Consider the following 72,089-nt stretch of genomic DNA (forward strand, 5'->3'; position numbering starts at 1 on the left):
TGGATCAAAATGTCTTTGTTGGTACAGCACTAATAGACATGTACTCAAAGTGTGGTGCAATCAGTTATGCTGAAAGAGTTTTCACTAGACTACCTGAGATAAATTCTGTCACATACACCACTATGATCTCAGGCTATGGCCAGCATGGACTGGGTGAGAAAGCTCTGTCTTTGTTTCAGTCGATGCCACTCTCTGGCATGAAACCTGATGCCGTCACTTTGGTTGCTGTCTTGTCAGCTTGCAGTTATTCTGGATTGGTTGATGAAGGCCTCCAAATATTTGAATCAATGGAAGATGAATATATGATTGCACGCAAACCTGAGCACTATTGCTGTGTTGTGGACATGTTAGGAAGGGCCGGGATGGTCATGGAAGCCTATGAACTAGTTAATGAACTGGGTGATGAGGGTAATGTAGTGGGACTTTGGGGTTCACTTCTTGGTGCTTGTAGGATACACAAAAAGTTTGAATTGGGGAAAGTGGTTTCTGAGAGGTTGCTTGAGATGGAGAAAGGAAATGGCATGGCTGGCTACCATGTTTTATTGTCAAATATTTATGCTGAAGAGAGAAAGTGGGACAATGTTGAAATGGTGAGGAAAGAAATGAGAGAGAAGGGTTTGAGGAAGGAGGCAGGTTGTAGTTGGATTGAGATTAGTGGTGTTGTAAATTGCTTTACGTCTAGGGATCAAAAGCATCCTCAGTGTGATGTAATTTATGCAAAGTTGGAAGAATTGGCTATGGAGATAAAAGTGGCTGGTTATAAGCCTTGTCTCAGTAGTGAATATGAAGAATGAACCAAGGCATAGAGCAGTGTTTGACAGCCATGGCATGATGCGTTCTCTGTTTCATGTGTTTCAGTGTTTGCACTGTAGCTTATTTTCTGTTCCAACACTTCAAATGGAGAGAGGATATTCTAAATATCTCTGTAGCCCCCATTGTTTCCATTGAAAATATTATTTGAAAATTGTCTTGACATTCAGATTGTCAGTTGCAAAATCTGAACATAACGATTTCTAATTACCTCTAAATGCCAAAAGCCCATTCTGCACAGCCTTGCTTTCCTCATCCTCTCCACCCAAACCCTCAAACGGGAAGGGAGCGAGACCAAGCCGGTCCAGACAGAGAGTAAGCCCTTACCACATGTCAAGTTTAATAAATTAATGCAGCCTTAACCAGAGAGATTAATCTGCGCCTTTGATTTTAGGCTGCCAGTGGCACTGAACGATCTGTGATCGGCTCTGGACCAATGGCCCTCAGTGACATTATACTTGGTCCTTCCACTTGCTGAATCGTTTTGTCAGCAACAAATTGCCTCTGCTCTGGTGAGTACAGTGTTTGACAGAGTACCTCTCCCCGCCTCCCATGTCCATGATGGTGGCTTTAATATCTTCTTCTTTTTCTCAGATTTCATATGTTTTACCTTATATTTTCTTCTGGTTTTTTCCATTTATATAAATGATTGGTAGTGGATTTATTTTTTGGTCATTATTTTCATTTCTACAAGAACAAGAGTATTTTTTCTTTGGTTTGGTTGATTTTGAAGCGGTTGCCTCTTTCTAACTTTTCTTCCCTGCAAATATATCTATGGTGGGTAATGAAAGGATATACAAGGTTGTTTGGTACATGTTTAGTAATATGATTCTTTTGCATTTCCAAAGGGAGGCCTGTACTCTCTGCTTTATTCTTGTTTGATTTCTGGTAATCACAAGTCTACTTTAATGTAAAGGTTGATATAGTCAAGATTTTGACTATTTATTTTGCACCATGATCTATTTGCATTTTTTGGTGGTGACCCCAATATGAGAAAAATGAATGTGTCAAAATGAACTCCAAAGCACCATTGATGATCTTAAGATACATTCAACTTCTTCCATGTTGCACCAAAAAGAAAACCTTCTTCCATAAAGAGAAAGTAAATAGGTGAAATTTCATTCCCCAAGATTCACTTATAGATAACTATTGCTAGCATACATGGAAACTATTGGTATTTTGTAACTGATTGAATGGGCAGTGCACTTGTATTCCACCTGAAGAGGAAGGCCCCTGACTGATGCTGTTTGTCCATTAGTCTGGCACATTTGGGCTTGATGCTTTGAATATCTCCATTGATCTTTTAAGTAGGAACTATGATGTTTTCCTCCCTTAGTCTGTCATTTGCTTTTAGTTATCCGGGATAATCCATTGCTGGAGCTCAATTACCCAAAGCAATGAAAACTGACTCAGAATTTTCAGACAATGGTGTCTGAAGAACTGGTTTGACAAGCTGTCAGAACAGAAAAATAATGATACAAGGAAAATAAGATTTTTTACCCAAAAAAATTAGTTAAGCCATTAGTTGACCTGCTTGGTGCTTTGATTTTCTCCATTGTTCTTCTAAATAAGAAGGTGAGATTTTTGACAGAAAGTAGGTTTGGTGTTTGTGGGAATAAATAGTGAAAAATAGCTCACAAAATTTTTAGTTGGAGGAATCGGGTTTTGGGGTTATTGAGAAATTTGAGGCTGATATTAGTTTATTGAAACAAAAACTATGGTCTCACAATCAATCAAAGAAGTTGTGGTTTTAGGCTTAATTCAAGGAAAGGGCTGAAGGGTATTGGAAATTGGAGGTAAATTAGTGGTGCAGCTAGAGTGATTCAAAATCTCTTTGGAAATTATTGGTTCTCTCTTATCTCTTTTCTCTTTCCTCTAATTATGCTTTTGGGCCTTTTGTTTCTTCTTCAGTTCCTTTCTTTGATGATTGTTCTTTGAGTTGAGAGGCTGTTCTCTTAGAGCTAATTTAAGTGGTATTTTATGTTAGTTTTGGCATTTACTTATTTTTATTGGGGTCAATTGTTTGGTAGAATTTACCATACTTATATGAAAGTAGTTCCACTGGAATTGGGCAATTCCTGAGTTTGTCGTCTTTTCTTAGCATTAGTACTAGTAGAATTAAGGTTTGCTTTGTGTCTTTACCTTCTTATCAACTTTGACTAGTTGGGGTTCTTCCTGTGTAGAAGCTCTCATATTATTATAGACTACCCTTGGTTTGATTTTTTTTTTCCTTCAACCGATATATCAATTCTTGTTTTCACCAAAAAATATATCAGTCCTTTTTTTGAAAATTTTTGGAGGAAAATTTGCTTTTCTTCTCCCAATTTCCTTCTTTTTATTGCATAAATCTGCCCACTAGTCATATGAACTTTTGCTAGGAATTGATTTGTTAAGTTCTAACTCTACATTCCAGAAAGAAAGAGGTAATGTGGTCCTTGTGCTGTAATGAAAAAAAAAATCCTCCAATCTCTTCATTAATTGAGTGAGGGAAGTGATTTGTCACAAAGTTTTGTGCAAGACAAAAGACCCAAAATGGTTGTTCCTCACTGGAGTAATGGCATAGTTCCCACCTTTTTCTTATTATCAGGAACAAAATAAGTTCTATTCAATTCTCAAAACAAAAGCATAATTGCAATTGTGATAGAAACAATAACATATATCAGCTATACATCCAAAAAAAAAAAAGATGTGGAAAGTAAAATACATCAGTGCTGGAAGAGATACCATTTCTATCTACCCTGACAAATTGTTTTGGAAGCCAAAGACCCCTCCATTAGAGAGTGGCTAGAGCTAGCACATATTCTGGTAGCACTCTATAATTGTTCTCAAAAACCCTTCATTTCCTCTCCTTCCAAAGTCCCAAAATCACAGCTTGTGATATTAAGTTCCACAATGTACTTCCTGTTTTCTGCAAAGGGACTGAAGTGACCCTGAATAAATAATTCACCAACATCTCCAGGCCATGTCATATGCATCAATGGGATATTGGTTTAATTATGTGCTGGGGAAAACTCGAATATTTTGGATCTGCTTCTTGTGTAAAATTTCTCCAATGACCTTTCCAAAAGGACTAAAAGCCAACCACCAGAGAGAGAGAGAGTAGACCAGGAGTGCCTCTTGAAAAATTGAGGTCAATTTTCCATAGTTTTTCTCAAGATATTTAGTCAAAAATGTGTTGGATTGCATGTAGTGGAACTTGTGTCTTAGCTTTGGATTGTATTTCATGGGCTCTTATTTAATCGTTTTCATCAAAGGATGTTAAGCCCTGTAGACATTTAAATTCCTCATGTCTAATTAATAAATCTCCAATTTTATATGCTAGTCTTCGTCTAGGTTTACGTTTTCAGTGAAAATGGATAATTAACTACACCTTTTTGTTTACAGAGAGACAAGTGGAGAAAATTGACACCTTGCTAAACTTGGTGGAGACTGAATTTGGCTTTATGTCTGTTCTAGTTCTTTTGGCCACAAGCAAGTGGATGGTCTTCTTCATGCTATTGAAAATCTTTTGAAGGCACAAATGACAGTGAATTGGCTGTTATTGATGCAATGGCTGCAGCTGCACACTCTTTAATAATTTCTATTGGGATCTTCCATGGGACTTTGCAGATTGAGAAGGCCATTGAGTTTATCAGACTTGAAGACGACCAACAGGTTCTTTTTGGCCCCCTCCTCTTTTCTACACACGCACACACATCTATATGTAGGTTTTCATTCTCCTTTTTGGGTCCTGTGAAAATCTGAGGTCTGGGGTGCCCATATCATGATACTTCTCCTATGTTAGGAAGATCAGGCCCACTATTAGGTGGGAGAAAATTCAGCATAAATGAACATAAAAGTGCATTATAAATCATTCAGTTGCAGAGTCAAGAAATGTTCAAACTTGGTTTTAAAAAGTTGTAGGGAGTAGCACATAGATCAGATGGTTAAGAGTCATTGATCATTTTGAAATTTTTTGTTTATATAATCTCTCAGGTAGGACTTACTCAGATATAGATTCTGGTCTTCTCAAGGCATGACCACTTCTTCTGGGTACCACAGACCGGTGCCCCTGACCACAGAATTTTTCTTTATCCTTTTTGTTTTCTTTGGTCCCTTTGTTTTTAAAATAATATTATGAATGTATGCGTCAACTTTCATTTGTTTACTTTTTTTTGTTATGATAAAGAAGAAAAAAAAAACTAAGTTTAAGAGAAACAAAGCTAAATGTACATCTAAAGTAATTTTGTCCTTAAGTTTAGCACATCTGACCCTATTAGCCACACGATGAGCCACAGAAACTGTTTGTCTATCCTTTTTTAAAATATACACAGACCCCCAGTAGAAAGTGTATTAGAATCATGTTACAGAGAGACCAACTCCCATGGCCAACATGATCTGTTTTCCTGTGTCAACCACTTCAAGTCTTGAAAATTAATCCATACTTCTATGCTTTTCCATCCTTGCTCTTGTGCCTCTTGTAGTTCCTGTTGTAGTCCCTTGGCTTTCGATTCTTGAGCACATTCTGGAAAGCCAGAGTCCATACATGCCACACAAAATTGAGAAACAATAAGATTGAGGCCCATCTTGCCTCGCCTGTAAGAGGGTCAAAGCTGCCATCACAAATAAGTATGGGTTGATCCATAGAAGATAACCATTGGTAATCAGCCAAGGTTAAGTATTGATTGTCAAGTGAAAGAGGTTCAGCAATAACAGGGCTTAAAATCCTTAGATCATAAACCCATCTAGAAATAGTATGGATAAGTCCGGGCGACGCCAGTTTTATGTTAATCATTTTGAGAGAAGAAAAAACCCTAGCGACAGAAAGCAAAACCCAGCGCCGCCACTGAGGAGCACCCTGGCTGCTCCTCTCCCCCCCCCCCCCCTTCTTCCTCCCTTCTCCTTCTCTCATTCTCCCTTCCTCTCACCCTACCTTTCTTCCTCCTCCTTTTCTTTTTCCTCTTCTTCATCAGGTTTTGGAGTCTGGCAGTGAGGTTGGGCTCCTCCTTCCCCATTCTCCTTCTATTTCTCTCCATCCCTTTCTTCCTCCTCCTCTTTCTCCTCTTCTTCTTCAGGATTTGGAGCTTGGTCTTCTCGTTTGGACCAGCGTAGTGCTAGTGGCCATCATCCTTGCTCAGTCTGCAGTCATGCTTGTTGACAGCCCTCTTGGTTTGTCGTTTTCGCTGTCGTCTACCTTGCCTGGTTTGCTGCCTCACAAGTCGCCCTTCCACTAGGTCTATATCCAGGCTCGTTGGGGACCCTCCTGCCTGGTCGCTCACTGGCTGCCTTCCTCGCTTGGCCTGCGGGCCCGTCTCTTTGTCTCCAGCCCCATTCGCCTTCTCCCTCGCTAGTCGTCTTGAATCGCCATTGCTCTCAGTTGTTGCTTGGTCGCCAGCCCGCTTGGATTGCTGCTGCTTGGCCGCAAGCCCCTCTCGGTCAGTCTTCAGTCTAATCCGCCAGGCTCGCTAGGCTAACACCGTGTTACTCCCAGCTGCATAGTCTACCCTCTGCAAGCTATGCTCAGCCGGCAGCCGCTTCGTCATTGCCTTCTGCAAGGCCGGTGCCTCTCCGACGTGGCTGTCACCTCCGCTTGGCCTTGGTCCTCCGCTTGGCCAGCACCCCTCTGCTGCGACTGTTTGTTTGCCGGTGATGCTCTGATTCTTGTCTTGGCGGCTGGTCGAAGTTGTGCTGAGATTGTTGGTTTAGGGTCTGTGGTTCCCTACCTGGAATTGACTTGGCTGCCCTTCTCTTTCTTTTGGGATTCTTTGCTCTTGTGGGCTTTTGTATTTTCTTGGGCTTCCTTCTTTGTCTTTATGCCCATGTGGACTTTTGATTTTTACAGGCCTAGCCTCCTCTTAGGTAGGGCCTTGTAATTTATTTATGGCTTTGTGCCCTTGTACGCGCTCTCTCTCTCCCCCCACCCCACCCCCTTTCTTTCCTTTGGTAATGAATTTATTTATTCATCCAAAAAAAATATGAAGGGGATTAGGGTTAAGATGGTGGAAGATACACTGGTTACAAAACAGCCATATATAGTAGATACTAGATGGTAATAGCAGAGACTGACAAAATCACATTCTTCTCAGTTTTAAATATAGATAGGTTTAAGAGGAAGGATTCAATTAAGTTAAATAGAAATAAAGCTTGGAGAGATTCAGCATGCAAGCCTAATGCCCCAGCAGCCCAAATCCTCTTGGTAAATTCACTAGAAAGAAAAATGTGCCAATTAGATTCTATTTCTTTATGTTAATACATACACAATGGGTATTGAAAGAAATGAGACAGTTTCTTCCTAGTATTGAGGCCACCTAGAATTTTCCATAAAAAAAAACATTTTAAATTTAGGATGAATCGTAACTCTCCAACAAAATTCCTAACCTTACTGTTTTTGTTTTTGTCGTATGGATGTATGCATAAACTTCAGCTCTCGTTCCTTGCAGGTTGAGTGGGTGAAAGGTGGCCATGATGTTGATATTGCTGATCTAAAGGTGCAAATCTCATCAGCTGCTGTATGCCATGGACTTTCAAGGAGAGAGTCTCATCAACTGCTGTATTCCATGGACTCTCTCTCTCTCTCTCTCTCTCTCTCTTTGTGTGTGTGGTCTTTTGGTTTGGCAGATGCAGATTTAGATCTATAGCTGGTTCATGAAAGCAATAACTATGTTGTTATTGGTTATAATTAATCAATATTCTCCAGTGTTTGGTGAAGCCTGATTTCAGTTCTAATCCAGAAAGTATTGTTGATACTTTGGCGGGCTGTGTCGCATTTGAAACGTGCCAGAAGGGCCAAAAAGTGCATACATCACCGCCATTGGCACTGATTCCTGAAGAGCTCATCGAAAGCTTCAATTTGATATATAATTCGCCCTATGTTGGTTCGGAACCTGAACCAGACCAGGTGGGCTTCTGGGGACAATTGTGTACTTTCGTGGGTTAGGATTATACTCTATATTGTATCTATGTATAGTAGTTATCTCTTGAGAGATGAAAGGGGTGTGAGAGAGATTTTGTATTTTCTTCACAAAATTAGTGGATATGGGACTATCGTTTTGTCGTGGATGTAGCCTACCTTCTTGGGGGTGAACCACGTAAAAATCTGTCTTGTGTGTATGCTTTCTCTTTTCTTTTGTTTTTCTTCTGCAAATCGCCATTTTGTTGCATTGTTTTTCTAACACCCAGCAACCCCAGCAATTTTTAAAAAAAAAAAATTTTGAAAAAGAGAAGCAAGAAAAAGTATGGTGAAAGGTTCCCTGGTCTGCACCCTTAATTGTGCAACATGGAATGCTATGTTGTGAATCTGACTATGGGATACATAAAAAAGGATATGGATTGGCCCATGTGTGAAATTTCAGTCTCAAATTCAATCACTTACCCTCCCATGTATGTCTATACGCCATTTTGATGTTTCCAGATTTTTCAATGCATTTACCTATACGACATAGAGAAAAGTTGATTTTGTTTGATTAAGTTTAAGAATTTGTATTGATGGCCAGGAAGATTACTTTGAAATAATTAGATGGTTTATTATTGCCCATAAGCATACACCTATCGAGATGAACATTGGCCATCTCTCAGCAGCTCTTGGCGGGGTTTTAACTCAAAAACCATGATTGATTCTTGGCCTGATTAAAGAAGAGCACTTTAATGGCAAGGTGTACAGGTATGTCTCCAAGTGAATCTCTCCAATTGTGCCTATTGATCATACACGCATCAATATGATCAAATTCGAAGAGTGAATTTTATGCTCTTTTGTTCATAAACTCTATGTAAATCTTTTGTCAGCTTAATATATTTTTCTTTTTTCATCAGAAAAAAAATTAATTCGAAGAGCAAACATTTAGCAAATATTTGTGAGGAGGGTGGGTGGGGGGGTTGCTAATGGATTTTAAATCAAGGGAACATGTTCTTTGATCCATTGGAGTAGGGTATGCTAGCATCTCTGTCTATCTCTTTCCTCCTCACATGAAATGACCTTAAGCAGTCCTCTATGACTTTTGCTCTGATAACATCCTATAAATCTAATAATTTACGAAAGCAAAAAACTGTGGATTATGGACCATGAATTCATCTCCTTAAATGGACTTTACTACAGAAAGAAATAAGCAGTAACAAGTAACATACGGCTGCAAAAAGAGAGAGAGTGAGCGAAAATATACAGATAAAATATAAATTCTTTATTTACCTTAATAATCTATAATAAACATATACTTTGAAAAGGGAGAGCATCATTTAATTACCTTCAAAAGTGGGTATTATAATAGTCAAATAGATTTACTTTTTAACAAGAGGAACGGATAGATTGTTTTATAAGGACTTAAAGGTTATATCAGGGGAGAGCCTAACCACATAACATGGATTAGTAGTTATGAATATGTGTCTCTTAACGTTGAATCGTAATAAATGTGAGATTATTTACCTTTGGATATGATGGTGGAGCTTAAAAAGAGAAATTTGAAATCATTTATTGATAAATTGATCAAACAAGGAAGGTGGGATTTTGATGAAAATACTAATACAATGTGGAACGGGTTGACAACCTATATTAATGGTTACTAAAGATGTCTTAGGCGAATCTAAGGAAAACATCATTCATTTAGGGAGACTCGGTGGTGAGGTGATGAGGTTTAAGCAACCATCAAGGCTAAGAAAGTTAATTTTAAGACATGACAAAAGACTAAGGACGTAGAAATTTTTAAAATGTATAAATTTGTTAAAAATGAAATTAAGAAGAATATGAGCAAAATAAAGGCAAAGAAATTAATATGAGGATTTTTATAACAATTTGAGCATAAGAACTATTTTTAAGATAACCAAAATGAGGAAAAGGGAAGCAGAGATTTAGACCATGTTAGAGCATTTGAAGCGAGGATGATAAAATTCCAATAATGGATGAGGACATTAAGGAGAGATGAAATATAATTATGTCACATAAAGATCATATCATCATCAAAGTAGTGACACGGCAATCGTGCCTTTTGATAGAGAGAGGACCATGTGGATAACTAATCTTTTAAGTTTTAAAGCTAAAAGTACTCTTGCCTCTCTGTGGATTGGATCTTTTACTTGAAGGGAAACAGAACACTACTGGGTCATGTGGCCCATGTGGCTCATGCGCCTAGACACAGAAGAGTGCAAAAATACCGCATTATTATCCCCATAGAAAGGCAAAAATCCCGCCCATAGCTATGCTTGCATGTGTGCTCCCATTGACCAACATGCACGTACAAACTCTAGAGGCCCAGGCAGCGATCTCTTTCCCTTTACTTAATTATCCAAATGTTGATTAGATTGATATAATCATTGTTATACTTAATGATTGTCTTGAAAACTGACCACATAAATCAAATGTGACGCAGATAACATGGACACAAATTTTACAATCAATGTGCCCTAAAAAAGAAAAAAATAACCTACCATATGTAGATTTTTGGGGACATTAATTGAGCGAAGCCTTCCTAACTGGATCATTGGGAGACGTCCCATTCTTACTTTTTCGTTTTTAATAGCAGTATTCTGCACTAAATTATTGTGAATAAGAGTCATGGACCATAGCCACCAATCCCTAATCCATTTAATTAAAAGACCCTTAAAAAGCTGGGTGGGTGGGATGCTTAGCCCACCGCTAGACATGCAGCCTATTGAAGCCCAGCGTGACCCCTTTTAAGGGGTCCACGGTTCCATGTCATATATTGCCATTGCTTCTATTGTATTGTATCAAAAACATTGTTTTCAAGAATGATGGTTCCTTAGATGACTCACCTAAGAATAGAGGTGTCAATTGGTCTGATTTTGGGCTATCGGTCTGGTTCCAGCCTTAGGGGGGTTAGGATCAGAATCGGACCAATAAGCTAATCGATTTCAAACTTGAGATTCAGAACCATTAACTAATGGTAGGGTCAGTCTTGGTTCCTAAATAGTTCCAAGCAGTCCAAAATTAAAATAAAAAAAAATTCCCTAACACATGCTATATATATTTAATAATATTATAATCAGACACTAATTTCAATCACATGAGATATGTTTCATTTTTTTTCTTCCTTAAATTACAGAACTAGTTTATATTACCTCTTGTTTTGTTTTAATTAATAAGTAGGAACGCAACTACCCTCATAATGTAAAATTATTTTAAGGTATATTTTTATATTAGCATTTCCAAATGGACCTATAAATTTACAATCAAATCTTTGGTAAAATAGTACATGAGACAAGTGGTATCAATCAAAACTGAAAGACTAAAAAAGTAAAAGGTTTGACCCTAGCTCTCATGACCTTGAGTCTTAAGAATTTATATTATATAGGATTAGGATGTGAATTTGTTCCATTTCCTAATTTGTAGATCTGGAATCGGACTAATAATCTATTGAACCGGTTCTAGTGCGATTCTCGGTTCTGGTCCAAAATTGATACCCTTACTTGAGAAGGCTTTTTTGTATGGTCATAATATCTACCGTACCATAGGTTGGATGGGATCAAAATAATATGGAAGGTCTATATTTTTTGCGGTCCTATTGTTTGGAAAGATTAGGCTATGTTTTATATGCATTCTCGATATAAATTAAGCGTCTTCAATGTATTCGAAAATGATAGATTCTAAACTCATAATCTATTTACATCAATGCATATCAAACATAACTTAAAAACTAGAAAACAACTACTCTTTTTTAACACACAATATCTGTTTTTAGTGATAAAGTTTCACATTGTGTGAAAAATCTACATTGTTCAATTCATTAATAAATTAAGTCTAGTTCTTCTTTTCCTAGGCATCTCTTTCTTCCTGCATGGCATCTCTCTAGCAAGAATGATTGGAGGTTTTAGCAAATGATTTAGGTTCATGAGAAGATTGAATTGATATGAGGTAAACTCGATGTTTGGGGAAAAATGGGAGAATGCATACCAATTACAATTTTTTTTAATGAAAGAAAAACTAAGTAAAATAAGAAAAGGGAAAAAGTTCCATGCATGGTTATGCACACTCGCATGATCGTGCCCCCACTCACAATAGGGGGTCAAAATGACCAAATGCCCCCTTGCTCGGCGGATCATAACTCCTCCCTGCCTTATGCGGCCGTGCATGAAAACCATCCCCTAAAATAAATAAGTGTTCAAGATACACCTTCTTCAAAAACAAAATGCTTAACTATTTTTAGTTGCCCCATTTATGTGCTATAGAAACCTCATCCTAAACTTCTTAATTATACATACATGATCAAAATGCTTTATTAGTTTTAAAATATCAAACATATAAGTCCCATCGTTAATTGGCCCTTAACATCTCGTTGCATTACTCAATCTGTTGCCTTGATCTTGACAATCCGTCTACACTACAGCATACGACCTCCCTGCTTAGGTGCTAATTGCAACTTGTTTTTTTAGCCCTAACTACCAACAAAATTTGAGAACCATATAGAATGGTATCTGAGTTGTTATCGACAACCAGTTGTACAAGTCATATGTATCTAATGCCCATAAAAAAAAAATCCAAATGAAAAAAAAAATTATTTTTATAAAAAAACTTTCCTACAAGGCAATGCAAGGCAATGTAAGAAGGAATTTACACACTACAACAAATGAAGGATTGAAAAATGATATCATCCATATGGAACCTCACATAGAGATAGGATTGTTAGTGTGGGCAAATTTTTTTATTTTTTTATTTTAAAGTATTTGTGATATTCCTGGTTTCCTTGAAATTATTGTTTTCTCTTTCTTCAACATTCTATTTTTTTTTTGGGTATCTCTTGTCAACATTGCATTCCATTACTTCTGTTCCTTTTCCCTCCCTATTACTGTTAAGACAGTTCTCTTCAACACTCCAGTGGAGAGAGAGAGAGAGAGAGAGAGAGAGAGAGAGAGTTATGGGGTCAAAGAGAAGCAGAAGCAGCAGTAATAGTAGAAGAAGAAGAAGAAGAATAAGACGAGAATAAGCAAGCTAGTATTAATAGAGATGAACAACAACAACATCAACAACGTAAAACACGATCTTGACCCACACAGTGACCACAGCTCCGACCACTTCTCTCAACACCTCCAGCCCCCACAACCCCAACGTCGTCCCCGTGGCTTCGCCGCCACTGCCGCTGCGGCGGCAGCCGTGGGCGTCTCCTCCGTTGGCAAAGGAAAGAAGGAGAGAGAAAGAGAAAAAGAACGCACAAAGCTTCGTGAGCGTCATCGCCGGGCCATCACCAGTCGCATGCTCGCAGGTCTCCGTCAGTATGGAAACTTTACCCTCCCCGCCCGTGCCGACATGAACGACGTCCTCGCCTCACTTGCTCGCGAGGCCGGTTGGACTGTGGAGCCCGACGGCACCACATATCGTCAATCTCCTCCTCCTTCTCAATTGGTTGGTTATATTCCTATATTTCTTTGTCTTTCCTTTAGTTTCTGCTTTTTGGGTTTTTCGTTTCTCTTTCAGTTGCTTTTTTACTTGGATTGATATTTGAATTGAGGGAAGACTGTTCTTCTTTTCAAGCTAATTTAATGGTATTTTATGTTAGTTTTGGAATCGGTTACTTTGAATGATTGTATATAGGATTTAGCTGTCGCTGATTTCACGTCATTGTGGAATTATTTCCACTGGAGTCGGAGAATTCCTGACTTTCCTTGTGTTGGTGCCTGTGGAATCAGGATTTTGTTTGTTTCTGAACTTAATGTTAACATTGACAAGTTGGAGTTCTTACTGATTTTTGTAGACTACTTTTTGTTTGATCGTTTCTCCTTCAACCAATACATCAATTTGCTATTCCTATATGATATTTCAAACTAACATTTGATTGTGTAGCTTATTATACTGTATCTGTGGGTAATTTTTTCCTGCAAAATATTGGAAGGAAAAAACCCCCTCTTTTATTGCGTACATCTGCACATCAGCCTTCTGAACTTGTGTAATGACTTTTTTTTTGGTTAAATTCTAACTGCACATTTCAACAAGAAAGATGTTAATGTGGTCCTTCTGTTTTGAAAAAAAATCCCAAAGAAGTGCTCCATTCTTTTCAAATCCCTGTTTTCTTTTATTTAGGTTGCATGAATTGAGTGAGGAAAGATTTCCTCACTTTAGATTGATTTGGGGAGAGCTGCTAGCGCAGCTGGCTTGGGGCTAGAGCAGTAGAGCTTAGCCCCCAGGAGGCTTCGAGTTCGAGACCTCCTCTGTTCCCATCTAGTCTAGGATTCCCCCGACCACCCCACCAAAAAAAAAAAATGAGGATAGTAATCACAAAGGTTTTGTGCAAGAAAAAAAAGGCCCAAAATGGGTTTTCCCTCCCTCATGGGTGTAATGGCATAGTTTTCACCCTTTTTCTTATTATCACCAACAAAAATAGAAGTGAAAAATAATACATCAGTGTAAAAGCAAAGAAACCCAGCTGGAAGAGACACCATTTTGATCTGCCCTGACAATTTGTTTAGAAGCCAAAGACCAATCAATTAGGTATTGTTCAATGCCAGCACATATTCTGGGGAAACTCTTAGAGTTCTTCTCAACAACCCTTCTATTTTTCTCCTTTCAAAGTCCCAAATGCACATATGGTGGTGATTTCCAGATGCACTTCCTATTTCAGCAAAGGATCCATTTGTTTCACTGTAAAATATTTGCCTGGAAATTTACAACAATAACACAACAACAACAACAACAACAACAACAGAAACTGCTAAGCTTTATCCCAAATAAATGGGGTCGGCTACATGGATCCGTTCAAAGCCAAAAGAAAATAAAAATTAAAAATACAAAGAAAGGAGCATATCAACATCAACAACAACTCAACAATATCACACCTGAGTGGGGTCGGCTACATGGATCCTTGCCCTCTACTCAACTTTATTTTAGGTCATACTTGATACAAGACCTAAGCTATGCATGTCTTTCCTCACTACTTCTCCTAGGGTCATTGTTGGCCTGCCCCTACTTCTTGTGGTTCCTTCTATCTGGATCAGGTCATTCCTTCGTATTGGGGCATCCCAAGGCCTCCTTTGAACATGACCATGCCACCTCAAATGACTTTCTCGTAACTTATCATATATCGGGGCAACTCCCAACTCAGCTCTAATATTGTCATTCCTTACTTTAACCTTCCTAGTTTTATCGCACATCCATCTCAACATCTTCATCTCTGCTATACTTAGTTTATCTATATCTCGTTTCTTAACTGCTCAACATTCCACCCCATACATCATAGCCGGTCGTACTACTGTCTTATAAATTTTCCTTCAAGTTTTAAAGGAATACTACGAGCACACAACACTCCGGACGCATCTCTCCATTCCATCCATCCCACTTTAATTTTGTGTGAAACATCATCCTCTATACCACCTTCTTTATATAAGATTGACCCCAGATATCTAAAATACTCACTCTGTGGTATCTCTCTCTCCTCAATATTCACCATTTCATTATACTTCTTAGTGGGGCTAAAGTTACACACCATATACTTTGTTATCGATTTACTTATCTTAAAACCTCTTGATTCCAAGGTTGATCTCCATAACTCCAACTTAGCGTTAATCTCTGTTTTTTTCTCATCTAGGAAAACAATATCATCAGCAGAAAGCATACACCACAGAACCTCTTCTTGAATGTTCCTGGTTAAATCATCCATGATAAGCGCAAACAAATAAGGGCTTAGAGCCGATCCTTGATGTAACCCAATTGTGATTGGGAAATCACTGCCTTGACCTCCCACTGTTTCATAGTTGTCAAGGCGTCGCTTGGGCGATGCCTTGACGTCCAGGCGCCTTGTTCTCGCCTTGATTTCTGGTGTCGCCTTGTTTTTGAACCCCCTCGACCGCCTTGATTCGCCAAGGCGCCTTAACAACTATGCACTGTTCTCACACTAGTAACCAAGCCCTTATACATATCTTTAATAATATCTGCATACTTAGTTGACACCCTTCTCTTCGCTAGAACATGCCATATTAATTCTCTAGGGACTCTGTCATACTCTATTTCTAGGTCAATAAAGACCATAAATAGGTCCTTCTTGCAAACTCTAAATCTTTCTATGAGCCTCTTGAGTAAGTAAATGGCTTCCATTGGTTCTCTAAGATAGTAGTTTCTCTTCTTAAGGTGGGCTTCTTCACCACTTGCCACGGACCACCTTCAAGAGTACGCAGTTTGTCATGCTCGTTTGAGAACTTGAAAACAAAGAATCCAGTGTCCACAAGGAAGATGTCGAGGTTCCCTTGGGCTCTCTATTGTTTAGTTATCGAGAGCTTGACAATATGAAATGGAGGCCTGGACCAACTGAAATGACCAACCAGGCAATTGTCCCAAAGCTTGACTTCATCATCTAATAAACCAGGGGGACAGTGGGCTATTTTCAATTTCCTAACGAGGGTGCAATGAAGTGGCGAGGAAGACCTCTCATCGGTGCAGGAGCATGACTGAAGAGGGCACTCCACTGGGAAGGAGGTGGGGCAACTGGGGTTGGAGATGAAGGCAGGGGAGAGGATGAGGGCAGAGGAGAGGAAAGCCTGGGAGATGGCGGCATCATACCAGGGAGGCTAGCCAAGATGGCCGACACTCAGCGAGGAGGTAGACAAGGACTCTCAGGCCAGCCGAGAGTGTGGGTCGGAGTGTATCACACCTGCATGAGTTGACATTATCTTTGAGATGTTGTTGTGTAATGTTATGAGGCCCTTTGTACTCATTATTGGAAGACAGTGAAAGTATTTGGAACTTGTGAGATTATTCTCTTTTTCTGCAGCATGAGTGACTCTACAATTCTTGGAGTGAATCCAAGATACAAATCTCTCTTCTTTTGCAACAGTTTTTTTTTTTTTGGGTGAATAAATAAATTCATTACCAAAAGGCAAGAGAAAAAAGAATTACAGGAGACCCCAAAAAGGGGGAAGGAAAAGACAGCCAGCCAAAGCCTTAGCTAAGGGAGGCTGAAGCAACAAAAGAAACATTTGTAAGACCCTAGGAATCAACAATGAGCCTGTTCCTTGGGGTATCGGAACACTGAGAAGGAAGAACAAGTGATAACTTTGCACTAATTTCAAAGGAGATGGAATCCCAAATCTTTTTGAAAGATCGAGGATTGGACGTCCATTTCCTAATATTGCGCTCCATCCAAATATGGTTGAGAGTTGCACAGAAAGCCATCTTCCCGACGCATTCACAGAGAGTGGAGCCTGCAAAGGTCTTGTCAATCCAAACCCATTATCGGGAGAAAGGGAGAATTCTTCTTTGGGAGGGCCAGCATTTGATAAGAATGCCTTTCCAGATTGCATTTTTTGTAGGGCACTCAAAGAAAAGATGGTTCGAGTCTTCATCATTGTTCCAACAAAGGCAGCAAGCAGAGGGCACTGGGATCTGATGGCTACGGAGAAAGGCTTGAGTAGGGTGGCAGTTGTTGAAGACTCTCCAAGCCGTGAAGCAATGTCGAGGAATGTGATGCTTGAACCAAAGAAGCTTTTGCCAGGGGACCAAAGGGCCTTTCAAACGAATAAAGTTCCAAGCTGCTTTGGAAGAGAAGGAGCAAGAACTGTTTGAGGACCAAGAAACACAGTCTCCTCTTGCCACTGGCCTTCTGATAACAGTTTTATCATTATAAGAGAATTAGTAAAGAACAAAGGGGAAAGAGGAGTTCAGACTTGAGAAAAGAAGAAGAATAAGGAATAAAGGAGGGAAGAAAAAGTGATCTCGCAGGGGAAGGTGAGAGAAAGAAGAAGAGATGAGAGAGAAAGAGGGGGGGGGGATGGTCACACAAGCCACTCAGGCTTCTTCAAACAACTTCCAATTTCATTCTATTACCAAAATCTGAGTTGTTGGATACATTGCTTGCATATATATAAAGAAAAATATAAAAGACTCCTAACCCAATCTAAAACTATAATGGAATCAAATTCTAAGACTAAAAAGGTAATGGAACTCTACCCCACTACATTGCCTAAGTAAAACAAAAGAGTACAAGATAAGTCCAAATATATATATATATAAACTATTAATATCCTACTAGACCCAAATCTCAACTTGGGTCCAGTTCTCGGTTGGGGCTCTCAAACAGGTTCAGCCTGGTCTAAGGAAGTGTTCCTGCATCAGTATGTCATTGAGAAGTTTTACAATGTGGCATAGATATCCAAAGTTATTAGTATGCTCAAAATCGACAATCTGTGAAGTTATAAGGGCATGGACTTATAATACAAATTCACAAACATCTTGTATGCATGTGCATGTGCAAAAAATGGGTACACTGACCATAAAAAGGTTTTCAGAGTTGGAGGATGTGACACATTTTCCATATCCATACCGTTGTCTTGTAGTGTCCGACATAAAAAAAGTTTTCAGGGTTTTGGTACCACAAGGTGAAGATTCTACTTTTGGATGGTCAGTTGCTGAAGGCTTTGCTTTATTCTGTCTGGGTTTTACTCTTGTATGTGATTCCAAGCTTATAAAACTTAGCCATTTTTTGAAAAAAGGGGTGGGGAAGAGTTGAAAAACTATTATAGGCTTACAGCACTAAGATTCATGCGCTTATGAGCTTTATTACAATTACATATTGAATTATTTTGTCTGTAATTTGTCACAAGGTGGAATATTACAAATCTTCTGTCTGCAGGCACCGTTTCCTGTTAGGTCTGGTGAAAGCCATCTGTCTGCTAGTCCTCTGAAAAACTGCTCCACTAAAGCATCGTTGGACTGCCAGCCATCCGTTTTCAGAATTGATGAGAGTTTATCACCAGCATCCCTTGATTCTGTTATTGTTGTGGATAGGGATACAAAGAGAGAGAAATATACCACTGTCAGCTCCATCAACTCCCCAGAGTGTTTGGAGGCTGATCAGGTAATGGTTTGTGGTTGTAATGATCTTATTGCACCCAAATGATTATTCATTTTTGGAACCATAGGTACTTTTTTTTGAATTGTTTTTCCTTACAGTGGATGTCAATCTTAACCATATCCTTAGAATTCTGTATCCATAATAACTTTGGCCTAAATACACAAGCTATGCTGTATTGCTGTTACTGAACAATGTCTTCCTAATATGTAATGATCTGGTTGTGACAAAAAATGGAATAATGTGATTCAATTGTATTTAATGGTAGTACAGCTAGGCACCAAAAGTTGAAACAAATGATAGATAGGGTTTTCACAGTTATTCAGAGAAATTGCATTGTAGTCAAATGGAGACTTGATGGTCTAAGATGAGCAAAATGGAGCTAATTTTAGAACAGATGCCCAATGTTTGGAAGCCTAAGAAAAAGGAAAATGAAAATCTTGATTTAGTTGATCAAGAAAATTTTATGGGTGGGACTCTAAGTCTGGGTTCTGGACCAGGATCCAGGATAAGAAGAATTGCAGAATCGGGTGGTTGAGCTTCACATTTGAGTGGATTCTACCACCATAATTTTGGAATTGAACATGAGAATATGCCTTATTCTGGAATCGGAAAATCACTCACATGATTCTTGAGGGTGCTTTGTAAATCCAAGTATCTGGAATTTTTTGTGGATTCTTGGAGACAGATATAAATATAGATTCGAGGATCCCTTCAGAATCATAGAATCCTAGGATCAGAATCCCATTCAAATGTGGCTCTAATGATGGGATCACCGTACTGTAAGAAATCCAAAGAAGGATGGAAGTTTGTTGCAATTTCCTCATGACTGACATAAAGGGTAGTTTATGGGCTAGCTATCCAGCCCATATTGCTTTTTGGCCCTTTCCCTTTTTTTTTCCTTTTCCTTTTCTGGTGCCTCGTAAACTTCAAATCAGATTAGGAAAGTTCCCCGTCACAATGTGTTTTCCTGTTGTGTTTTCTTTTCTCCAATCTATTAGGGCATATTATTAATCCGACTAATAATTTTAATCTTGCTAGTTGGCAAAAAATGAACAGAATACTAGATCTCCTAGGATCCCTCAACCTGACCTCGATTACAAGTCTGCAAAAACAGCAAATTAACATCAATAGGAATTACAGGAACAAATGGAAGTGCTAGAAATGCTTCACAGAATCTAATGAAGGAGCGGTCTTTATTACTTTGGCTAGCTTCTTCTTCTTTCTGATTCTATTGTCGGGTAGATGTTTCCATTGACTTGAGGAGTTGGATGACAGACACATGGTTATACTTTTGCATTGACGATCCATATCAAGAGCTTATGGTGGCTGAACTGTTAATTTTTTGAACAAATCCATTTTTACTGTAGTGAGGGATCCTTATAAGGAAATCTTCACTTGAAAACAAAAACCACTTTCCCTCACTCTATTGGCATCCAATGGAGTGTAAGAAGATGTCGTGCAGAAGCAGGGTTCGAGGAATCGGGATTTTGTGGCCTTTTCAGGCTGATTCTTTCTGATTTGGATTGGAATCTGCAGCGACCTATTCTTGTGCCGATTCCATTCTTTTGAACCCTGTGCTGAAGGAAACTCATTAGTAAGAATAGAAATGGATAGCTGAAAATCTGGAATCAACCCAGTTTCATATTCATTTATTATTTATTCACGTAGATAATTGGATATTTGATACAAATTCAGGAATCGATGTAGTTTGAAAATATCCACTCAAAAAAAATTTAAAATCATAGACAATTAATAATTATGCTAGACATGTTTAGTAAATTTAATGTTTATTTATATTTTTATATACTTGAAATAATCATGTATCTCTTTAGGAAAAATCTTGTTGTAAACTTGTAACTAAGGTTGGTTACAACAAGATTGTAAGTTTTAATCTTACTTTTTGTCCCTAGTTTTATTCCTTCCCGAAAGTTATTTAATTCAGGAGTAAAAAGGGATTTTCAAATAGGACCTGCAATAAATGACTTTCAAACTTTTTGAAAACCCCATTTTACATTTTTACCCCTACATTAAATAACTTTCGGGGAATAAGGCAAGGGGCAAAAAAGTAAGGTTATAAGTTATAACTTGTTAGTTTATCACTTAGGTGACAAGAAGTTATTCTCATCTCTTTATGTTCTAATATTTGTTGTAATAAAAATTAATCGGATTTATTTAAATCCAGATATCTGAATTTTTGACCGCACATTTTGACATATTTGAATGAAGTGTCTTCTAGATATTGGATAAGTTCAGACTATGTGTATACCAATCAGATTCTAATTAGGTAACCGGTACATTACTTTGGAATTTCCGTTTACATCCTATGCACCAAGTTACAGAGCTCTTGTGAACTGCCAAGGATGCTCTATGTAATTTATGGTTGAAGAAGCAAAACCTCTGAATCAATTTGAATTTGGAAAGTACAAGATGATCCTTGTGTTTTGTCTGCTCAAAAGTTTTGATGTGATTTCTTCTTTCTTGGGACAAGCATGAAACTCTATTTCCCCTTTGGACAAGGACTTTGGATGCAATTGATACCCTCTTCATACAAAGGTTCTTGATATAGTTAGGTATTTTGCTTTAGGTCCCTCAAAATTTGTGATTCCTGCGTTTTCTGTTTATTATACACTGGTTGATGATACATATATCTTAACTGTTTTGTCTACTTTGGAGTATTATCTGATGAAGTATTTTCTCTCTAGTTTACCATGTGATGACATTTGATTATGTGATTGATTGGTCAGCTTATAAGAGATGTCCATGCTGAGGAACATGAGAACAATTTTACTGGAACTCCATATATTCCTGTCTATGTGATGCTCACTGTAAGTGGCTGATTTTGGTGGTACTTTGTTATATGTAGGATGCTCTCCTAATTTGTACTTCCAGTGCATATATCTCAAGTTGATGTTTCTGATTCTGCTGAATATATCTTTAAACCTTGACTGCTGTTGTGGCAGACTGGTGTTATCAACAATTTCTGCCAGTTGGTGGATCCAGAAGGCGTTAGACAGGAGTTGAGGCAATTAAAGTGTTTACACGTGGATGGTATAGTTGTATATTGTTGGTGGGGTATTGTTGAAGGCTGGAGCCCGCAGAAATACATATGGTCTGGGTACAGAGAACTATTTAACATCATCCGAGAACTCAAGCTGAAATTGCAGGTAACTTCTTCAGAATATTGTTGATTGATATTTTCTTATTTCAAATTAGTCTCATCCATATGATTTACAAGCTTGTGGTAAATTAGGCATGTACATGTTACTCATTTTTGGTGAGTTTCATGTTCTTGACAATATCCTCAATCTAATATTTGTTTATCGTTGCCTCAGGCATCAGAAATCTGTAACCAAATTGCATTATCATAGTTGTTTAGGCGACTCAAGGCTTTGGAGGGGCACCCTAGGTGTGCAGTATATGTAATATAGCAATGATAATTTATGCAACATCGAAGCCATATATCAATGCAATATGATATAATTATGCACCTAATAAGAAAAAATCAACATATGGTAAACAAAGCATAGGATATAATATAAGTATATTTATAAAAAAGCAAAGCAATAACCATAACCCAACGTAAATTTGTTAAGTGTCAGAAAATGATATTATATAAGACATGCTATCACAAGGCCGCAAGGCCACAAGGCAATACTTAGGCGTCAAAGGGGACACCAAGGCGGTTGTCTTTCTTGCATCAAGCAAGGCATTTTGTTGCCTCATCCATGGTTCTAAATCTCGGTTTTGCAAGAAACTGAGACGAAACCTTGAGGTGATAGTGCCTCGTACCAAGTTTCGACCTTATTTCGCACATTTCGGAAGTTTCGACCAGTTTTGACAGCACATGACATGTCGAGTTTTGCCCAGAAAATACCAGGTTTCGACCAGGTTTTGGTCGAAACCTGGGAAATCTTGGTTTCGGCCAGGGTCGAAACCGGCCTCGAAATTGAGATTTAGAACCTTGCCTCATCCCCAAGAAAGAAGGTGGCTCTTCCATGTCTGACTTCCGTCCTATTGCCCTTTGCAATCTTCTATAAATTCATTTCCAAAGTCTTGGCCAATAGGCTCAAGTTAGTTGTTGATTCCTTTGTCAGTGATAATCAATCAGCTTTTGTCCTTGGTTGTTCTATCTCTGACAACATCCTCCTTTGCCATGAGATTGTGAGAGGTTTTGATAGGAAAATAAAAGCCGTTGACTCCTTGAGATGGGATTTCATAGTCAATGTCTTGCACAAAATGGCTTTTCCCCCATTTTAATTAATTGGGTTTACTATTGCATTTCCTCTCCCCATTTCTCAATGCTTGTCAATGGCAGCCCTGCAGGTATTCGTCAGGGCTGCCCCCTCTCCCCTTTCATTTTCACCTTAGCCCTTGAAACTCTCTCCAGAACCAGAAGTATCCAATAGGTAACAGAGCAGCACCTCATTAGTCCCCTCCCCAAATGTAAGGCTTTAAACCTCTCCCACCTTGCCGTTGCTGATGACCTTATGCTCTTCTTTAAGGCCAATCCTCTTTCTGTTCAGTCTGCTATGTCCTGTTTAAGGCAATTTGAGTGCCTGTCCGGGCTCTCCATAAACCTCTCAAAGTCCCTCCTGTTCCTATCTGGGGTTTCTGAAGAACTTTAGTCCTGCTTGAAGGAGTTATCTGGTTTCTCTATTGGGTCTCTTTCGGTCAAATATCTTGGGCTGCCTTTGATCCCCTCTAGATTGACGGCTCACCATTGCACCCCTATGCTTGACTTTATGCGTAAGAAGCTCCAGCTTTGGAAGGGCAAGTTACTTTCGTATGTGGGCCATCTTGTGCTGATCAGATTGGTTCTTCAGGCTACCTACCTTTACTGGTCTGGTATTTTTGGTCTCTCTCATTCTGTTATTGTGAAGCTTGAAGCTCTTAAGTGTTCTTTCCTATGGAAAGGATCAGACTGCTTTAGCCTCTATCCCATTTCCTGGGACTCAGTCTATCTCCCTAAAGCTGAGGGTGGTTGGGGGCTTAGGCGGATAAAGACATCAACATGCCGAGGTTCTCAAGTTGATCTGGAAGTTAGCTTCTAAACAGAAGAGTATTTGGGTTGACTAGGTTTATTCTAGACATCTTTGTAAAGACTCTATTTGGTCAGTTCATCTAACCTCTGACGCCTCTTGGGTCTGGAGAATGATTCTGAAGCTTAGGCCCCTTGCTCATGGTTCTATCATTTCTCTGATTGATGACGGTGCTTCCACTAAGCTTTGGTTGGACCATTGACACCCTCTTGGCATCCTCTTTCACTCGGCTGGGGATACAGCTATCTAAAGTTTGGGTTATGACAGGGTTGCTATGGTTTCAGATATTATTCAGGGAGATGCTTGCCCCCCTCCTCTTCCCCCCCTCCCCCTCAAACTTGGACAATATTTTGTCTGCCCTCCTGGGCATTTCTAGGAGACCCTCCGGCGGGGGTGACCTGATCTCCTAGGCTGCTTCCTTTAGAGGTCTATTCAGCTTGAAATCTGCTTGGGATCTTATCAAGACTCGTGGGCAGATTGTCACTTGACGCTAATTGGTTTGGTTTCCCTCTCATATCCCTCGCCACAGCTTCACTGTTTGGAGGGCCCTTAGATCTTGCCTTCCAACGTAGTCTTTCCTCCTCCATCGGAATATCCCTGTAGCTCCCTCTTGTATCCTATGTTGGAATGCCTTTGAGGATGTTGACCACCTCTTTTTTAGCTGTCCTTTCTCCTCCAGGATTTGGTCCTCGCGTCTGGCTCGCTGCTGGCCAGCCTATAGATTGATTTTTTCCTTTCCAAGATTAGTGGATTTGGGTTGACATGACATTTGGAGGCTCCTCTGTTTTGCAACCATGTGGGGAAACTTGCTTTTGGAGCGGCCATTCACCATATTTGGTTGAAGTGTAACCTTAGAAGATGAGCTTTCAACTCCACATCTTTCCAGCAGATTTGGGACTTCATCTCCTTTGACATCAGAAGCAAATTGTCTGTGATCCCTTTTAGATGTATTGATTCTCCTAAAAATAGACACATTGTAACCTATTGTATCCCCCCACTCCTTCTAATGTGGGTGCGATGTTTTCGGCTTTTGCCTTAGCTTGTATATTCTTCCCCTTTGCAACCCCTGGTCTCCTTGCTTTTGGTAATGACATTGTTATTCACCCAAAAAAAAAGGCATGTTGTTGCCTTGGACCCAAGAAGGCTCTAACGCCCAGGGTTTAAAGTATCGGTGCGTATCGGCTGATACTGCTCGGTATCGGTTAGTGTCGATATGATACATACCGATACGTATCTATTTTGTTTTAAAAAACAATGTATCGACCGATACATGTCGATACGATACGATACAGCTGATACGAACTGTTTTCAAATTTTTATTATTTTTTAAAATGTATCAGTCCGTATCGATATGTATCGGTCGATACATATCGATACACATGTCTTTTTCATATTTTACACCAAACACTAACCAGAACCCCTAAAAAAATTTTTGGGGGCCTAACCCCCCCAGAGAGATTTGTTCACTTGCTATGGGTTGGGCCGATACTAAATCTCAACTTTTTCTCCCTTCGGGTCACGCCACAAAATATGTCGAGTTGGTTCAGATCCACATCGCACTCGAATCCTTGGAATACAAGACATACTCGACACTTCAAAAGGGAAAAGGTAGGTTTTTTTCAAAAAACTTGATCTTTTGCTTCAGATCTTGCATTTTAGTTCTCTTTTTTTTGTTGCTATGATTCAAGGAGAATAGGTTCAACTAACTATTAGATGCATGCTTTGTACACATTTGCAAAGATTTGAACTCAAATCCACCATTTTTCACCCAAAACCAAAAATGGATTCCTTAAGGGTCAGTATTATGCTTATGTTCAGTCAGTACACAACACCATCCTAGTTGTTCTTATTCTTGAAGACCCTTACAGACATGAGTTTGATCCACCCCGACATTCTTCATGGCAATAGAGTGACTCTGCATGTAAGAAATCTCATCTTTTATAACAATTTAGAAGTGCCGCACTTGTCTGGTTATACATTATTCACAATTCTTAGTGTATATGCATGATATATGACATATATTGCTTGTTTATATTGTTTTTTGTGTCAAAAAATGTACTTCCATGTGTATTTTGATCATTTTCATGCGTTTCTGGACCGATCGATATGTATCTCCGATACGATACGATACGTCTCTGAAAATTGCCAGACCGATACGATACCCAATACCGATACTTTAAACCTTGCTAACGCGTAGGCTACACCTTGACAACTATGTGCATTATAGTGGTCATTGATGTGAATTTGCTTAACACATACAAGGTAATCCATGATCTATGCTACATCCTTGTGCATGATGGTGGCTACCGGGAAATTAGAAATATATGATTTGCTTTGGTTCCTTTTTTGGTGCAAGTGGTTGAATGGGTTTATGGAGTCATTCTTTTAATTCTGCAGGTTGTTATGGCATTTCATGAGTGTGAAGCAAATGTTCCTGGTGAGATGCTGATCTCCCTTCCCAAGTGGGTTTTGGAGATTGGAAAAGATGACCCGGATATATTTTCAACTGATCGTGAAGGAAGGAGAAATACCCAGTGCTTGTCTTGGGGCATTGACAAAGAAAGAGTGTTAAAGGGAAGAACCGGCATTGAGGTATGGTCACAAATTTCTTAATATTGATGGCAGCCTTTTGTTTCCTATTCGTGATGTAATGTTTTTCCACCCTCCTTTGAGTATGACTGTTTTCAGTCTTGCTCTATGGCTTTGGTAAGGAGACTGGATTTATTCTGGTCCTTTTACAGCTCTGAATGAAAATAGTTTTTTGGACATCAAAACAAATGAATATTTTATCGCACTTTTGGTTTTTAGCAATGTTTTACCATAATAAGATTTACGGAATTTTTAGATTTGAGAAAAACCCCAGCATTAGAAAGTTGAAAATTGCACCTACCGCCGAAAATCCAATTTTTGTTCTTGAACTGGGGGGTTGACTTTTTTTCCTTTTGGAAATTGATTTTTTCACTATTTTTATTGGATTCAAATAGGGGGGTATTTGCTTATTTATGAATAATATCTTAAATAAATGAAATACAAAAACATTTACTTAAATGATATTAGGCATAAATAAGTGTTTGTCTTGTCTGTCTTGGTTCCTAGCATAGATAGGTGTCTGTTTACCAAGAATTTCCAGCAAGATCTCGAGATCTGGCACTCATATAAAGGACCTAGATGGGCATTTTCCTATGTCAAACCGAGATCTCGACCAAGATCCGAGATCTTGGAGATCTCGGCGAGATATTGACATTTTGAGACTCGTAGGCAGTCTCGTCTCGGGATTTCAAAAAACCGAGAAACTCTGCGAGATCTCGCGAGTTCTCGAACTATGAAATAACCTTATGACGTACTACTAAGTACTAACTAATGGCAAGGAGTCTTTTAATAGAAGGAACAAAACTAAAACCGTAAGATCGATAGTTATAACGTACTACTAAGGGCAAACTACTTGCTCTGTTTCGACATACTGATCTGTCAGTTAAGCCTCCTTGATCAGTACTTTTGCCAAAGAAAATTCTTTTATATATTTGCTTCTTGTTGAGGCTCTTTATAGTTTAACTAGTGAAAATATATAAGTAAAATAGATGATCTCCTATGGCTAATAAAGTACCTCTGGTCACACTGTGGTCTTGTAGGCTCTGTGGGTGATCTGGGAATATCTCCAAGTCCTATTAAGTTCATAAGTAATGGGCATTCTCAATTATATGTAGGTGTATTATGATTTCATGAGAAGGTTCAGGACAGAGTTTGATGACTTATTTGCTGAGGGCCTTATTTCTGCTGTTGAGATTGGACTTGGTGCTTCTGGGGAGCTGAAGTATCCTTCATTCCCAGAAAGGATGGGATGGAGTTACCCTGGTATCGGTGAGTTTCAGGTATCTATTTATCTTAGAACCACATTCTATGTGTTTTTCTTCTTTTATTAGGTGTAATATTGAAGCTCAAAATATCAATTGTATGGGATCAATTATTGTTCTGTATTTTGGAGTAGGAGTACATACTACAGAACCAACTAATTATCTTAATGTAGTTAAATTATAGAATGTGAAAATAGCATGGTGTACATCTCAAGTTATTGGAGATTTTCTTACACTCACTGCTATGTGTGTGCAGTGCTTCTTGCTCTGATAAGAGAATGTGTGTTTCTTGAAGCCAGAGGCACTCTGTCCTTTCACTCTTAAGTTTTGTATCTGTTATTCTGAGATTCTTTTAATAGGTATTCTGACAGTATCTTTGTATTATGATAATCTAATGGTATTCCATTATCTGGATGAGAATTGAAAGAGCTGGTAAATATGGATATGCCTGTTAAAATTAGATACTGTTTCTTTTGTGCCTTACATGAGTGTATGCTGGTCTGCAAGGAGTAGATCGTGTAAGAGAAGGCACTGAAAAGAAATCTACTGGTTTTGCCTCAATGGATAATGATCAAATTTAGCTTTACTGTAATTTTTTTGGGTGAATAAAAATTCATTACCCAAGGAGAAGAAAAACAGGGGGAGGGGGGCAAAGGGGGACAAGAATATACAATGGAGCAAACCTGAAAACAAAACATGATACAAGATCACCTACAGTAGAAAGAGTGGGGAAGATTCCAAGAGACGACAATTAGCCTCTAGGGGAGTCAGCACATCTAAAAGGGGCTACAAACAATTTGCTTCTGATGTCGAAAAAGATGGTGTCCCAAATCTGCTGAAATGATCTAGAGTTGGGAGACCATCTCTTGAGGTTACGCTCCAACAAATATGATGAATAGCAGGGCCAAAAGCAAGTTTACCCACAAGGTCACAATCTGAGGAACCTAACTTCCAAATGTCATATCCACCCAAATCCACTCACGCTGAAGAGGCAAGATTCGTCTTCATAGGCATTCCAGCCAAGGATGCAAGAAGTAGGGATTGCAATGTGTCTCTGAATAAGGAAAGCCTGTGTTGGGAGGCAGTAGGTAAGGACCTGCCAAACTGTGAAGCTTTGGCGTGGAATATGGGATTGAACCAAATCAAGTTGTGCCAAAGAACAAGAAGTTTTGATAAGACCCCAGGCCGACTTCAAGCTGAATAGACCTGAAGGAGAGGCAGTCCAAGAAACAAGATCTCCCCTTTCAACCGGCCTCCTATGGATACCTGAGAAGGCAGACCGTATGGGACCCAATTGGGTGGAAAAGGAGATAGGAGGGGCCTAAACCATGGAACAAGAACTCGGCGATATCTCGGTAATATCTCACTTTTTTGAAACAACGAGACAAGATGATAGGAGAAATAGGAGGAATGCATTGTCTTGCCGAGATCTCGGTGGTCTCGCTCATCTCGGTGGGAAACCGTGGTATACAAACACTTATTTATGCAAGAAACCAGAACACTTATTTATACTAGGACAGACACTTATTTATGTCTAATATCACTAATATCATTTAAGTAAATGATTCATTTACTAAGATATTATTCATAAATAAGAAAATACCCCCTATTTGAATCCAATAAAAATAGTTAGAAAACCAAATTCCATAAGGATAACAAGTCAACCCCCTAGTTCAAGAACAAAAACTGGATTTTTGGCAGTAGGTGCAATTTTCAACTTTTAAATGCTGAGGTTTTTCTCAAATCTAAAATTCCATAAATCTTTGTTAAACAAAACATATTGAATGAGAATGCTTGAATGATCGATTTGATCAAACAAGCCTTATATTTATAATATGAAGAATTACATCCTAATGACAATAATACCCCTAGCTTAGCCGACTTAACTAAGCAGTACATAAACATAAAAATAAAGCTGTAAAAGGACTAGAATATCCCCATGGTATTCTGGTGTACATTATTCAACACTCCCCCTCAAGTTGGAGCAAAAATGTTACTCATGCCCAACTTGACTACATTAGGATGAAACATCTTTCCAGGCAGTCCCTTGGTGAATATATCAGCACACTGATTAGTAGACTTCACATAAGGAACACAAATAAACCCTTCTTCCAATTTTTCCTTGATGAAATGCCTATCCACTTCAACATGCTTGGTACGATCATGCTATACCGGATTATGTGCAATGCTGATTGCAACCTTGTTGTCACAATACAACATCATAGGAAGACGAATAGGAACACCAAGGTCTTGTAGCAAACCTTTCAGCCAGAGCAATTCACAAATGCCTTGTGCCATAGCACGAAATTCTACTTCAGCACTCGAAGGAGCCACCACATTCTGCTTCTTGCTGCGCCAAGTGACAAGATTGCTACCCACAAAAGAACAATACCCAGAGATCTTACGATCTGGAGAACCAGCCCAATCAACATCAGTATACGCCTAGGGGTGTAAATGAATAGCCGAAATCCGTTTCCGTATCCATGTCCTTATCCGTTTAGCACTATTCGAATCTGTCCGAAAGCTAAACGGATGCGGATACGGATAGGCTATAGCTATCCGAAAAGCTATATTTACATGTAAACGGATAAAATATCCGATCCGTATCCGTTTAGCACTATCCGGATCCGTCCGATAGCTAATCGGATGCGGATGCGGATATAACACTATCCGAGCCGAATCCGATCCGTTTACAGCCCTTTTTTCGCCTCTATCCTCAGGTGATCATGAGGAGACAGGAGAATTCCTTCCCTAGGAGTTGACTTCAAGTAGTGAAGAATACGAAGAACAACCTCCATATGGGAAGAGTAGGGATCATGCATAAACTGACTTACAATACTCACAACAACAGCAATGCCAGGATGTGTGTGTGAGAGATAAATCAACTTCCCTACTAGTCTTTGGTGGCCTTTATCAACAGGTTCACCCTCCTTTTCTTCGAGACGAACATTAGCTTCTATAGAAGTATTTGAAGGATGACACCCTAACAAAGCAATTTCAGCCAATAAATCTAGGACATACTTCCTTGGGAGAGAAAGATCCCCTTAGAAGATCTGGTAACCTCAATCCAAAGAAAGTACCTTAGCTTTCCTAGATCCTTAATCTCAAATTCATGAACAAGAAAGGTCTTTAAACGGCTGATCTCATCACCATCATTGCCAATAACCACAATATCATCAACATAATCTATAAGGATAGTGAGTTTTTCACCAACCCTCTTTATAGAGAGAGTGTGATCAGCATTACTCTGCTTGTAGCATACAGAAATCATGGCCTTGTGAAACCGGCCAAACCATGCTCGAGGTGACTGCTTCAGCCCATAAAGTGCATGCTTCAATCTACACACTTTGCCTTGATTTTGTCACAAGAGAACCCTGTTGGAATGTCCATATACACTTCTTCATCAAGTTCTCCATTGAGAAAAGCATTCTTCACATCTAACTGTTGTAAATCTCATCCAAGATTGACTGCACAAGATAACAAAACTCGGACAGTATTCAACTTTGCAACAGGGGCAAAGGTCTCCTGGTAATCAATCCCATATGTTTGAGTAAACCCTTTTGCCACGAGGCGTGCCTTATATCTATCCACAGTGCCATCCACCTTCTGTTTCACCACAAACACTCACTTGCATCCAATAGTCCTTTTCCCTGGTGGAAGAATCACAAGCTCCCATGTGTCATTTTTTTTTAAGGCTTCCATTTCTTCCATCATTGCTGCCTTCCACTTTCCATCTGAAAGAGCTTCTTGCCAATTTTGAGGAATACGAACAGAAGAAGGAGAAGAAACAAAAGCACGGAAAGATGGAGAAAGGGAATCATAAGAAACAATATGAGATATAGGGTGTTGAGTGCAAGCCCATACACCTTTGCGAACAACAATAGGTAGGTCAAGAGAAGAGGTATTACTAGGTGGAGAAGTAGGTTCTGGATCCGGAGTTGGCAACTGGATGGGTTCTTGTGTCATAGTGGATTGAAGCTGCTTATGTCTGGTTTTGCTCTTTGCATAAACCTTCAAATTTGATGCATCAATCCTCCGCTGAAATGCACCAATAGTTTTCTGGACTGAAGTGATCTCCCCCTGTGTAGGAATTTCGGTGATCTCCCTTTGTATAGGAATATCTCCTCTTCCCCCTGAAGAAGAAGAAGGGACAAGAGCAGGAACCTCCCAACAGAAGAGGGAGGAACAGGAGAAGGAATAGGAGTAGACTCATCATGCACATCTCTAAGGGAGGGGTCTATGGTCAACGCATCTTCACTAGAACTTTCCCCCTGAAGAGGTGGGGACGAATAATTGGAGAGAGTCTCATGAAAAACCACATCCATACCGACCATGGTATGTTGGGCAGGAGGATAATAGCACTTCTGCCCCTTTTGGGTAGCAGAGTAACCTAAGAAAATGCAGCGGAGACCACGGGGCTCAAGCTTACCAGGGGATTTCATATCCCTAGCATTACAGACACAGCCAAACACTTTAGGGGGAACAATAAAGGAAGAAGAGCCATGTAATAGCTCAATAGGGGACTTGGAGCCAAGAACCCGAGTGGGCAGCCTATTAATTAAATAGGCTGCAATGAGGACAACATCCCCCAATAAAAAGATGGAACATTTCGAGCAAACATAAGTGCTCTCTCCACCTCCAAGAGATGACGAAATTTCCTCTCAACCACACCATTCTGGGCTGGAGTATCAACATAGCTGATCTGATGTAAAATCCCATGGGCAGTAAGGTATTTGTGAAACTGATCTTCCATATACTCTGTCCCATTGTCACTTCTCAATACTTTGAGAGTGGCATTAAATTGGGTTTGAACCATTTTATGAAAATGCTGAAAACAGGAAAAAACCTCATTTTTTGTATGCATCAGATAGACCCAAGTGGATCTGGAATAACAGTCTATAAATGTGACAAACCACCGATGACCAGAAAGAGAAACTTTACAACTAGGATCCCACACATCAGTATGAACCAAGTGAAATAAGGAAGAACTTCTTTTATTAGAAATAAGATAATTTGAACGTATCTGTTTGGCCAAGACACAAGCCTCACCAAAAAAATCCTCCTCATTACAATGCTTAACCAAAGTGGGAAATAAATGGGATAAATTTCCTAAGGGGGGGGGTGTCCTAATCTAGAATGCCATTGGTGTAACACAGAAGAGAAAGAAGAAGTCTGACAGAGTTGGAAGGTAATGCTCTTGGAGGAAGAAGCCCATCATCAAGCATGTACAATCCACCATGCACTTTACCCAATCTAATCGTCTTCCCCGATTCCAGTTCCTGAAAAACAAATTGAGTTGAAAAAAAAGTCACTTTGCAATTCAGATTTTTTGTAATGCTACTAATAGAGGGAAGATTAGTAGTGAAATTCGGAATATGCAAAACAGAGGACAAGGTAAGAGAAGGGGAGCAGCTAACGGATCCTTTTCCGGAAACTGATGAAAGGGAGCCATCGACTACTTTGACTTTATCCTTGCCAGAAGTAGGGGAATCGGTATTAAAAAGGCTAGAAGAATCTGTCATGTGATCAGTGGCACCGTAGTCTATGATCCATGGAGTTGAGACAACCGATGCACAGTGACCAGCAAAGAAAATACCTGAACGGGCAAAGTGGGAACCTGATGGAGTGGAGTAACCAGCAGGAAGAGATGTAGTAGAGGCAGCAGAAGTCTGTAGCATACGCCTGAAAGCCTGTAATTCTTCCTGGAGAGACCATGTTTAGCAGTGGGGGCTGTAGCTACACTTTCAATGTGATTAGCCTTGTTTTTAGTTTTAGCACGAGCACGTTTGGCTTCAAAGTCAGCAGGTTTGCCATGTAATTTCCAACAATTAGCTTTAGTGTAATATAGTTTGTTGCAATGGTCACATTTAACAAGCTCTTTTGCCGAAGCAGCCGGAGCAGCATTACCCTCAGATGGAGGAATAGGGCTGGAACCAGCAGCTTGTAAAGCTGATCTCTCAACTGTAGGGGGGAGCAACATGGCAGCTTGACGGGTCTCCTCAGTGTGAACAAAAGCAAAGGGGTGCTCCAATGTGGGGAAAGGTACCCGGCCAAGAACTTGCACACAAATTGGATCATATTCAGCATTAAGACCAGCTAAAAAATCATAACACGAATTTGGTCCACATATTTGCGATAAGCAGCAATGTCCGCAGCGGTAGAAGGCTGGAAACGAGAGTAGTGATCCAATTGTTGCTATAAACTCTTGAGGGCAGCATAATGTTTGGAGACAGATAACTCCTTCTGAGTAGTAGCATGGAGTGCCTTACGAATCTCATAAAATTGGGCATCATTCCCCAACTATCCATAGGTTTCCTTGGCAGCAGTCCATATTTGTGTGGCTGTTTCAAGGAGGAGATACTGACTAGAGAGATCAGATTGTATGGAGTTCAACAAAAATGACATAACCATAGCATCATTAGCAATCCATCGAGCCTGAAGGGGGCCCTCATCAGGGGGGCTGTGTAGAAGTGCTAGTAAGATGGCCAGTAAGTCGTCTTCCAGCCACAGTCAAGGAGAGAGAGCTGGCCCATGTTAAATAATTTGTACCATCCAATTTAATAGCAGCAGCATAAGGGAGAAATTCAGTCGTAGACTGACCATCACCTCTAGAAGTGGCCGTGGTTAGATCAGACATCATGAGGGAATCAAGGTACTCAAGCAGCCAGCCAATTAAAGCTCCAGAAAACCAGATCGATATGGGCAGAATCGATCAGAAATTTGGGAAACTTGATGTCTTCAAAGAACTTCAATAGAATGGGCTGGAACTGAGATCGAGTGCACCAAAAATAGAGGGAAAGCTTCCTCAAAAAAATTCTGAAAACTCTGACAGTTGAGATCGATGTAGGGGAATGGGCTGCAACTTGAAAAGTCTTCAATTGCCGATGGAGAAACTTGATAGATGCTGTCCAAAGTCTGCTCGTGAAGCTCCAAAGTGAACAATCAACCTCCCAAGTTGATAGGGTTGATTTTCAAAAAACGAGCAGTCCAAAAAATCGCAGAAGAGAAAATAAAAACAGCAGCTATCGAAAAAAAAGCAGATCATCTATGGTGAGGTGGGATGGAGGACAGCATCTAGATCATAATATGATCACCTCATTAGTGCTGCCCTTGAAGGATGGAGAGAACCAAGAAGAGAAGAAGAAGAGAGATCGAGAAAGAGAGAAAGGAGGTGGAATTGATGGAGAAAACAGGTTTTGTATAACTTAGATCAGAGAATTGGCTCTGATGCCATGTTAAACAAAAGAAATTGAATGAGAATGCTTGAATGATCGATTTGATCAAACAAGCCTTATATTTATAATATGAAGAATTACATCATAATGACAATAATACCCCTAGCTTAGCCAACTTAACTAGGCAGTACATAAACATAAAAATAAAGCTGTACAAGGACTAGAATACCCATGGGGGTATTCTGGTGTACATTATTCAACAATCTTTTTTTTTTTTTTTTTGGGTGAATAAGAATTTCATTACCATAAGGAAAAGGGAAATAAAGGGCCCCGAAGGGAAGAAAGAAAAATAAAGCCAAGCCCAAGCTTAGCTAGCGGCCGGCTGAAGCAACAAAAGAAACATTTGAAAGGCCCCAGGAATCAACAATGAGCCTGTTCCTTGGGGTGTCAGAACAACTGGAAGGAGGAGCTAGCGATAACTTTGCTTTAATTTGAAAGGAAATGGAATCCCAAATCTTCTGGTAAGAGCGAGAGTTGGAGGTCCATTTCCTGATATTGCGTTCCAACCAAATGTGGTTGAGAGTTGCACAAAACGCTAATCGGCCAACAGTGTCACAAATAGAGCTGCCCGCAAAGGTCATGTCAATCCAGATCCATTCCCTTGAGAAAGGGAGGATTCTTCTTAGAGAAGGCCAGCACTTGGAGAGGATGCCTTTCCAGATGGCAGTAGCAGTAGGGCATTCAAAAAAGAGGTGATCCAAGTCTTCAGAATTGTTCCAGCAGAGGCAACAGGCAGGAGAGACTGAGATCTGCGGCATCTGCCTAGAGCAAAGAAAAGCCTGGGTTGGGAGGCATTTGGTGAAGATTCTCCAAGCTGTGAAGCAGTGGCGAGGGATGTGGTGCTTGAACCAGAGCAGCTTGCGCCAAGGAGCTAAAGGACCATGCAAACGGAAGAGATTCCAAGCAGCCTTGGAAGAGAAGGAGCAAGAGTTGCTGGTCTTCCAAATAACATAATCACCTTTAAAAGCAGGCCTCCTAGAGATGGTGTGGAGCTCATTCCAGATGAGATTGAGGGAAGGAGAGGGAGGAGGGGACCAGCCAGCTTGATCAGTAATATCGGCCACAAGAGATAGCCTGTGTAGACCCGATGCGTAGATGGTTCTAGGGGAGACCAAATGTAGGAGGATTCCCAAAGGGTGCCAGTGATCCAACCACAGGTAGGTGGAGAGCCCATCACCGATACTAGAGTGAATAGCTTGAAGGACCAGAGGACGGCTAGCTAGGATCTTATGCCAGACCCAAGAGGCATCAGAGGAGGCTGAAGCAGTTCAAATGGAGTCCTGTCTAAGAAGGCCTGAATATAACCAGTCGACCCAGATATTCTTCTGCTTTGAGGCAACCCTCCAAATGAGCTTGATGATTCCCGCAGAGTTCACATCTTTTATTCTGCGAATACCAAGGCCACCTTCATTTTTAGGGAGACACACCGCTGCCCAACTGGTAGGGTGCAGGAATCTAGCTGATTCAGAGCCCTTCCAAAGGAAAGAGGCCATGAGGGACTCCAAGGATTTAATAACAGATTGAGGAAGCCCAAAGATGCCTGACCAATATATGTAAGACGATTCCAGGACTGATTTGATGAGAACCAGTCTGCCAGCATAGGAGAGAAGCTTGCCCGTCTAAAGCTGAAGCCTCTTCCTAATAAGATCAAGCATGGGGGTACAGTGATGAGCAGAGAGCCTTGCCGGGATCAAAGGGAGGCCTAAGTATTTGACAGGCAAACGGCCTTCAAGAAAGCCAGATTTCTCCAAGAAGGCTGATTTGTCAAGCTCTGGAACCCCTGCAAAGAATAATAAAGACTTGGCCGGATTGATGCGAAGGCCAGAGAGCTCATGGAAGTGCTGAAGACAGAGCAAGATGGACTCAAGAGAGGCTAGCGATCCCTTGGAGAAAAACATCAAGTCGTCCGCGAAGGCTAAATGAGTAAGCTTGAGAGCTTTGCACTTGGCCATCGGGGAGATATGCTTCTGATCAGTGCAAATCTGGATCTCTCTGGAGAGGACTTCCAAAGCCAAAGTAAACAGGGGAGAGGGGGCAACAGTGCTAAAAACCAGAAGTGCGGTAAAATATTCATTTGTTTTGATGTCTAAAAAAATATTTTCAGTTAGAGCGATTTTGACAGCATTTGCGTACACCAAATAAGGTTTGACCGAACCATAACTTCTTCAAAATAAATCAGATTTAAGCAATCTTGGATTTGTTGGAAACCTTTCTTAAATTTAGTTGGCTTGGCGGAGTAAGCCTTGGCCATCTCAAGCAGGTGGACGTTACCTTGGTGGAGACATTGAGGTGAGCTTGGCTCATTTGATCCTTTCCGAGTACTTGGCTTGTTTTTTTGGGCTTAACTTAAGATGTGGTTCCAGAAATAGAGTTGCTATTCTTGATTTAGACAAGTTTTCGAAACGAGCTAGTTGAGGATTGTAAAGCATAGTTATCAAGGCGGGAAGGCGACCATGGCGTTTTAGAGGGTAAAAAATCAAGGCGACCAAGGAGGCTAGACGCTAGGCGATGCCTTGATAACTATGTTGTAAAGGTATCCTTTTTGTGTCCTCAAAGTGTCTTTTTATAGTAAAAAAAATTTGTAGAGAAAAAGTTCCAACGGATATATTTTTTAGACATCCAGCTTGCCGTTTTAGGAACCGGTCTCACTGGATCTTTCAATATAGCCTTTGAGGAAATAGTCGTTAGGCAATACAGGTCATCTGGTCTAGCCATTTCAGGAATCCGACGAGCCGTTTGACAAACGGAGCCCACTGTTTCCTCTCGGGTGTGCATCCGGTGATCCGGTTCTCAGGAAACTGGATCCGGTTGTCCTGAAATGGCTTTGTTTCATTTTATTTTTCTCTAATTTTTGTCTAAGACCTCCTATGCTATTTGGGTCAATTTTAGGGTATTTTTTGGAATCACCTAGGGTATATCTAGGTTATGTGTGCATATTATATGCAAATGCAAATTTACAAGAATACAATAGGTGTTCTAACTTAAGCTGAGTGCATGTGAACAATCTTGTCATTCTTCTTTTGCTTGGGGGTCCTTGATCTTGATTTTTCAAATGATGTTCTTCAATCTTCATTTATAATTCTTGTATAATTGGTCAAGGTTCTTCAAGCTTTTCTTGAGCTTCATTAGCTTTTAAGTCTTGTCTTCTTCTTATGATCACTTAAACATAACATTATTATTTTTATATGTTTGTTATCATCAAAACCACTATAAGAAGAGGGGCATTTCCCAACAAATATATCCCAGTTGACAAAAACAAGGGGGAAAGGACATTGCCACCAGGGTCTTGGAGATGAAATCCCATTTAATGGAGTCAAAATCTTTGTGGATGTCAATCTTGAGGAGGGTAGCAGGGGAATGGGATTTCCTGTCAAAGTCTCTGACAATCTCATGGCAGAGGATGATATTATCTGCAATGCTTCTGCCAGTTATAAAAGCAGACTGGGTAGGACTGACAAGGGAATCAATCACTAATTGGAGATGATTCCCAAGAATCTTGGCTATAAATTTGTACAAAAGATGGCTGAGGGAAATGGGCCTGAAATCGGACATGGAAGAGGCTCCCTCTTTCTTAATAATAAGGCAGAGGAAAGTATGGTTAATCCCGTGGATTTGGTTGGGGTTGAAGAAGAATCTTCTGATGCCTTGACCAGATCAGATTCAATGATGTCCCAACAAGAGGAGAAAAACCCCATGCTAGTTATTAAGTGTTTTAGTTAAACTGGATTAGGAGTCTATAATTCCCGTCCTGTTTTGACTCAGTTTCTAGTTAGTTTATGTTTACCTAATTAGTTAAGGGTTAGGTTAAGCCTTTCCTTTTTAGTGTTTTGAGTCTGTTTTTGAATTTTCTATATAAGTTTGTAAGAGGGTCCAACATTGTACATGAATTTTGATAAATGAAAGCTTCATCTTTGTTGCTCTCTTCCTGCATGAAGAATCCCTTGTTTTTGATCAAGGATCCTTGTGTCTGATCAAGGCTAGTTGGTGTTTGATCCTTCCAACCACCTTTTGGCGAGAAGCTCGATTGTTCTTATTCGTATATTTTTCCGCCTTCTCCTCCATTAATCAAGTAAGCTTTCTTTAGCTTTCTCCAATTTATATTCTGATATGGTAATTCACATGCAAGTCTTTGTTGACGAAAAATTCAATTGAGGGACGCTGGCCACCAGATCATCCTCAATTTTTTAAGAGTTGTTCATCACCATAGAAAATGCCTTCGACTAGGGTTTGACCTTGAACAGATGTGCTGATCTGGATATATTTTTTTTCAGGTGAATAGATAATTCATTACCAAAAGGAAGGACAAGGGGCCCGAGAAATTGGGAAGGAGAAAAAATAAAAAATACTGCATGCCAAACAAAACCCTATCCTCAAGAGGGGAGGTCCCAGGATACAACAATGTGCCTGTTCCTTAGGGTGTCACGCAAGAAGATGCAAGGTACTAAAACTCGGAACTCGGTACTAACTCAACCCTTGGAAAAACCGAGTCGAGTCGAGATCTCGCCGAGTTGGTGCATTTTTTTTTTCCGACTCGAAGCCTCAACTTGGTGGGTTTTAGACCTAGTTTGGGTCTGAAACTTGGTATTCAGCCTATTTTAGGCCATTTAAACACAATGGCACAATCAGATTTTGCAAAAACAAAGTCCAAATATGAGTTTCACTTCGGACCATAGGTTAGTAGGCGACGACGTACTAAAATACCCTACTCTACACATAGTTTAATAATAGAAAGCAATCAAAACATTCAATTAATGTAAACAACTTAAATAAGCATTAGAAATGTTAAAGTTTACAATACATCAATCTTTAAACAAATGTTACAAAAAATGTGATATGGTAATGTATTCAGTCCCAACCATATCCACATAGAATTCCCATGTCATAGTGTTGCTGTAGTTTTGCACATAGTTTGTCATAGCACTCATGTAAGTGTTGTCATCAACATATTCCATGTCCCCTATCTTAGGGTATAGAAGAGGCGGAGGCGGTTGCTTTGAGGCATGAGATCCTACCGTCATATTGAGGCATGTATGGGTATGGCTGGTTCGGGACTGGGAATATGGAGCCAAAACCAGACCCAGTGCTTTGATTGTCAAACTCATGTGTTGACTGCCCAAACTGACCATAGTCACTATATTCGGAATTGGTGCTCTCCTGGCCATAATCCTAGTCATGATGAGGCTGAGATGAATGCCACGGCTATCGCTCACTAGTAGTATCTATACTCATGCTTTCGAAACTTCCAAGCATGGTGTTCATACTCATGGCATCATCCTGAGCCTGTGATTGTTTGCGACCCTTCTTTCTCTTGTACGTAGTGTGGTCACCCTGGTCTCTATCCTGTGTGGCATGCGTAAACTGAGACTCACCTGTGTAACGCACGGGGTCCGCCTGTGTTCCCACCTTATACTGGTGTTGCTCGCGCATCCCCTCATAGCGATCATCATAATAACCACCACTTCGCATGCCACCACCACTAGCAGGGTTATCACCATTACCATCACTATCACCACCATCATCATCACCACCATCACCATCACTACCACCATCATCATCATCATCATTAGTAGCACTTCCTATTACAGCCTCAAAAGGTCTCGATGACTCTGAATGTTCACGCCCCTCTTGCGACATATAGTCCTCAACATCTGTACCGGTTACAGACGCAATGGTGGGGTCGGGCCTACTCCAGGCTGATTTATATCTGGTGTACCATGATCCCTCACCCTCTAGAATATGGGATCCTCGTCATCATCAGAGTCCTCCTGGAAAATGTTGGCTAGTTCGATGGGTTCTTTATCATTGGTGTCCATTCCTTCACGTATGTGCCTCATCCTTAGTCTCATATTGTAATGCACATACACCAGCTGCTCCAGTCGTTTGCTACCCAATGTGTTCTGCCTCTTCGAGTGGATCAATGAGAATGTACTCTAGTTGCGCTCGTATCCGGAGGATGAACAAGTTTGTGAGAGCACTCTCACTGCTATCTTCCTCAGGTTGGGTAAACTTGTACCATAAAGCACCCATCAGTCGGCTGCATTACAAATATAGAATATTAAGAATATGTACATTCTAAAGGGATAAAATTATAACTCATAAATGTAATGCCATGCCACCTACCAGGGTCTGACTTTTGTCTACCCTCCACTGCAGGTTTTCGACTGAAACTTGCTGAGGCCTCTCTGAAGTATTGGATCTGTTTTCATTTCAAATTTCAAACATTGTTAGAGGCATTAGTATTTACTATTTAGTAATTACATTCCTTTACTTACTACCAAAGTACCAAGTCCCATACTTTCACCTCATCATTGCATTCAGCCTGTGTCTTGGCATTGGGCTCCAACTTCTTAATAACATTTTGAACTGCCACTAACAACTCTGTGTCTAGCCCAAGATTATGCGAGTACTGATACTTTGGATTCAGATAGTATGCTGGTAAAGTGGAAACTAAGAATGTAACTTATTAGTGACTTAATGCTTTTGAGTTTGAGTATGTAAATCTAAAAACTCATATAAAGTGTAAAGTATGTTAAAGTGTTGAACTCACCAGCTTTATGTAATGGATGACTCAAGTGCTTCTCCCACTGCGCATCAATGATGTTAGTGTATGACCTTGCACTCCGGGGTATCGCAGCTCTGACCATTTCCTTCATCTTCTGAAGGGCAGCATAAATGTGGGGTAAGGTAGGCTTCTTCTCTGTATCAACCATCCTTAGTACTGCCACCACTGGCTCTAATATGGCAACAACTTTATGCAAGTCCTTCCAGAATTAGTCACTTGCAATGGTCTGTTGTGCTGCCCTCCTTTGTTCAGAATTAGACCCATGCCAACCGAACCACTGTTCACTTGCAAACATAGACCTCAGACCTATCACCTTCGTCCGAAAGCTCTTCAATGCAATGTAATTGGTGGCAAATAGAGTGACACCAGGCCTTACTAAATCGCCATTGCATTTTTCCCTGAACATGGCTAAAGCATAACCATGGTTATATACAAAAGTGGTTACTTGTCTTGCCCTTTTCACCATACCTACCACCAAAGTTTTCTTCCCCGTGTCTTTCAACATTAAATCAATGGAACATGCTGCACATGGAGTCCAAAAGAGGTGGATCCTCTTACTCTTCTTGTTCATCAACTTCTCTCCAGCCTTTTTAAAGTTATAACCGTTATCCGTCACAATTTGGATAACGTTCTTTAGTCCTATCTCATCCACCACTAGCTTCAGTTTCTTATATAAGTATGATGCATCCTTTACATGCTTCGATGCATCGACAGACTTCAAGAATACTGTCTTCCCATTGCAACTCACCATGAAATTGATAATGGACTATCTAGGAGGTCCAGTCTAACCATCAGCCATAAGGGTAACCCCATACATCTCCCACCTTGGCTTCAGACCCTTAATTTACTCTTTTAGCTCCACTACCTCCTTAAGCAAATATACATTACATAAGTCGTGTGGTGAAGGCCCCTTCCATCCTGGGCCAGCCCTCCCTGCAGCGTCAAGGAATGCATGATAGTATGTTCCTTGTGCTACATTAGCTGGAATGCCATTGTATAACATGAACTTGCTTAAGGCTTTCCATGCTTCCTTTTGTTTACCACCAAATACTTGCGGGATGGTTGGCTGGTAGGCATCTTGTTGCCTAAAAATAGATGGATGCTGCTCAAAAATGGGATCTGGGGAATGTGCTCGTGGTCGGGTTGGGGGCCGTGGGATCTGTCTTATGTTAGTGCTTCTCCTCCTCTCATCTTGTTGTACTGGTGCAACTGAGCTAGATCCACCAGCTCCTCTTGCTTGCTCATGTCTTCTCATATTCTCATAATGCAAACTTTGTCTACTCTCTGTTAAAGTCTGCTGGTAAATTCTCCACTCAGCTTCTGATTCAATCTCATCAGGTGGAGGCCTATATTCAATATGATTTCCTCCACAGATCTCTACACCAGGCCTATTTAGCACTGCCTCATCAAATTCTATTTGTTGTCTTTCCCTCTCAGCTTTCTTTGCTCGTCCTCCACTCAAGTGTTGGGCCATAGCCTGTTTCACTCGGCTCGACACATTTCTGCATGAGGCAACGTCCTTACCTGTACCAGCCAAATGTTGTTTTAACCTAGTGACTCCTCCAGATAGCAACTTTCCACAATAATTACACTTGGACTTCTTTTTATCCTCGGACATTGGGACTCGATGTTGCCATGCTATTATCAAATTTGTGATGAATCTTGGAGATGTGTAGTTGAATCTTCAAATGTGCAGCTGAATCACCTCTCCTGAAGATCAAGTCTTGAAATCCACAGGTAAAATGAAGGAGGAGCTTTAAATGGTGAAGAAGAGAGTAGTTTTGGGAGCTTTGGACAAAACTCGACCGAGATATGTCGGGTTCTGTCGAGTTAGGTAAGTAAATAAACTAATAGATGGGTCATTTTATGGGTTAACCCGAGATCTCAACCTGAGATCCGAGATCTTGTACTATTTTATATTGTATTCCAACTTGTCTCGATTTCTCAAAAAACCGAGAAACTTGCCGAGATCTCGCGAGTTCTCAAACTATTAAAGATGTGATCGAAGCTAGCTTGTTTTTTATGTCAAGAGAAATGGAATCCCAAATAAGCTGGAGGGGTCTTGATCTAGAGGGCCATTTTCTGATGTTGCTCTCCATCCAAATCTGGTTGATTGTGGCAGCAAAGGCGATCTTTCCCACAGTGTCGCAAATGGAAGAGCCGGCAAATGTCATGTCTACCAAGATCCATTCTCTTTGGAGAGTCAAAATCCGTCTGGTGTGAGGCCAACATCTTGCTAACACCCCTTTCTAGATGGACGAGGAGAGGGGGCAAGCAAAGAAGAGGTGGTTGATGTTTTCCATGGCATTTGAACAGAGGCAGCATGAGGGAAAGACAGCAATTGGCGGTGGATGAGGAATGGCTGCGTTGGGAGGCAGTTAGAGAATGCCTGCCAAACCGTGAAACTGTGCTGTGGAATTTGGTGTTTAAATCATATCAGCTTATGCCAAGGAGAAACAGTACCCTGCTGGCGGACGAGGTTCCAAGCTGCTTTGATACTGAAGAGCCCTGGAGAGGATGGAGTCCATATAGTCTTGTCTCCCCTACCGAAAGAACAACCAATAATGGGGGGCAAAGCATTCCAGACTGAAGTAAGCAGAGGAGACTGATCTGGATATATTAAGAATTTCTTTTCTGCCCTTTATCTATTTGACTGAATTTCTGTTCATTGAATCGAGTTGCTCATTCTGCTGAATAATATTTGCTGAGATTTTTGTCACAAACATCAGATTCAATTGATCATCTTTGGTATTGAAGTTGTTCGTAGTACAAAGGGAGTCAGTTTGCCTCAAAGGAAGTATGTCTTTGATCTTCTATATGAGACTGGGATGTTAGGCTCTAAGTCTGTGGATACTCCTCTGGATTCGCTCTTGGGAAAAGTCTTGCTTATTGTCGTCATGGTCATATTGATTATGGGTTAGTATGATGCTCACTGGGTTGGTGTCAATGGTGATCATAGATCTACTAACTACTAATGGATACTATACGTTTGTTGGCAGAAATCTTGTTATCTGGAAAAGTAAGAAGCAGACAACACTTGCTCAGTCGAGTGCAAAGGCCGAATACAGAGCTATGGCATATATGACAGTTGAAATGATGTGGCTGAAATCTCTCATTCAAGAGTTGGGGTTCTCAGTTGCTAAACCTACGAATATGTATTGTGATAATCAAGCTGCAGTTTATATTGTCAGTAATTTGGTTTTCCACTAGAGGACTAAGCATATTGAGGTTGATTGTCATTTTGTGAGGAATGCGGTTCTATAGAAGCTAATTTCTACTCCGTTTGTCAACTCATCCGATCAACTTGGCGATATGTTGACTAAGGCATTATTTAGGCCTACATTTCTCAATGGTTGTTCCAAGCTGGGTATGGGGGAAATATATACTACAGCTTGAGGGGAAGTGTTAAAGTGTATTGTGGGTAATGTGTGGTGTACCGTGGGATAGTGGTTGAGTAATAACTAGTTTAGTTGTTATTTCCTTTTCTAAGTATTACTCTTTATTGTGATTAGACCAAGACTCTTAGTAGGATTCCTACTAAGAGTTAATGACGTCATATTAGATTAGCACGAGGCTAGGCCATGATAGGGTATTCCATTCTCATCGTTTTCTAGCTCCCTCTCTCTCTCTCTCTTTCTTTTTCCCTACATTCTATATTGTCACAATCTCCAAACACGGCTTCTTAATTTTAGGACAGATTGCCGGAAGATTGTTTATAATACTAACCGCTTCCATAATGAGATGTTGAGCATGATAGAAGCTTTAGAAGACAGATCAAATGTGGTAGAAAAGGTGGACAACGAAAGTAACGATCAAGTTGAAGTAAACAGTCCCCACTCGAGATTGAAGTTGAGGAGTTAATCGATGGTCTTATTATGGATGTGAAGCCCCACAATCAAATTCGTTTACCAATGATCATCAGGAGATCGTGATAGTTGATATCTTAAGTGAACCTTTAGATTTTATATTTCCAAGTTGCTACTTCAACAATGAACTTCGTGTCGCAGATTTCATACCTTTTGATCATGGTTTGATTGATGATTTTATACAGTAAAAAACAAGGTGTAAGAGAATATAGATGAAGAAAACCAGAACCGAGAATGGAGGAAGAAGAGAGAAAGAGAAGAAGATGAGGAAGAGGAGAGAACAGTTCAACTTATCAGTCTCCCTCATAATGCTTGTATTTATAATCTCAAATTACAATAGAAAGGGGAACTCCTAATCAGATTAGGAATTCCTAATCATGATAGGATTCCAAGTTACAATAAGAAAAGAAACTAAGACTAACAACTCACAGTAGAATTAGGACTTGACATAATTAGAAACTAGCACTCCAACTAGGACTAGGACAATAGAAGATACACATAGCAACCAAATCACTGTTCACGTGAACAGTGTCACATGAACAGTACTTCAACACTCCCCCTCAAGCTGGATTATACAAATAAGTAAAGAAAGAAGATCCAGCTTGAACTAAAAGGAAAAAAAAGAACTCCATAATAATGCAAACACTCCCCCTCAAGTTGGCGCATACAAGGTATTAATGCCCAACTTGAACAAAATGAGAAGAGACTAAGTTGCAGCAGAATCTTGCTTGACAGATGAATGTAGCTCCCAAATAAACCTTCAAGAACTTGAAATAATTGATCTTCAAAACCTGGACAGACATGATCAGCAAACCGGGACTACAATTTCTTCCAAAAAAAAGGTAGCTTTTAACGATCTTCAATAGCTAACCAGTGATGAATCTCAGATTGTCATAATGACATAAAATCTTGAAGTTAAATAACTAGAGCAGCAAGTAGCGGAAACGAGCTGAATTAGGCAGTGGAAAAACATTGTATCAACCCAACTGAAAGTCCTCAAGTAGGCAACAACCAAATATCTTCAATACTCTTCAATACTTCAATCTCCCCCTTACGGCAAACTCAACCCAATAACGAAGGATACCCAATGGCAATGGTGGAGAAAACTGATCTTCTATGTTTTGCACCAATGTTCCTGCAAGTTTTGCGTTCTGCAATGTCTGCAGGTGTATTGTACATAATCCCCCCCTCACGTGTAGTAGTACACGTGGACAAATAACGGAGATTATGTCAGAGATAGTGCAAAAGTATAAACTTCCAGAATTCTCCAAAAGTGCTATGGGTATGAAAAAAGGAATGAATGGCAAAATTGTAATTTACTAGAAGTTTCCAAAGGTGTTATGGGTAAATACCAAAGGTATGGGATATGAAGGGAATTAGAATTATTGAAAAAGAACGGTGTTGAAGAAAAAGGATGGCATGGCTGTAAGTTGGTGGAAATCCACTTTTAAATATAATCCAAGCCAAAGGGCAAACTGGTAATAAACCAGAATTTTCAAGGGTCAAATGGGTAGTCAAACAGGAGAATGTATTAAAAAGGTAATGGCAGTTCCGTAAATAACCAGAATTTTGCAAGGGTCCCTTGGTAAATAAGAAAGTAATGGGTCATGTAGGGAATTAGATTTATAAATGGGGGACAGACTTGGAAGGGAAAATAAGTAAAGACTATGAAGTGATTGAAGGCAAAAGTAAGGGCAAAAGTGGGGGCAATAATGGGATTCAGAAAACATAATAATAAAGACACCACGTCTGTGGTTGTCTTCAACCTTCAGAACCTGAGACGGTAAAGTGAACAGAGAAGCAGCACCGTGGGGGAGAAAAGGGGCATGATGTTGTTTTCTCTCTTCGATCAGCAAACATAGATAATCACACCAGATTTGAAACCCAGATTCAAAATCAGATTCGAAGGAGCAGCAGATATCAACATCTTACTACAGCAACGCAGAAGAATCACCACCACTCCAAGAATCAGCTTACTGTTTGTGGATTCTAAGAGAAATAAATCAATTCAAACAAATCTCCAGCATCTGGTTTGAAACCAAGAGCAGCAGTGACACTGGTTAGCTGAGCTTCGATCAAACAATTTTCATTGATCAATTCCCAACAAATTTCAGGCAGAATTTGAGCAGAAAATCAGCACATCAATAGCAACCAGAAAACCAGCAAATCGATTTCGAGTCTTCAACCCATGAGCAATAAATCAGCAAATAAATTAGCAGCGGAATCGATTCAGGTATTGATCAATCGATAACAATGTCAGCAATAATCGAGAGCAAAGAAGGGATCCCAGTCTCCTTCGATAACTACATCACAGAGCACAAACCAAATAGCAACAGAAAATAAATCTTGCGCTGTCGGAAGAATAGAACCCACGAGAGGGGTCTCAGCTGCAGTCTTCAACAACCGAAGCACACCAGTAATATGATAAGAAAACCTTTTTAAAAAAAAAAAGACTTGTAGAGATCTTCCCTCTTCTTAAACTTACAAATTTTTTCTTCTTCTTCTTCATAGCTCTGATACCATGTAACAGAGTATAGATGAAGAAAACCAGAACCGAGAATGGAGGAAGAAGAGAGAAAGAGAAGAAGATGAGGAAGAGGAGAGAACAGTTCAACTTATCACTCTCCCTCATAGTGCTTGTATTTATAATCTCAAATTACAATAGAAAGGGGAACTCCTAATCAGATTAGGAATTCCTAATCATGATAGGATTCCAAGTTACAATAGGAAAAGAAACTAAGACTAACAACGCACAGTAGAATTAGGACTTGACATAATTAGAACTAGGACTCCAACTAGGACTAGGACAATAGAAGATACACATATCAACCAAATCACTGTTCACGTGAACAGTGTCACATGAACAGTACTTCAACACAAGGTTTAAGATTTCGTGATATATCAGTATCTAGGGCCTACCGAGATATCTGAAATATTCCGAAATTTTGCCGAAAATTGCATTTTTTCTACAATATTTCGGCAGTCCATCTCGGTGGGTTTTTGGCCATATCTAGGCCTGATAGTTCATGGACACCCTTATTTAAGCTAAGTAAACACATTTAATCGGTTTAATAGGTATTTTCTTTTATGGTTCATATTTCGGATTGGGTTCATCCCTCTAGTAATTGAATGGGCCGGTTTGTAGACATGAAAAAGTAAAAGTAAGAACTAAAAGGGAAGAATTCGAAATTCAAAGATAAACTAAAGAAAAAAATGCAATTCCAATTATCTTATTTGATTATTAAATTTTATTTCAATTTAATTGGAATTCCTTTATATTTAGTTTTTTGGATACCAAGTAATCACATAATATCCCCAGTGATTTTGATCTCTTTGTTGAGATTCCGGAATAGTAACCGATTCAATAAATCTATGGAGTTCCCGTAGTAATTGATTTATCTTATTATTAATCAACCTTCATATTGCAAAAAAAAAAAAACTCAAAGTGGTGTTTTGGGCTTCCACCCTTGATTGATAGTATATGGTCACCGACCCTAATGTATAAATAGTTAAATGCACATTGATTAGGCAGTCAAAGACATAAAAGAAATTTAAACAAACTAATTAAAACTCATAAGACATAATTCATAAATCATATTCTCATAAACTCCATAATAGTCGATGACTCAATACTCAGTAGCTCAATACTTTAATATGCAATACAGAAAGTCACAAGTTCACAAATCACAACTTACAACTTACAAGAGTGCAAGACTCACAAGTCACAAGTGCTAATAATAATTGTTGTGCGGTTGTGCCTTCCTATTTTAGTTGTAGGAAAATCAATTTTTAAAACCAGAAAATAAAAAATATAATATACATATGTAAAAAAAATTTCGACACCGTGAGGTTGTAGATCGGCCTCCAGTGTCTAAAATATATAAATTTCATCACCATCCAACAACTCTTGTACATAGTATTTTCAAAAAAATAGTTTTAGAGGAAAAGGATTTACCTTAAATAGTGAAAAAATGCTTGGAGGATGTGCTTAGATGAGCCTCCGACGTGTTTCCGGCGACAATCCGTCAAAAAAGAGCTTGACAACGCTTGGAGTCTTGGACTTTGGCTTGAAAGACTGGAAGAAGAAGAAAAATGGACAAAACTTCATCTTACAGTAGGTCTCGGTCAATATTTCGACTGAGATCTGCGAAATTGTGAATTATATGCAAGTGTCACGTGACACTTTAAGTCAAAAACCATTGTTTCGACGATATCTCATGAGGCCACGAAATATCGTCGACATATCACGAGATATCGACGAAATATTTACCTTTTTCATTTCGGTACTCCATTTCGTCTCGGCCCACTCGAAATATCCGAAATTTATCGATATTTTGCCGATATATCGCGAAATTTTGTACCATGGTAAAAAATGGATGCCCATCGATTGATGTTGATTCTTCCGTTTTACAAAACTTGTTTATGAGTTTTTCTCAGCACCGAGGGAATTGATGCAAGATTAGTTCTTTGCACTGGACCAAACTTGTTTGAGAGCATCGAGCGAGAACCGGACTTGAATTGGGATTTGGGCCTAGTAGGATATTAGTAGTTTATTTATTTACTTATTTGGATTTAGTTTGTAATTTTTTACTTAGGCTAGAGTTTTATTCCATTTTTAGTCTTAGGCTATGTTTGGTAGCCAAGAAAAGAAAAGAAAAAACAAAAAAGACAAAAATCATGATGATACAATGATTGATTTATGTGCCTATCTCTCTCCTCAAATTCAAATATTTTTGAAAATTTTCTTTTCTTTTCATGGCTTCCAAATGTAGCCTTAGAGTTAGAATTTTATTCCATTGTAGTTTTAGTGGGCGAGCCTCGGCGCAATGGTTAAGTTGCTCTATTGCAACCTGTTGGTTACTGGTTCAAAACTTGCAAACAGCCTCTCCTGCGAAGCAGGGGGTAAGGCTGCGTACATTTGCCCCTCCCAGACCATACAGTAGCGGTAGCCTCATGCACTGGGATGCTTTTTTTTTGGTTAGATTTTATTTCTATTTCAGCATTAGTGGGTGAGCCTCGGCAACAGTTAAGTTGCGCGATTGCAACCTGTTGGTTGCAGGTTCGAAACTTGGAAACAGCCTCTCCTGCGAAGCAGGGGGTAAGGCTGCGTACATTTGCCCCTCCCAGACCCTGCAGTAGTGGGAGCCTCGTGCACTTGGATGCTCTTTTTTTATTAGACCACAATTAGGAAACTTTCAATTTCACTTTTATAAATATGCTTGTTAGCCAATTCATTGAACAGATTTGAAATAGAAAGTTGATTGGGTTGCTCAGCATGAGTGTGTGGTGACGTGATTCTCTTTCCCCCCTACAACTGTGAGATTCCATCTTAGATATCTTCCCATTTTCTCAGTGGCCCTCCACCACCTTTTCCCTGCCCTATTCCTGTTGTGAGTCTCTCTTCATCTATCTTGCTTTCTATTATCGTTTTCCCCTGCTCCTGTTCTGGGCAGTACTTACAGCCCCATAGTGGGATCGAGCTCCATCAATACAATACCTTTCAGATTCTGGGAGTAGGTTGCTCCCCCATAAGTGAATCAGCCTGCTAAGGTTTGAGGCCAAAAGGAGTTGGGGCTTTAGAGATCCTAACCCATCTTTTATCCTGGTTTAGTGTCTACCGCCTGAATCAGTTGCAGAAACTTTTTGCTATTTAATGTTCTGATTTGCAGGCCCATTGTCGAATGCTTCTTGTTGGGGGGTGGGGATGAAGATCTTCAGCCTGAATTTTCAGTCAATTGAACTCCAGTGGGTTGAGTTATTTCATCTGAAAGTAGGTGGGGTTGCAGCTGGTTGCCCTTATCGAGAGGTTGTCACGTAATTACTGAACCCATATTCTCAGTATTTACACAAAACCCCTACAATTCTGATTTTGTTTATTTTATTCCTCATTCTTATTTCAGTTTCCAAAAATACCCTCTGCTTACATATTTGTTTCCATTTGAGTCCATAAACCTTTTCTCTTCATGTGTTGGTCTAGAACTTGCCTTTAATTACAAAATTGCCATTACTTTTAATTGTTGACCTGTTTAGCACTTGGTTGGGCCCATAGCGACCTATAATCAGGGTTTTTGAAACCCCGGGTTGCATTAGAAGCATTAAAGGTATCTGCTCATTTCTGGTATTAGTAGCACACTATAAGCTATCAAAAAAGGGTGGGGGGGGGGGGGGGGTGCTCTATAACCTGTGGAAGACTTATAAGATTCAAAGCATGAACTACATCAAAAAAATTATGGTCATATCCCAACCAGGGTTACCAAGAATGGATTCAATTACCTCCACAAGAGGACTCAAGAGTCAAGACCATTGCATGAATCTGGGAATGCTGTAGCTGTGGACTGCAATCCACATTCTTTGGTAATGATTCCATTAAGATGCATGAAGGTTCCTAATGTAAGGCCAAGTCACAAGTAACTTAACCCCAGAATAGGATCACAAATATAACCCAAAAACAGATACTGGTTTAGATCTGATATATATATATATATATATATATATTCCATGGGAGAACCGATCGAGGGAGTTCCCGCTGAAACAAACCGCAGGATCCATTTCTCGACTGCGCTGCCGGCAGACTCCGAAGCTCCATTAGGGCAGGGCTGACCGGGGCTGTCGCTCGACATGGATAGATACAGATTGAAGTAGAATGGCTGCTCCCAGTAATGGCCAACCTATCTATCTAAGCTGCTCGCCCCATGCCCGCTCCCTGATGTCCGGGTAGCGGAGGCTCTCTCATGCTCTTCTCTCTCTCTCTCTCTCTCTCTCTCTCTCTCTCTCTCTCTCTATATATATATATATATATATATATATATATATATATATGTAATGTAATAAACAGTATTCTGTGAACAGTAACGTGAACAGTGTTTTGAACCTCTTCTTCTTTATGCTTTGATCTACATCAGTTCCTGTGTTAGGGAATAATAGCTTTGCTGTCTTCATTTGTACATTCTGATATCCTTTCAAGTCTTAATAAAATTTTGAACTTATACGGACTCAAAATGCTCCCAATGATATTTTATAAATTTATGCAGTGCTATGACAAATATTTGCAGCAGAGTCTACGAAAAGCAGCAAAATTGCGTGGGCACTCATTTTGGGCTAGGGGACCTGATAATGCTGGTCAATATAATTCTAGGCCACATGAGACTGGGTTCTTCTGCGATCGAGGTGATTATGATAGCTATTATGGACGCTTTTTCCTCCATTGGTATGCACAGACCCTAATAGACCATGCGGATAGTGTACTCTCTCTTGCAACCCTTGCATTTGAGGAGACACAGATAGTTGTGAAGGTTAGTTATACTTGTTACTTTGATCAACTACTTTAAACTGAAAAGGTTGACTCTATAATCTATATAACCTGTCAGCTATTGGTCCATTTACTTCTACCTTTGGTACTCATTATGTATGGATCCAGATGTTTCTTCCCTGTAGATTATATACACGTGCTTTTATTGCGTGTGATGACAATAGAACTGTTGCTTTTTGACTGATAGCATGCATATGGTCCATCTAAGCATTTGCTGGAAGACTCATTATCAATTGGACCTCTTAATGGCCTTACTCTGGTCATGATAGCTGCTGTCAATTGTATAATACCCAAGGTTCGAAATTTTGGTTTCGACTGATTCGACCAAAACTTGCATGTTTTGGTTGGCCGTTTCGGTGGTCAAATGGACATATTTTGGCCAGAAATTTCAGGGAAACCCTAATTTAGCATCTCTAAATATATGGGAACTTTTGAATTGATAAAAACACACCCAAAATTGTAGTTTGGTTCCGTACCCTAGGTTGGTAGTGTACGCTGTACCGTGCTATATACATTCTCAAATATAGCCTATCATACACATAGGTTAGTTTTAAAACACACAAAATTCAATGAAAGAAACTAAAATATGCATTAGAAATGAAGGAAAACCATTTAGTATATACAATGCCAAAGTATTACTAGTACAAGCATACGAGTGTTACAACTTACAAGTAGTCGAGTTCAAGTGTACAACCAAGGTAAAAACACCTCTACGAAACCATTTCTCCAACTTTATGTCAATACTACATAGAGTTTTGGGATTATTGGAAACCTTTGGGGAAGAAAGGGTAGATCTCTAAATTTGAATCTTGCTCAAATCCGGCAAATCGGCCCTAACATAAAATGAAAACCCTAAATATGGACATGTAATTTACCACAATGCCATAATAATAGAGAAACAATAATTTAAAAGAAAGTAAATAAGAATAAAATATGATTTATACACTGATATCAGAACTATGTTACAACGAGTAAATAAGTACATAAAATACAGTAAAATTCGGACTTTACAGAAAACACAGAAAATGACCAAACTACCTGTTCTAATGCATGATTCCTAAAAATGTATATAAATGCTCTAAAAATGTAAGAAGTCAAAATAAATCATAAAACATCTAAATATAACTTACTGTGACTAAAATGATCAGAAATACTAACTTAGGAGACTGAACATTATTATGCCCAAAATGAACAAAATACCCTTGGAAAAAAACAGTTTTGGAGGAGGAACCAAAAAGGGTTTTAGGGAGAACCATGGCCGAAGCTCCCTGAGCTGGGGAGAACCAGCGTTCATAGCAGCAGCACCTCTTCTTCTCCTTCTCCTTTTCCTTTTTTCTCTTTGGTAACCCTCTAACCCTCTTCTATTGACCGACCCATTCCATCTCATTTTCCTTTTTTCCATTCCAACCAAAACCATCCTTTTCTTCTACCTTCTCCCTTCTATTTTTTTTTCCTGGTTCTCCTCCACCGTGAGCTCCATTTCTTTTCTTATCCCACCTCCACCGAGATACCAACACCACCCAAACCACCGAAAGCCATCTCCTTTTCTGAACCCAAAAACCAAAAATAAAAAAAACCCATTTCTCCTTTATTCCAGCCATGGCTGCTGACCTCTAGAAGAACCAAAACCGATTTTCCTTTCTTCTTCTTCTTCTTCTCATTTTTTATTTTCATTTTTAAACCATCTAAACCCACTTCACCGAACTCCACTGACTTAGAATCTCATCTACCCCAACGTGAAACCCATTTCCCTTTATTTTCCATTTCTTTCTCCTTCCACCATTTAAACCCTCTCTTATCAGATGGCGGGAGAAACGGAGTCTTGATGGCCTCTTCTGCCGTTCTTGGGGTCGATATCCCATTTGTGGATAAACCCTCAAGCCTTAACGCCTCATCTGCAACCACCGCTCCAAGCGTCATAAACATTCCACCGCCACCTTCACCACCAAGAATGGGCTCCATCGCCGTTGGCGTCAAGATCGTCCAGACTGAAGGCGTCACCGCCCTCTTTTCCGGTGTCCTTGCAACCGTCCTCTGCCAAACACTCTCAAACTCGATTTTTTCCTCCAATAGACTCTAATTTATCCAATAAGGGTATTATGGTAAACTCCTATCGCCATAAGGGTATTTTGGCCTTATACGAATTTATGGCTTGTTGACATCATCGCTTAACAGGTTCGCCCTAACGGAATGGGTATTCCATCAGTCCCAAGGAGTCTGTAAGTAAGGTTTTAAAAATCAAGGGGTGTACAAGAAGTTCACTTTTTTTTTTTTTATGTAGCTGGGAGCCTAGGAGGCTTTCTTAGCCTCTACTGACGTTTTGGCCTTTGTTTTGTCAAATTCCGTTAGATTTCGGAAAGTTATGGTAGTTTTAAGATCGAAGGCTGAAAAAATGGATAAAATCCCATGAATCAAAAAGAAAAATTGGATTTTAATTATTATAAAAACTGTTATCTTATCTTAATACGTTCTGGGAAGGTTATGAAAAGATTTCAGACGTGATGGGGATTAAATTGGATAATATGAGCTTAATCCAGACTCTGAACTTGTCAGAACGAGTAAGATACCTACACACATTTCCAGCCAGTTTAGACTAGTTTGGGCCAGTCGGCACTGTTCGACGCGGCTTAGGTGGAGTAAACCATGCACTGACATCAATATTTCTTTTGTTTTATTGTTTATTTTTGCCATGAAAACTTAAAAAAATCATAACTTTTAAACTAGAATTCCAAATTGAATGATCTAGGAATCGTTGGAATTTCCCTTTTCACTTTGGAATTTCTTTTTGGGTAATTTAACCAAAAGCAGCATTAAGGGTTTTAACTGTAGCATTTTTGTGGAAGCATCTTACTATTCTTCGGAAATACGTCAAGGTTTGTGTGTTATTTTTTTTGCTTTTCTTGATTATTTGATTTGATGATAAAGGGGTAATTTTGTTTTAGACATGATGAAAATTGAGTGGATGGGTGAAGCTAGTTTGTTAAGAGTGAGGCAGAATGCAATAGTGATTGTATGGTGTATTTGCTGATGGAACTCCCAAGTAGGAGATTAAATTATTTATCATATGCTTGTTTTGATCTCATGCGACATAGCTTCATTATTTTCCTTTTACCGTGGCATGATCTTGTACATTGATCACTACATATATGGGTTAAAGTTAAAAGGTCTTCTGACCAAGATGGAGTCAAATATATACTTATCCAGATTCCGGCAGTTTATTGGTGGTACAAGGCTACAAGCCATGCAGCAGAGCTCACAGCAGGATATTACAATCCTAGTAATCAAGATGGCTATTCTCCAGTTTTCGAGGTTCTTAAGAAACATTCAGTGACACTGAAGTTTGTATGCTCAGGATTGCAGTTTTGTGCTCTGGAGAATGATGAAGCATTGGCCGATCCTGAGGGATTTTCCTGGCAGGTGATGAGCATATGCGGTTTCTTTCTCTCCTCTTTTAGGCTTATCAGTATTATTATGTGAAGTTAAGCTAGCAAAACTGTCATAGATTCCCATTTTCAGAGGGAGCCTGACTTTATGCTTTTCAGCCCTAGGGAAACCAAAAGGTGACTGAATTACTGATACAGGTAGTTTTATCATCACTACCTTTTCATAAGGTTGAGTACAGGGTTACCTGCTATACTCGTCACAATTCACTTGGAGTTCCATATGGTTTACATGGCATCTAACACATGTTACGCAACCTGATTCCATGTGGGGCATATGAGATAATCATCTCGCATCTCTATGCAAGATGATATGGGTTGGTTCCTCTAAAATATCTTAATAAATACATTCCTTCCTTCATTGTACTCTGCAGGTCCTAAATTCTGCCTGGGATCGAGGATTGACCATAGCTGGTCAGAATGCACTCCCATGCTATGATAGAGAAGCTCACATGAGAATCCTGGAGACTGCAAAGCCAAGAAATGATCCTGATCATCGTCATTTTTCATTCTTTGCATATCAACAACCTTCCCCTCATGTTCAAAGAGAAATGTGCCTTTCAGAATTAGATTATTTCATAAAATGCATGCATGGTAAGTATTCTGGCACTAGTCAACACTTATTTCAATTGCATAATATATTTGGAAAGTGCAATCCTTGAAGAAAAAGGGTTTGATGTCCATGTTGAATTGCAACCATCTTTACATTCTCCTGTGTCATCCAACATCCCCAGACCACCGCCAACCCACCATGTACAAACACACAAGAAAAGTAAATGGGTACATGGCACCAAAACAGCCACAGCAGTCTATAGACCAACTTATACAAATGAGAACTCCAGGGACCAAAATTCTAGTTTTTGATCAGATGTTTAAATGGAATCCAAGGATGCAGCTGAATATTGATTAATTGTTTTGATGTATGGTTCTTAGTTTCCCTGTTGGGTGCTGCCTCTATTCAGGATATGGATGTCATGTTTCGAGGCTTTCCACTAAGTGCTGTCTCCCCAAGACAAAAAGCTTATAAAATGAATCATGTACACATTTATTTAGAAAGTTTAATTTGTATGTTTGTTTGCAGGGGAAGTTGCAGGTGATTTGCAACCCTAATTTTATGTGGCATCATTTCAAGTTCTTGCCTTCAGTGGAAGAAGTATAACAGCTGCTCAATTGTAGTGATGATAGCAGCTTTTTTTTTTTTTTTGGTTGGGGGAGGGGGGGGGGGTGAAATTGTTTAGGTATGGTCATTGTGAATTTTTAATTTAATTACTTCCCCAAGCACAGTGATTTCACTGTGATTCCTAATATTTTGCTTCCTAATTGCAAATGCAATATAGTTGTTTATATTGGTTATGAGCTGGTCACTCAGAATCCCTATTTCCTACCCAATTTTAATAAATAATATCTTGAGATGGTTCTGGTCATTATATGGAACAAACAAATTTGCCAAAAAGATCCTGTCCAGCACCCTGCCCGGGCTGCATGTGCAGCATTGGACACAGTGAGGCATGAAAAGACCGCCTCACCTCTGCTCGGGCAAGGCGCTTGGGCAGGGGTGAGACGGTCTTTTCATGCCTCATTGTGTCCGGCGCTGCACGTGCAGCCCGGGCAGAGTGCTGGACAGGAGCCAAGTCCACAAATTTGCCATTCTTATGTGGAAAACGACTATTTGACTCTCAGTTTTTCCTAATTTAAGGCTAAAGATTCCATTGCATTGCCTGCAAAATTTTCTCTAAGAATTGGATGACTAGTGGAATTTTGCCTAGTGTTACCACTATTTTCAACAATCGGCATGAGTTGAAGATGTGCGGGCATGCCAGAGTTGCAAGGACTTGAGAGATGAATGAATGGATTGTATCCGACTTCTAATTAAGAATATGTGAGATTTTTCCAGTGCCTCGATTGCTCCAAGGATTTATAATGATAAGAATTGCAATGCCAAGAAGGATAGAAAATGATGATATTGATAACATGGTATCGTACATTCGATGTCTTTTGAAACACGGGCCAAAAGACATAAACTACTCTAATGTCTTTTGAAACATGGGCCAAAAGACAAACTATTCTAATGAAATATAAAGGAGAAGTCTACGTCTAAAAAGATAAAAGATAAAAAATAATGTAAAGACTTGTGTCGATCCGGGGATCATCTCCTTTGTTTCTGAATCTCTCTTTTATAGGTATTTTTGGCAGTTCTAGTGGTTTCTAGTAGTTACCAAGTAGTTACGCAACTATCAACTTCTTTGAAAGTTGGTTACAATTCCCTTATTGACTGTTCCACATGCGTTGATTGCTCATTAGTCACTGATCATTGATCGTTTTCTGGTCATTGATCGTTTTTCAGTCATTGATCGTTTTTCGATCACTTAATGTTTTCTGTCACTAATCGTTTATCGTCATTGATCATTTTTCGGCCACTAACTGACATGTCAGTCTTGATTAAATAGATTTTGATCTATTGATTGAAAGACTTGTGTTGATCTGAGGATCATCTCCTTTATTTCTGAATTTCTCTTTTATAAGCATTTTTGGCAATTCTAGTAGTTTTCTGGTAGTTACCAAGTAGTTACACAACTATCCACTTCTTTGAAAGTTGGTTACAATTTCCCTATTGACCATTCCTCATACGCTGACTGTTCGTTGGTCATTGATCATTTTTCGGTCATTAACCTTTTTCTGGTTACTATTTTCTGTCACTGATCATGTAATTTTAGTAAGAGTAGGACTGAGAGTATGATAGTGAACATTAGTGGAGTTACCACAAAGTGATAGCTTTAGATACCTAGGTTCAATCATGAATAAAGAAGGAGAAATAGATGATATTATACAAAGAATTAGAATATGGTGGATGAAATAGAGGGGTGCATCTGGTGTGTTGTGTGTACGATGTATCCCTTTGAAACTCAGAAAAACCTTATACAACAGTTATACGACCAACAACGACATATGAGGCTGAATGTTGGACAATAAATAGAATACATATAAACAAACTTAGTGTGGCTGAAATGAGGATGTTGTGGTGGATGAGTGGTAAAGTAGAAAAATTAAAATAAAGAATGAATAAATTAGAGCAAACATGGGCGTGATATAGACATATGCAACAGAGGCCTTTGTATGACCATAGGAAAAGAGGTGAGGAAAGACATGAGTAGCTTAGAGGAGTGGAATCTCGTACATCTTTGAATAGAGCTGATTGAAAAAATAAGATCTATGTAGCTGACCCAATTTAATTGGGATAAGGCTGAGTTGAAATGGGGCTATGGGGGATGGGGCATGGCGATGGAGAATCATTATCCCCTCCAATTCCTCCAATTCCTCACATGGGGGTGAAAATGACCACCCTACCCCTGCTCAAAAACGCTACCCAAGGTGGGGTCCCTTGTTGCTACAAAATTAATTTTCTTCCCTCTTTACAAGAGAGAGAGAGAGAGAGAGAGAGAGAGAGATGTCATTTACTATGGTAGGGAGTAAAGAGAGAGGCCATTAATTGTGGGTGAGAGGAACATTCATGACTTTACATCATTTTATTTCTCTCATCTTGGAAGCAATTTTTGACATGGAATAAAGTGGAAAGAGAGAAATAAGTGTATAGAAAGAATTTTACCCTACCACGTTAAAAAGTTTTCAAAATTTTTATTTTTTTAATTCAGATATATGAAAATGCATATTAAATAAAAAATAATTTTGATCAATCATGATTGATATTTTAGACAATTGAAAATAGGTTAGGTTACAATACTTCTATAATTTACCTCAATGACAATCAAGATTTTTCATTTTTAAAACAAAAAATTAATTAAGGAGTCCAACCAAAGATATGAGTCAAAGAGTTAAAAAGACAAAAGTACATGTCGCATCCTATTCCGGATCCCTTACCTTTATGTGAAGGTTTCACGTATGGTTTTAATTTTCCTTTAATTCCCCTTTGTATTATTCCTATAAATTATTTAATACATTATTTAATATAAGAATAGAAAATACAAAAGTGAAGGAAAAGTACAACCATCAATGTCTATCAATATCTTTCCCATGTCTACGAATGATCGAAAATATCTCTCATTGTTGTGCCCTATGAACACCATTCAAATACTTCTCTTGACCATGGATAAAGAAAATCTTGATTCAAAAGATAAAGTTGGGACATTTTATAATTTACAATTGGGAAATAGAACGTTACCAGTCGTGCGCCATGTGTGGCTCCCACGCCTAAACACACAAGGCGCTTTGACCGTCTGGGATTTTCGCCTTTGTATGGGGGCAAGACAGTCATTTTCAAGTGATCAAGGTGCCTTGTGTCTCTAGGGGTGGGAGCCACACAAGGCGCACAACCGGGTACCATTCTTTCTCATCAAATACAACCATAAAATACACAAAGTAGATAAAAACACAAAAATACACAAATCATCAGAAAGCCCCCAATCGGATGGTACCCACATAGAAAACGCCACATGCGGAAGAACGAACCTGTCACATGCGGATGGACAATTGATTTTTTGACAACTCACCCCTTTATTATAAAATGTTTTTCAGACATAAATGATGGAACATGTTAGTTCACGGACTGCACAGGTGATCAAGAGCAGCAGGATGCCAGTTATGATGCTTGATAGACTTAAAGAATTGAATAATAGATATATGATATTTATTAATTGAATTGCTCACTGTTACCTCTCTAAGCCATCAGTACTTTGTAAAATTTTTGGAATGTTGTCTATGTCTATATGACAGAAATGTCCCTAAATGACTCTCAATCCCTATGGGACCTCTGTGTACACTTTCAAACCCCTGTAATGGTGTTACTGCCATTGTGAACATTCTTTAACTTGAACATCCATTTGTTTTTCAATGTTTTTCTTCCTTTTGGGAGCTCCATCAAATCATAAGTGTCATTCTTTTTCAAAGAACTCATCTCATCCTGCATTGCCTTGATCCAGTTATTTTTGTTTTTATGAGATTGTGCTTCCTAAAATCTTTCTGACAACCCTTCATCGGTATGTAAAATATAATTAGAACTGGGATATTTTGTTGATGGTTGGTGCCCTGTTGTAGACCGGATCCACTGAACAATGACCATCCAGATCGCAGAGGCAACATAGACCCACTGAACAGTGATTGTTTAGATCCTCGTGAAAGTCAGTATATGGACCAGGTACTGGCTGAGATGGCCTAAATGAAACAAGTGATGGTACAATTACTATAAACAGTGCAAGCCCAATAGAGGACTAAAATTGTGCCTACTTTCGGTGACCCGGAGCGTGTCCCACAAGCAATTTCCAGAGCAGCTCCAGTTCCCACCCTCAGACTGATGGCCAAATTGAGGTGGTTAAGAGATCATTAGGTAATATATTAAGGATTTTGGTGGATGACAATCCTCGTTCTTGGGAAGTTTGATTACCACTGACTAAGTTTGCATTTAACTGTTTGGTTAACAAATCTACGAGGTATAGCCCTTTTGTTATTGTTAATGGCAGACAACCCATTACGACTTTAGATTTGGTACCTATTCCTTTTCCTGGGAAGCCCGAGTCCTCCAACAAAGGTCCACTGGTAGGCATGATTGTCGTTATCACCGGCGGCTCAACAGCTAGGGGCATCTCTAATTCAGTGCACAAGGAGTATGCGAGAGAAGTACTCAGCATGAAGCGGATTGATCAGAAGGCTCAAACTAGTCAGATCATATCATTATTGGATGAAGATCTGAGGGATATTCACCTGTCTCATGATGATGTAGTCGCCAATATCCCTCACCGTTCAAGATGTGACTGACGTAGTCATACCACAAATCCTTCATCATTCGGTGGTTCTTAGATTAAAATACATGTTACCACTTTAAGAAGAAACTATAGACCCTGAATTTTCGTCGCTAAAAATCCATATCTAATTATCAGAAATTGACACGTGTTTTCCTTATAACGATAAACAGAAAAGTAAATGAACCAAGAATTGAATCGGTTTTGAAATTCGATACTCAAATCAAACCTGCTCCGTTCAGTATTTATTCGGTTCTTACACAATTCGGTTCCAGTTAGGGCTGCAACAGGGTCGAGTTGGGAAAGGCTTTTTAAAACTCTAACCCAACCTTGAGTCCTCTTCCCTAGGTCCATGCTCGACCCAGCCCTGAGTCAGGGTATGGATTTTGAAAAATCTAACCCTAGCCAGAGTTCTATCTGGATTTCATTGAAAAAGTGCGATCGATAAGCCGAAGCTTTGTTCGAATTTCAACAAAGTTATCTCGATATGTCGAGGTTCTGTTCGAATTTCATCAACAAAAGTTTGTTTGATAAGTTGGGGTTCTATTCGAATTTTCATCAACAAAGTTCATCTGACCACTCTTTATACAATCTAAGAACACCTATAACTGTGTTCAAAGAACCCTGTTCTGCAACTGAAAATATCATAACATCGTCATCAAAAGCAAGGTGCGAAATCCATTGCCTTTTATAATCCGGGTAAAGAGAAACCAGCTTGTCATGCACCTTTAGATCAAGACTGTTAGAAAAAACCTCCATCATAAGAACAAAAATAAAAGGGTCCCCAAAATTCGGTGGTGCAACCAAAGATTCGACTGTGGTGCCAGACTTGGTAGGTGTCGTCGACTGTCTGGTGGTGCCTCCCAAAGGCTTGGAAGGCGCCGCCGACTGTCCTATGGCTTTCCCACTACAGTCTTCTATCCCCACCATACTATAGGACCCACATGTCAAGTTATCCCACCCCTTGATCCCTTCTAAACAAACGTGGCCTTATACATTTAATGTTAAGGGTACTTTCTTCTAATGACGAAAATATCAATAACACCATAGATCCTTCTAAAAGAGGATGATGTAAGCGGATAAAAAAAAACAAGAAAGCCAAAGGATAATTAGCTTTATAGGGGTTGTACCATTGTATAGGTACAGTAGGGTCTTTATAGGGGTTGTACCATTTTCGTTAGACGCTATCAAAAAGTAATAATAAGCTTGTCCCTTGCCTTTTACAATCTGAGTAAAGAGAAACCAGCTTGTCCTACATCTTTAGATCAAGACTTCTAGAAAGAACCTCCACCATAAGAACAAAAATAGAAGGGTCCCCAAAATTTCGTGGCACCTCCGGAAGCTTCGGTGGTGCCTCTGAAAGCTTCGGCGGCGCAACTAAACTTAGGTGGCACCGACTGTCCGGTGGCTTTCCCAATATTGTCTTCTACCCACTATTCTATGGGACCCACATGTCAGGTTATCCCACCCCTTGATCCCTTTTAAACAAACATGGCCTTATACGTTAAACTTTAAGGGTACTTTCTTCCAATGATAAAAATATCAATAATACCATAGATTCTTCCAAAGGAAAATTAGCTTTGTAGGTGTTGTACTGTTATATAAGTGCAATAGGGTCTTTATAGGGGTTGTACCGTTTTTGTCAGGTGCTACCAAAAAGTAATAATAAACATGAACTAAACTAACTAATTACAACATGTACTCTCAAACAATAGTGTTGTTTACCCAAGAATTAAAGTATGTAATTGTTCGAATGGTTCTGGGATATCATGAACTTGTCTTCATTGTAGAGTCATCTGCTTCTTTGCAATTCTTAGCATCATGTCCACTACCCCCGCATACTTCTGTCGATCGCACTTTTCGATCGATCAGAACATACAGAGAAGTTCAATCGGGAGTTACAGTCAACCGATAGAGTAATGGTCAACTAATGACTCATCGGTCGCATTATCGGACGACCTATGATCTACTGTCAAATTCCAATGGCTCTTTTTTAACTCCAACGGGGCGAATGTAAGTATAGTACAAGCAAATCCAAAGTACAGAACAAGAAAAAAAAGGAACAAGAAGGAAGAACATTACCTCTTAAACGAACCAGGTGCCGCTGACGCACTGGGTGCGCCGCATTGCCAAGGAATCAAGTGTCCTCAGCATGTAGGCTTATCTTGCCTCTGCCTAGTCAAAGGATTTCACTTTTGACAAATCTCTAAGATACCACACCAGGGAGATGTGGATCTTTACCTCTTAAAGGATCAAATCCCCCTCTTAGTTGCAACCTTTCAATAAGACATCAAAATCCTCTTCCTTGCTCAAAATTTTGAGTTTTGTTACTTAAACCTTGTTCAATCTTACCATCAGACAAACAATCCCTTTTTTCCTATTGAAAAATACACAACCCATAATACAACCATCAAAACACAACCTAATTTAAAGGAGAAAAATAACTTAATCAGAGGATACTCACTTGAAACTCAAATTCGGTTCATGGCCTTGACCCCCTTTTTTTTTGTTTTCTCCTCTTTGTTCAAATTTCTTTGCAGCAACCAGAGGAGCACAACTGCCATTTCCATAGGTAATGTGAAGTCCTTTTTTCGAAATCCTTGAGCACTCCTAGGAATAAAGCTCATTAGGTTTCTTTTTCATGCATTTGAAATGAGTTAACTTGGTTCACCAAGGATCAAGAGTTGCTTGGGGATAAATCTAGTATATAAATTTTTTATTTTAGATAGGTGGCCCAATGAGAAGCGTTAGTACTTGCTTACAAAATTATATGGCTAATGTTTACTTCAACAAAATCACTCAAAACAACTATTATAAAATGAAGAAAAGATAGCATGGGGTTCCATTCCATTTTGATTTAAAAAAAAAAAAAAAAAAAAAAGATGAAGCGCTTAGAGGAGCACAAGGTTGAATGTGCCACCTACATATTGAAAGAGGAAGTAGATCAAAGGTGGCAAATGTCTAGGCCTATACTGGAGGTTGAAGACAGAAATCTGACATGGAAGAGGTTCAAAGTAGCCTTCAACAATAAGTATTTACTCCGACTCAGGAGAGCAAGAGGAAAGGGTGTAGCCTCTTCCAAGTAGATGGACAAAGAGATAGACAACGACAGATATTAGAGATGGACAGTTGGTATAGATAGACACTTTTATATTTTGAGAGATGCATTATGAGATGTATATTTTGAAGTATAAACTAGAAGGAAAGAATAGACGAAGACCAAATACATAATTAGAAAAACACATTTCTGTTTAATATTTTTAGCAACGATAATATTAACCGTCGCCAAAAACTAATATCTAATCAAAAAACGCCATGTGTCAGTTTAATATATTTAGCAACCGTAATATTTCGCCTCGAAAAATCCATATCTAATCAGAAAAACAACGTGTCAGTTTAATATTCTTAGTAATAGTAATATTTCCGTCGCCAAAACAAATGTCTCACCTAAATTGCAAATGCGATGTATAATTAATCGCGAGTATTAGGACCAGTGATCAAGCAAAATTAATTGAAACTTCTTTCAATTAATAATATCTAATATTACCAAGGCCTCGGATTCCGATCGATACTGAGACTAAAGATTGAAATAAAATGAGAAATGATACAGATTAGTAAATGAAAGACTGAATGAACGAATGAAATGCCTCTTGATAGGCAAAATGTTGATTCTTTATGTGAGAGACTTCTCTATGGAGGCAATGATGGCCTAAAGAGAAAAAGAAAAAGGAGAGGAACAACCGAACAAGTCGTCTACTACTTAAGCGAGAAGTTCATGGAGTACGAGACTCGGTACACTTCCCTTGAAAAGACTTGTACCACCCAAGTGCGGGCAACTAGAAGGCTGAGACATTATACTTGAAAAGAGCATAAAAGTACACCTTATAAAGAAATATATACCTAAAAAAACCACACTTCATAGCCTGGCAACCCCTTCCTTGGTCAAAAGGTGTGCCACATTGTTAAGTCACCTTGGCCTCCACCAAGATAGTCACCAGTGCCTAATATGATTCTACGAGAATCCTTCTTAGATACAGTCTAGCAACTAATCTAGCTTTATGGTAATCAATGTCTTTTTTCTGAGTGAAGTCCTTTGCAACTAGTCTAGCTTTATGCCTTTCAATATTATTTTTCGAGTTGCAATTGATTTTAAATACCTATTTACAATCAATTGCCTTAAAATTTGTTTTATATCGATGTACCAATACTGATATCGATATCAATACCATGATTAAAATCCATGGTTGGGAGGGATAATTCATGGGTTTTCCTTCAACCTGCAAGTGACGTTCTTGGATAGGGCTCCTTTGTGGCACGGCAGGGCATCCGACGCACATCGGACGGCCCTACTGCCCCCGGCACACAGCCCAACATAGGAGCCCTTCACAATTCTAGTGGAAATAAAAATTTCTCTTTTACCAAAAAAAATAAATAAACAAATAAAAATTCCCACTCATAAATGACCCTTTATTCTGTTGTCACAGACGGCATCAGAAGGGTATTTATGAAATGGGGAAAAATTACTTGTCATCAGAAAACCGTATATAAATAGTAACCACTCTTACAGTCTTACTCTTCCTCTTCCGGTACGGATGGGTGATCCAGAGTCCAGATTCCAGAATCCGGTTTTGTCCCAACATAGGGGTGTCAATGGGCCGGTTTGGGCCTGTTTCGGTTCGGGTTTTTCGGTTTCGGTGTGACTTTTATAGAAATCGAAACCAAACCATTAAGAAATATTCGGTTTCGGTGCGATTTCGGTTTCGATGCGATTTGGTTTCGTGTCGGTTTCGGTTTATGATAACGGGTTGATATCGGTTTGGATTCGGTTTGGTACCGGTTTTATATAACTAGTAAGGTCTGGTTAGTGCTAATTTTTCTTCTCTTTCTCTTTTAAGTACATAAAATATTTCAAATACAATGGATCTTTGTATCCTATGGCCTATGGATACAATTGGTTGGGTAATTACTAACAAAGGATATGAGATAAAGTGAGAAACTATCACAACACATTTAGGGGACAATGGGGCATTAGGCATTTACTGATTTACTCATTTATCGGATTAGGTCGGTTCGATTTGGGTTCGGGCCTAACGATTCGGGCTACCGGTGCACCATCGGGCTAGCCCAAACCAAACCAAACCGTTTGCCTTTCTAGATCCACAAACCGAACAAAACCATTAAGAATTCGGTCCGGTGTGGTCCGGACTCGTTCGGACTGGTTCGGGCCGATTTCATCGGTTCGGGTTGGGTATTGACACCCCTATCCCAACAAAACATAACATGCCACAATGTCAAGGAAGACGCCCTTCGCAGTAATTGACTTGTCGAAGATTTGTGAGCCTCAGCTGCTGCCAAGGCCGCTCACTTCAATTTCCACAGCTCGAGATTTAGGGTTTGTCTCTTTTCAAATCTTAATCTCGTCGTTACGTGGGTGTCGGTGATGGTATTCTTCACTGCTCACTAGAATTTCGGGTTCTGGTTTGTTGCTAATCCTCTTAAATTCTTGTTGAGCTACATTTCATTAACTGTGTCGGTGATGTGGGTTTCTTCTCCGGAACTGAGGAGTATATCTGTTAAATTTTGCGATTTTCGTCTACATCGTTTCCGTCAGACATTGCAGATCGAGCCCCTTTTGATCTCCATAAGCAATTCCCAGATATTGCTCTGAAATCAGCGACTGTTATTGGGTAAGATTTCTGGGTTTCTTTCATTTTGAATCTGTTTGGCTTCTGTTGCAACAATGGTTTCCGCTAGATTTGATGTTTCAAAGCAATACTACACAACAAGTAGTCTCGTTATCGGATACGCTCTCTGTTCGAGCTTACTTGCGGTCATTAATAAGTACGCTATTACCGAATTCAACTTCCCTGGTCTACTAACTGCTTTGCAGTACTTGACTTCAGCTCTTGGGGTCTGGGTGCTTGGGAAAATAGGGTTTCTGTACCATGACCCCTTCACATTGGACACTGCAAAGAAATTTCTGCCGGCGGCGATTGTTTTCTATCTCGCGATCTTCACCAACACGAATCTGCTTCGTCACGCCAATGTGGATACGTTCATAGTTTTCAGATCCCTTACACCTCTTTTGGTGGCTGTAGCAGACACTGCATTTCGGAAACAACCATGTCCGTCGAAACTCACTTTTCTGTCTCTGGTGATCATATTGGGTGGGGCTTTTGGGTATGTGGCCACAGATTCGGCTTTCACCCTCACTGCTTACTCATGGGCATTTGCTTATTTGATTACAATTACTACTGAGATGGTTTACATCAAACACATGGTCACAAATCTTGGGTTGAACACTTGGGGTTTCGTATTTTATAACAATCTGTTGTCTTTGATGATGGCACCTCTGTTTTGGGTTTTGACTGGAGAGTATGTTGATGTGTTCTCTGCTGTGGGATCAAATTCTGGCAATTGGATTGAACCAGGGGCATTTTTTGCAGTTTCATTATCATGTATTTTTGGCTTGCTCATCAGTTTCTTCGGATTTGCCGCGAGAAAGGCAATCTCAGCCACAGCATTTACAGTAACAGGTGTGGTTAACAAGTTTCTAACAGTTGTGATCAATGTCTTGATTTGGGATAAGCATGCGAATCCTTTTGGCTTGCTTTGCTTGATTTTCACTATCGTTGGGGGAATTCTTTATCAGCAATCTGTTAGTGGAGGTGGCAGCCCTCCAGTGCAGCATGATTCCTCTAATTCTAAGTTGATGCATAGTGAGGATGATGGCAATGATTCTGGAGACGAGAGTGAAGGAAAGGGAGGATCTGGTAAAGTTTCTGTTGTATGAGCTTTAGAAGAGAGTTCATTTCTTTTTCTGATTGCTGATGAGGCTAATGTAGAGTGCTTTAAGCATAGCATTAGATGCTATAGACCTTGGTTATATGTTCTTTATGAAAATATCCTCACCTGGCTTGGTGTTTCTAGGTTTCTTGCTATGCATGTTTATTTGGCTGTCTATGGGTTGGTAATTGATAATGGTTTGGTACTTTCCGATTGGATTCATCAATATATGGGCATATGGATCTTGTCTATTAATTTCCATACCCTTCCTTCTGGATGTGATTGAAACACTACTTCTAGCTTCTCTTTGATGGTAATAATTTTTGTTATTTTTGTCTATCTGAAATAAGAAATCAATCATGTTTTTTTTTTATGGTAATCATTTTACAAATCTTACAATTCAGCCCAAATAGTATGTATTGGTTGCCAAAATATCTGAGATTTCAATTATCTTACTTGCCGGTATGTATTTAAATTTATATGGTTGTTTAAGTTCACTTATGTTGCATTAATTTTTCCATAAAAATTTTTATGCTATTTGTTAAAATTCAATACAACATTGTACAAGGATTAGAAATGGAGGAAAATGCAGTACAAAAAGTTGGAAAACAGTAGTCATTTCAAAATTCAGAATGATGTTATAGTGATGGTGTCTTGATCATTGATACTCTTGGCACCATGGTTTTAAAAATTGAAATTGGAATTGGGGGATTGGGTAGGAAATTGAATTGGATCTGCCGATCCAATCCGATTCTATCAGAGACATGCTTGCCACGTGGCATTTTCTCAGGTCTATTAAAAAAAGCCACTGTGAACTTCCGAAAAAGTTGAGAAGAACTGAGACTCTTGAGGTGGTGTTAAAGGCAGAGAGGGAAGAGAAGGGAAGAGGAGGGGGAGGGAGAGGGGGATTGAGGAGTTGTAGGGAGGCTGGGAGGACATGGATGGGGAGAGGAAGGAACAGAGAGAGAGAGAGGCTGTGCCATACAGCAGTAGATCTTCCGCGACTTGAAGAGGTTTGTGAATTTATGGCTAGCCCTCGCTTCCTGCAATGCCCCTGGGGATTTCCACAGTTTGTGATGTTCGCCCCGAGTCCTTTGGGGTTGTGACATGCTTTGTCCATGGCCCTATGGTTCCTGCATTGCATCACACAGACGAATTTACGGCTGTGTGGCATTGTATGTGATTGATGTTAAAAGCAAATGAAACCATGGAGGCGATGCAGGTCATGCAGCTGACCATGATTACAGTGGCGATGGAGAGGGAAGGAGAGAGAGAGGTGCACATCCTCAAGTCAGTTTCTGTTTATAGCGATGACAGAGAGGGAGTGGGGAGAGACTTGCAGAAGGGAGGGGGAGGGTAGCAGTGCAGGTGGATCCGTGGTGGTGGGGGTGGTGGTGATCTGGCAGAGAGTGGAGAGGAGGCAGAGAGATAGTCCAAGAGGGAGACCACAGTTATTTAGTTATATATAAAACTATACCGATTCACGGTCTGATCCCCATCCTTGTTCCAAAAAGGTGTTTGTGGTTTGGAATCGGACCGATTCATCCGATCAGGTACGGAATCGAAATCGGCTGTGCTGATTCGAACCCCGATTCTGATTACTATAACCTTGCTTGACACCCATGAAGGACTCAACCCCCATTATATGGATGGATTCTTTCCTCGCTCAATTGTGTTCAAATGTGCTTATTAGTCATGTACAACCAAAAAATGCCAACTAGTAAAAATTTAAAATTAAAAAGGCCAGTACCTGCTTCTGGTCCTGCCGATGCAGAGTCCTAGGAGGCGTGAATTTGGAGTCCCGAACCTTTTACCACCATTGCTCTAAGCAATGGCCCCTATAAAATAAAATTTATTTCCCAAAAAATATTTTACGCTGAAACAAACACAGCCAAAGAATAACAAAATTAAGATTTCCTTCAACTTCTGTTTGTTTACTTCTTGATGGGGTTGCCTTTATATATTCTTTCTTAACACAGCACTTTATTGAATGTCAACCTTTTTATTTGATTGAATGAATTACTACTATTGGAGAGATGCAAATTTTTAAGAAGAAGAAAAAAGAAAATAATAAAAGAATATATCATTGATGATGTCATTATCAACCTGAAATTAATTATTTTGGAAAAATGCATCAAGTGGGGAGCTAGGCATTTTTCTTACTTAAGAGTGGCATTCTTGAATATCAACAAATAAAAACTATTGCTTGGAGATGGGACACTATTGTATCTCATCAAATGCGGAAGAACTCCAGATGGTACTGGGTGAGTATTGTCATGTTGCTTCATTACAAATTGCCAGTTCCACTCGTGTTTTCTGGATCTATCTAAATTGGTTAATGAAACATGTCATGCCAGACTCACAGATCGCAACAAATCAAAACGGAACGGGTCTTGAAAGTTAATATCATGATATTATTCATGGTGGATGGGCTTTGCCAGCCTTCATGATTGAAATAATATTCTCATTGTCTAGGCAAGGTTGGTTGGGGATGTTCTATCTTTTGCAGTTAGCTATATAGCAAAAACTTGGGCGTAAAAGGAACTTTTGTGTGTGTGTGTGTGTGTGTGTGTGTGGTAAGCAAATATCTGTGCTGGCTATGTCGAAGAAAATCAAATGTGGACATTTTAAGTTGGGTGGCTATCATGAGAAATTCAAAGTTGTACGTTGTAACCATCCATTTTGAGATTGGGATGAGATATGTGATCTCAGCGGGGGGATGGCACCTGCTGTAGTGATGGATCTATATCTTACCTCACCTCTAGATCAAGAGAAGGAGAAAATTCTTAGTCCTCTCCCCTCCCTCAAAAAATTTTAAGTAATTACATCGGTTCATAATTTGCTCATGGACCATAAAGATCTGTTTCAGACTGGTGCTTGTAATAATTCTTACTCTGCTTCTTTCTTTCCCAGCAAATTGGAAGTTCACTGTTGGTTTTCTATCTTGAGCAGGTCTTGGATGATCAGATAAAATTAGTACTAGTGCATAGTTTGGTCAGCTGACTCTTATTAGTAGATTCTAAACTTACTTTTGTAAGAAATTTTGGCATTAATCAAATAATAGGATTTCTATTGCTAGATGAGTGTTAGTCTACAGCCTTGTATTTCCATCCCTTGAGCCACACCTGATATAAATCCATGTGTGTATTTATTTGTGGTGTAAGTATCACTTTGCTAGTATGCCTGTATATTTCACAGGTAGAAAAAGATTCCACTCAGTCATAATTCTGCAGCCCACAAATACATATCAGACTTTAAGCAAATCTACTGAAGAACTTCCACGTTAGAACAAGTACCAAAGAACTCAATGAACTATCTTTTAGCATATTCTCTACCTATTTAAAAATCATTTATTATTTTAATATGGTGCGCATAATTTTCTGGGCATTCTAACATGTAGAGAAAGATTGGAGTGGAATTTATTGTGATTAGGTGTTGATGTGGACAACATATCCACTGAATCTAGAAACAACCTGATCTATAATTCATGTAATTCATAATTTGACTTCATAACTTGGGTGGTAACTCATTAGGAATTATAGTGGGTATGTAGGAACCCTGCCACTCACTTTTAATATCCCTTTCGTGCTCCTACCTCAACTTGTTTATTGAAGTGGATTCTTGTTGGTGTGACAAAATAGCTGATGTTGCATTGGTTAATTTAGTTTTTGGGCCTTCTGTCTCA

The 72,089-nt window shown here is 39.5% G+C and overlaps 3 protein-coding genes and 1 long non-coding RNA gene across 5 annotated transcripts in view; all 4 read left to right on the forward strand.

The window, feature by feature from the left end:
* Positions 1–946, forward strand: part of LOC122646068 (pentatricopeptide repeat-containing protein At3g22150, chloroplastic) — a 2,888-nt gene extending 1,942 nt beyond the window's left edge. The window contains exon 1 of the mRNA XM_043839540.1: positions 1–946. This exon is cut by the window's left edge and continues 1,942 nt beyond it. Coding sequence (XP_043695475.1) covers positions 1–794 — 794 coding nt within the window. The 3' untranslated portion in view covers positions 795–946.
* A 945-nt stretch (positions 947–1,891) lies between these two features.
* On the forward strand, positions 1,892–4,555 carry LOC122646069. Its single transcript, XR_006330557.1, has 3 exons — positions 1,892–1,920; positions 2,012–2,117; positions 4,199–4,555. It is a non-coding gene; the product is annotated as an uncharacterized LOC122646069 (long non-coding RNA).
* An 8,131-nt stretch (positions 4,556–12,686) lies between these two features.
* LOC122646140 (beta-amylase 8) lies at positions 12,687–57,018 on the forward strand. 2 transcript variants are annotated; one of them, XM_043839632.1, is made up of 10 exons: positions 12,687–13,132; positions 18,345–18,569; positions 21,311–21,391; positions 21,527–21,730; positions 26,003–26,197; positions 27,310–27,474; positions 52,151–52,411; positions 55,633–55,845; positions 56,243–56,462; positions 56,950–57,018. In XM_043839632.1, the coding sequence occupies exons 1-10, from the start codon at positions 12,737–12,739 to the stop codon at positions 56,976–56,978; spliced, it is 1,989 nt and encodes a 662-aa protein (XP_043695567.1). In that variant the 5' UTR covers positions 12,687–12,736; the 3' UTR covers positions 56,979–57,018. The 2 variants fall into 2 exon arrangements, with proteins under 2 accessions (XP_043695567.1, XP_043695568.1); XM_043839633.1 differs by having other exon boundaries at positions 56,962–57,018.
* A 9,932-nt stretch (positions 57,019–66,950) lies between these two features.
* Positions 66,951–68,545, forward strand: LOC122646588 (GDP-fucose transporter 1-like). The gene has a single exon (XM_043840169.1). The coding sequence runs from the start codon at positions 67,359–67,361 to the stop codon at positions 68,409–68,411; it is 1,053 nt and encodes a 350-aa protein (XP_043696104.1). The 5' UTR covers positions 66,951–67,358; the 3' UTR covers positions 68,412–68,545.
* The last annotated feature ends 3,544 nt before the right edge of the window (positions 68,546–72,089 follow it).

Source organism: Telopea speciosissima, chromosome 11 (genome assembly GCF_018873765.1).
Source record: "Telopea speciosissima isolate NSW1024214 ecotype Mountain lineage chromosome 11, Tspe_v1, whole genome shotgun sequence".
Classification (NCBI taxonomy): Eukaryota; Viridiplantae; Streptophyta; class Magnoliopsida; order Proteales; family Proteaceae; genus Telopea; species Telopea speciosissima.

Excerpts from the sequence above, each read along its gene's own strand:
- LOC122646140 (XM_043839632.1), top strand. The coding sequence starts at position 12,737 with ATGAACAACAACAACATCAACAACGTAAAACACGATCTTGACCCACAC. Across the intron at positions 13,133-18,344 it reads CTCCTCCTCCTTCTCAATTG|GCACCGTTTCCTGTTAGGTC; the intron begins GTTGGTTATATT and ends TTCTGTCTGCAG. Across the intron at positions 56,463-56,949 it reads TTTCATAAAATGCATGCATG|GGGAAGTTGCAGGTGATTTG; the intron begins GTAAGTATTCTG and ends GTTTGTTTGCAG.
- LOC122646588 (XM_043840169.1), top strand. The coding sequence starts at position 67,359 with ATGGTTTCCGCTAGATTTGATGTTTCAAAGCAATACTACACAACAAGT.